Consider the following 60,948-nt stretch of genomic DNA (forward strand, 5'->3'; position numbering starts at 1 on the left):
CTCTAATTAGCATCATAATCCATATTAACAGTAGTGATACAAGTTGACGAGACCTTAATCTAGTAATCAATATTGATGATATCCCACAAAAAAAATTTGGGGTCGAGTCTCGCTAAATGTGAGTTTTTTCTCCCACTCTGTGTGGTTTAATTTAATTTGAGCTGGTCATTTTATTTCAAGTACTCCCACTATTATACGTGGTGATGCATAGATGGTCCGGTCCAAACGTGGAAGTTAATTAAGTCAATATTGCCAATTTTAGTCTATACGTGGAAGTTAATTAAAGTCAATGTTGTCAAATTCGTTTCGTTCTATGGTTTTCTGTCATCGGTCAATTGTCTGTTTACTAATTAATCCATAAACATGGTCGAATCATTTACCACGGAATCAAAGCCAAAAGCTGCGATGCCACGAAACTACTTATTTTATTCCTAAGTTAAAGAAAATTGATGATAAGATCATCAAAAACAGTACATTAAACTATATGAATTTAATTGTAAAATTACCAAATGATAATATACATTTTCTTCGCGGTTAGAGACACGTAGTACTATTAGAGAGTTTTGTCTCGTTTTACCCAAAAAAAAAACAGAGAGAGAGAGAGTTTTGTCTCGTTTTGACTGGTCTATGATATGGAGTCCATGAAATGTTTTGATAAAATGTACGATGGACTGATGGTCACACGTTTTCCGCAGAAGTCGTACAAGGGGCAGAGCGAGGACTCTTGAGAGGGATGGATCGTGCATGATTCATGAGCGCAGCCGGGGCGAAGTTCAATGCATGAGCTTCTGTATCCCTATCAGCACTCTTGGGAAAGGAACAACAACAATAATAATAATGGACGCTCTCGAGACCTTAGCTAAGATAATTTCAATTGGTAATTTTACGATAAAAATATATTTCAAAATTTTAAAAAAATATATTTAAATAAAAGTGTATGTATTCTTCATTTGATAAATTAAATAGGATTGAGATATTTGTACAAATGCCTTGAGGCACTAGGTGTAAAAAAAAAAGTTTTAATAGTAATAACTGGAAAACGAGAAATTCCAAAAATCGTGGGAAACACGAATATGTGTGTTGGATTCCATGTTTGATATCCAGGCTTGTTGCGTGATGGAATTGCATGGGGTCTTGTCTGTGGAGTATGGACCACGCCAATTAGAACATTATTATTTTTGGGAAGAGATGTGGATCATCATCGTCGTCTCCATCTTCTCTTTTTCTGTCCCTTTGTAACATTTTTAAGCAAAAATTACAGAAAATAGAAGTACCTATAATTAATGAACAATTTTGTTCTTGTGCATTCGAGGAAAAGAAGAGAAATTCACTTGATCCGGGGGAGATTCGCACTCCCCTATTAGTCACTTTCTCCTTTCCTCTTCTTATCTCTTTTCTTCTTCTTTTTCTTCTTCTTTTTTATTTTTTGGGATTGTAGACCTCAAAAATCTTCAAAAACGGCTCCAATTTAACCTTTTGCAGGTTGCTGAATCGATGGCTCTAGGTTACTAAATTGAGAAAATTATATGTATATATATATACACACGCGCGTCGAGTCAGAGTTGATTTAGTAGTTAAAATTAAGGTATTATGGATTAGAAATTTTGAATTATTAAATTTCAATCCTCTGTCCTATCAAAAAGAAGGAAAGAAAGAAATGGCATAAACGTACGATGTATCTGTGCTTTCATTGGCCTAACATTTTGTGCTTGGCAGGAGGCGGTTGGATTAGGCCAAGCTTTGCTGGGCCGTTTCCACAAGGACAAACCTTCATTAATGTGTAACGAAAAGGCCAATCCTACACGGACAAGGATGTTTTGCTCAGAGTAAACATGTCTCAACTCTGAATGCTATGCGCCACTTTGGACCGACTATTGTGGAAGCCTAGGTCGGCTGTACACCTCGAACTCAACAGAAACCTGCTGCAGTAAATTTTTTTTTTTTTCATGTTACTTTGGTAATTGAAATATCCCGTGATTCAAGGTTTGTTTGGACTGGGCTTTATTTCCCCAAATTTATTTGCTTACATCATCATTACAATTTCCAATACATCTTTTTACCTTTCCAATTACCTTTTTATCTCACATACATCACATCAAAAAAAGTGTTACAGTAAAAATATCTCTAATAATTTACAATCCAAACAGACTGATTCTGGGACTTGAAGATTTTGAGTTTAAATCTCTTTTCTAGCTTTTCACTTTTTAAATTCTACTATCCTTTTACTAGAAAAAAAAATTCAAAAAGAATGTAAAGAGGCAAAAAGAATGGAAAAAAAAAAAAAAGAGATTATTAGGATTGCACTATGGCCAATGACACGATGGATTTATAGCGGGGTTTTATTTCTCAAACTACTACTGTTTCCTTTTTCATATTTTTCTTTTTACCAAATCTTGCTTACCTTGACGAGTAAGTGATGCACCAAAAATGTTGGAATCCGACTGATTACTTTAATTTTTATCCCGACGTTGCTGATTTTTCTAATTAGTTTTAATACGTCAAAACCAACATGCATGATACTACGTTCACAAAACTTATTTAATATCTTGTTAATCCTTGGGCATCAAAAGCATAATACTAGTTGGTTTGATCATATTTTGAAAATTTTTCTTCTACAATTTGATGCACGACTGATAAACCCCACATGACGAAGAAAACCCTTGTGCTTTGTTAAAAAGAGTACACATTTTCCGCTGTAGATTATATTAGGAGTATATGTACTACCCCACCCAGGTACCATGGGGCATGAATAAATTTTTCTTGCATCAAGAGATAATTTCCTTCTCTTACGTACTGTAATTTCTACAAATGATTACAAGAAGATGACTCCAAGAAAGAACTGAGCTTTCATTTCTATCTGTTTTCCTCTATTAATCCACGTAAACTGTAATACTTACCAATAGCTATATACAGGTAAAATATAATATCTCATTTTGTTTATTACAAAAACTTTTTCAGCAGAAGAAGAGTGGGATTTAAGAAGCAGAGAGAAATTTAAATCTAGACCCTTAAATTAAATCCTGAAGTCTCGACCTAAAACATAAGATCACATATTTGAACCTCATCATCAACAAATTAAAAGGAAAATCCTCATCATTGATCATTCCCTACCTGGAACAGAACTTCTATCGTGTAATATAAAGCCAGATGAGCTGAGGCGGTGGAAATGAATTATCTATGAAAGCAGACGTTTATTGCTTCATTATTCATGCCCACGTCGCTACTTGAATTAACGCTCCTACCTCTCAAAAACGTTTTTTATTTAAATCTTTTACTGTTGATATTTTCTTCTATCCATATCACTATATGCCATGCACAGCTGATCAAAGCTATCGTACAGCGCGAATTGACCGTTGAACCAGTAACCGGATGGAATATTGGAATGGACACCGGTCGAATGAAGCAATCTTATCACCAGCACAGCAGTACTTCTGTCAGCCTCATTTCACGGTCCAGGAGAAAATTTCTAGGGTCATCTTTTCAGGATGGCAAACTAATATCAACCTGTTTAATCATCAGCCTAAAAAATTGTTTAAAATGTTCATAGTCGGTGAAACAGGGCCATATGAACAAGTAATGGTTGGCCATAATAAATCAGATGAACACAAAAGTTTAGACACGTAAACATGGGCTTTAATCTATTAAAACTACAAAAAAATTGACCTATGCATATTTTTCCGTCATATTTAAGGTTATCTTGCCAGGAGCTAGTGGTCATTGGGTCCATGATCGATTGAGTTGCCTGATTTTCTGGTTTTATAAGCAATTATTACGATGGATTGACATATTATCTCCGAACAGGTAAACCACCTTATCGCAATTAAATTTTTTTAAAAAAATTACGTGCATAATAAAAACATATGAAATGTGACACTTGTTGGATGATGCATTGGATTTGATGGTCGACTTCTGACTTTGATGGCCAAGAGGATGGGGGAAAATTCTGGGTTTTGACCATTCATTATATGGAGGAAAAACAAGGGAAAATTCTTCAAGTTTCCAGCCGGGTTCAAACGATTGAATTTCACTTTTTGTTGTTTTAGGTAGCTTAAATTCTACTTCTGTCTTGGGCTTTCCTATATATACTTGGATTTAGTATTGAGAAATCCTTCGATTATATATATATATATATTCACCGTCACCTTAGTAGTGGTTTCTATTCCTTTTTTTTTTTATGTGTTTAACGATGAAAAAACAAAAAGAAGTGTACGTACTGATTCCCAACCTCAAGCACAAGCATATGTGCAACTTTTCTTCAAGACTGTTTCGAATCTCACTAAAACGAGTTTTGACACGATGATAAAGTGGTTGACCATTCCTCATTCGCATACTTGCCTGCCTGTCTCCAAACCCATGGCCGAATAAATCTAAGTCCTTGCTGATGATTTCGGGTATTCCTAAATGGCAAGTCAACTCCTTTGAACAAATCTCATTTCCGCTTGACAATCGACACTTGTGTTCCTCAAATCAGAAAATAGGAAGTTCCATTACCTGATGCCAACCTTTTTATCACTCATCATCTTCTTTTACTTTAGTTTATTTAATATAGCATGATCAGATGGTCTTCTTTTCCAAGTAACCTGATTTTACGTCCAACCTATTACACACGGCCAGAAACCCTAGCTAATTATAACTCTCCTCTCCTCATTCACAATTTATATGCTTCTTTTTTGTTTTTCTTTTTCAGTTTATATTTATCCAGAAGAAGATTGATATCTATGCTCCATTTTTCTGCGCATATATCATAAGCCCTAATATGAAACAAGCAAGCATCCAAATGAGGTTACACAAATCGCGTTTGCTAATTATTTTTGTTAAAGAGTAACGTAAATTTACCGGCAAATTACCAAATGAAAAATATTCAATGCTTCTTGGTTCATTAATTAATTATGTTCCTACAAAGCAAAGTTTTGTATGTCTCTCACCAAAAGCATCTCAGCATCATCATATGAAAATGTATGTCAAACGTTAATGCTATCATGAAGAATGATAAGCCTAGCTAATTAGTATAATGTCAAACTGGGAAAGTTCCTATAACTTGAGAGATATTGCATCACTAGAGATGGAGAGACATGCGGTGCCAAGGATTGGCATGTGGCCTTGCGTAATTAGCTTAACTAAGTTGGTTTCCATTAATTTTCTTGAACAAAGGGCGGGCTAGTGAAGAGGATAACACCAACTCTGGAGGGCGGTAATTAAGTATGAAATAATTCGCAGTCAAGGATATGATTACGACTTTGATTTAAATAGAGCCAACTAAACTAACAGGAATAGCTCAATCAGAAGTAATTAAATAAGTGCTTAATCTATTAAAAAAAAAATTTGCAAGTTTCTTGCTGTACAACAAAGTAAATGTTGGAGTTTGAAAAAGAAGACAAGAATTGCGAGGTTGATTGTCCATTCAAACTGCACATGTTCAATGTATATACATACATCTTGGTCGTGTATGAGAAATTAAAAGAAAAAAAAAAAAAAAAAAAGGGAACGAACCATATCACTTCATTTTATTTTTTTTTTGATGATCATGCATGATGGCATTCGAGTTGTTTTAGGTCTTCACTAATAGGAGGAGTATTTGTTTAATTAAGAGGTGGAGGTGGCGATGAGGAATATTCTGTACGTGATTCTTACCTTCATAGTATTATGCTCTTTACAAGAATATAAGAAAAAGAAAAACTTCAGCAAATTATTTGTGCTGGGCTAGATGAAAAGTTTCACCAGAGATTCTTATTCTTAGGTGATCAGCTTTCTTTTCAATAGTTTAGTGAAAAGTGCTGCAAAATTCCTTAATCCAACAGCGTTGTGGTAGTTTATATAATGCAAATAGCATCGCCGGCCACTTCTTTGTGTTTTCTTCTTTCCTCCATATTTTACACTCTATCACTTTCTAAATTTATTCGTACAATAAATGATTAAATCCCTCATCAGCTTGTCCAAATTTCATCCTAGCAAGATTAATGATACAAAGTCAATTTTGATATGCACGTCCATGTGAAACCAAAAAATTTTTTTTTTTAAAAAAAGTGTACATTTGCACAACTTGTTTTCCAAAATTTTCAATGCAATGAATCAAGCCATTTGAGAGCAATATTTCGTCATGGGATATGCTTTGGTGTTCGACCTTATTCATCCATCTTTGACCCAAAAAAAAGTATGTATGGAGGAAAAATCAATAGAAGAGAAGGGAAGAATTTAACTCAAGTTATCTCGGTTTATTTAATTAATTAGTGGATCTCATTATAGTTTCTAATCAAACAGTCATCCTCCAATGACATGCAATGTATTGAGTGGTCAAAATGTTCTTTCTAAAAGAATGCAGATGATCAAAGCCGACCTTTCCCAGATCACGACTTTAATTGTTGGAGAAACAAAGAGTCAACAATCTGGACATGACCATGTAAACATTCGAGTTAAGAAGTCGATATTAGCAAGACAAGTTATAGTATCGCACGAGTATCACGCCTTATCATTCAGATTAGCCCCTAAAACACGGGAACTTAGTAGCGGCTGCTCACAAACATCATAATATCAACCAAGTCAGACAGCCACCTGCTTCCACATGGCTGCTGGAACCCTTATTTTCATTGGTTCTTGTCTGTCAATCCGATTGGGAACAGCAGTCTTTCCTCACAGTAGAAGCAATCTGAAGTTTCCAAATTAATATATTTTTTTCCCGTAAACATAAGCCCCACAATCTTGGGCTAAACTTTTATACCACCGGTACAAGTTTGTTCGATTCATAAGAACGGATCATTTTTTTTCACAAAAGATTATTGTATGTTTAAATCTTGCTGTCGATGTGAATATTATTGTATTGATGAAGGATCTATAAGAATTCATGTAAATGATTTATGATCTTGAAGACATGCTCTAATTCATGATGGTGAACGAAACTGAACCCATCTAAATTTTTTATTTAAAAGAAAAAAGAGACAGCTCTAATTTAATAGGAATTTTCTAGTGGAGCTCTCTCTTCAGCACAGGTAAATTATGTCTCGCTGATTGTGTAAATGTACATAATGACTTTATTGGCACTCTCTTCATTAAATACTTTTCTAAATTGACTTCACTTTTTATAAAATTTAACGCTCTTAATGAGCGTCGTTAGCCAAACCTCTTGAATAATAGTTACCTCCTTAGCAACCTAGTTGCGTGACCATTCGCCATCAACTTGAGGGTACGACTGGGCTCTCCCCGTGTAATCACTAATTAGTCGTGCGCTTCATTCTCTCCTCTATTGGAATATTAATCTTAATTTTTGAAAAGCTTAAAGAAAAATAGATGGACAACCCACGAAAAAAAAATCTTGGCACCAATTATTTGTTCGTTTGCCTCTAGGCTGCAAAGGGAATACGAATACGAAATAAACTATCTAAAAAACCACAAAGTAGAAAATGTTAAGTTAGCAAAACAATTGGTCCTTGTTTGGATCGCAATTTTTTCAAATTTTTTTTTTATATATTTTTTATGAATATACTTTTAAATTATCTTTTATTTTACATATATCAAATCGTTGTTATAGCATGTTTTTTATAAAAATTTCAAAAAAATAGCAATTCAAATTAAGATTGCATACGAGTCGAGTTGATCGTGAGCAGTGAGCAATTCGAATCAAAACTCAATGAACTTAAACTTAAGTTCGAGTTTAATAAAATTAGGTCAATTTTCAGCTCGATTAGATAAAAAATCGATTTGATTCGACTCGTTTGCTTGAGCTCATAAAGATTGAACTCAAGTTTAAATTTGATAAAATTAAATAGAGCCTCGATTTAATTAGATAAAATGTCCACTCGATTCAACCACGTTTACAACCTAATTCAAACCTTATCTTTTGTATTTGCTCACTTTTAGTGGGACTTCTCTAATTATGATCCTAGTATGCTTTTATCACCAAACGTGTGAGCCTTGTCCAGAAATCATGAGTTTATCCTCATCCTGAGCTGATAAAAAAGACTATATGTTATGATTAATTATGATACTAATGTAGACAGGAGATGGCATAGGGGGCACTGCACACCCGCTTGTCCTTTGTCCTCTTTACGACAACCCAAAAAAATTCAATATAAAAAGATGTTGAAACTAAAATTTAAACAATTAGTAATATTATCCGCCATCATTCTCTGTGCGCCCCAGTCCCCATCACGCCCAACACCCCCTAGAACCCAACCAATTATTCTGCCCACTTTACCTTAAAAACAAGCTGTCACCACCTTAATTATCATTCATTAGTCATTAATTAATTTAAAAACTTTTATCATTAATCACCATTAATTAACCCCTACCAGCGTTAAATTTTCTTGCAACAAGTAAATAACGCTAACAAGAATGCGTCATCACCGCCGTGCCTGACGTCACCCGACCTCCCACCTAATCGTGGTCACGCAGGCCCGGGACGAGACGTAATCTAATCAGAAAATGTTACAAGCCGTACGCTAATGTCTCATCGCCATCTCATTTTTCCACGTGTCAGCAAAGTAGGGCTGGACACGTGGCAAGTATCGATTGCCGGCTGTAAAGGGATTTCATTACCCGTGTTTTCTTTTTTCTTTTTTTTTTTGGGGTTTAACATTTTATATATTTTTTTGGTTTCCTGAATAAAATGAAATGAAATTGAGTGGTTGAGTGGAGTCCGGATTATGCCGGAATGAAACCCCGTTTCAAGTCCGTAACTGTTGGTCCACAGGGCCATGGAACAGTGACGACAAGATTGGAGGTGGTTAGCTCTTATTGGATATCGTGCGAATAGTTAAAACAGTGAATGGAAAAGTTAAGGCTGTGGGCTCCGGTGAAGGTGACGGAACTAAACAGGATGATGACGTCATAGCCATGGTAAAAGCTTAAGGGGATGTCCGAATAGGGATAAACGGCATCCTAATTTAAATATTGTGTTTAAACTTGATTTATTTATTTACTAAGCGAGTTTATTGAATTCGAATAATTTAATTTTTTTTTGCATGTAAATCTTACTTTTATACTAATTCAGATAAGCTCGAATCAATTTACAAGTTTATAAAATTAACTTAAAAGTATGCTGTGCAAATCTGAACTCGATTCAAGCTGATCATCATAGGATTTGAGGTTGCAAAATGTCCATCAAAATCACAATTATCCATTTCTATTTCCTATTCTTTTTAACTTCTCAAGTGTTTGTTTTATTTTCCTAGCTTCGAACGAATATTCGGCATCTTGCCCGCCGGAAAGGCTACATCTAGTACCGGGCCGATGATTTGGACAATACGTCCCATGTTTTTTTTTTAAAGTGTGGAAACCCCAGAAACAGAAGTAGTAGGATTTATTTTCATAATAATTAATAAAGAAAATATGTCAAATTTTTTGCGAAAATAAATTATCGAATTCAAAACAAATATCCAATAGCGCGTCGATCAGTTAATTCAATTTATTCAATAAGAATTGGGAATAAGCTCTCCATTTGGTGACGCTCATGCCTAATGTCATTTTATTCGTGTTTTAATATCAGTGGGCAACATTTTGGTGACACTCATGCCTAATGTCATTTTATTCGTGTTTTAATATCAGTGGGCAACATTTTTGACTTTTTTTGTTTCCGGTAACTAAATATCTTCATTCTCAAGCTAAACAATTTTTACCAATACATCAAAAGGAAATTGGAAACAAGCGGATAAGAAATTATTTGAAAAAATATAATAATATTTTTTTTATATGTAACACAAAAAAAGTAAGGTGTAAATAATGTGCAAGTAAGTCGGTATGTATAAAGTAAAGTGTAAATAATGTGCAATCTAAACAAACAAACAAAAAAAAAGATGGTTGGATAACATATAAAGTTAAAACAGTTACTTATTCTCTAAACAAGAACTAAGGTAAAAAGAATCAGTTACTTTCTTCACCAGAAACATGACAAGGCAAGTGACGGAAAGCTTGAGTAACAGCGAAGCAATATATGAGCAATGGGTCATTTTCCTGTATAAAAGTGATCAAAGGTGAGTATTAGAGCTTCAGTAATTAGTTTCGAAAGAACTAAGGCCATGGCTCATAAGGTGTCCTTCTTTAATTTTACAGAAGATTTGAATTAATTGCTGGTGTTAAAATAATCATTTTCCCCTTGTTTTTCTTTTCATCTTCTTCTCACTAATAATTACTACCATAAACATTTCACGCATCAATATAATGGAACAGCCTTGTTTGGATTGTAACTTTTCTCCAAAAAAAAAATTACACGTTTTGTAAATATATTTTTTCAATAACTTTTTTATAACACGCTTTATACATCAAATTATTATAATATATATTTTTATAAAAAATAGCAATTCAAACGGTTTTAATTCCATGGTAGAATCTATAGTTCACAGGGTAAAAAGATAGAGTTGGTATTAGAAAAGCTATGTTCCGGGGAGGGGGGGGGGATTAAGAAATAAATGTAAGAAGATGGTGGGATTAATTAGAGGCAGATAGAGAGAGAGAGAGAGAGAGAAACATGCTTTTGGTCTGTAGGTTAGGGGTCAAGGAAAGATATTAAGAGATTGTCGAATTTGCTTAGGGCAGAGGGGGCAGAGGAAGCGTGACCCCACAACCTTCGTCTCTTGTCCGCTCTAATGCAGACATTTTGTGGGGTCCATACCCCTCCTGTAGGCTGTAGAAAAAAAATAGCGTTTACGGGTATTTTCGCGGTCAAACTCAACCCAACCAATTCCTTCTCCTTTCTCCTTTTTCTTCATTTTCTTTTTTCCACTGCAACACCTCAACCACCCACCGACGTTGATGCCGAATCGCTCATTGGCCGCTGCCCAGCCGCCACTGCACCATTTATTTAAGTATTTGGGTTCTTTTTCTTTTTCTTTTTTTTTAAACAAAATTTTAAACCAAGAATTTACATATTTGACGTTTCATCATGTGTGTCAATTTCGTCTTTGGAATAATTTTGGATAGTGTATTATTTAAAATATTATTTGGAATAATTATTGTAGCACTTTTTATGATGTGATGTATGTGAGATAAAAAGGTGATTGAAAATATAAAAAGGTAGGTTAGAAAATGTGTTTGTGATGCAAGCGAAATATTATTTGGAATAATTTTGGTATCCAAACACTCCCATAGTAATAATTAATAAAGTTTTAGCTTTTTATTCATTTCAACTTCTGTCAATTTTGGTTCCAAATATTCTTGTAGAAAACGTGTATCGAGTTGACACATGTGAATAAATTGACACGATGATGAGAGAACATAATATGGATTTTAGAAAATTCTGAAATAATTGACCAGAAAGAAGCTTCTATTAAAATGTTCAAGTATAAGGACTGTAAGATGACACTACTCAGTATTGGTAATAGCCAATCTCTATCCTCAAAAGTGTTGACACCTTCAACTGAGTGATACTTGGACTTGAATAAGATATTTGTAGTTATTTAGCCTTGATTGAAAAGCAAATTTTTTTTTTATTTTTTTTTACCATTTTATTTTACACACGTCAAATCGTTTCAATACATTTTTCTACAAAAACTTAGTTCAAATTCAAATGCTGCATTCAGTTTTAGTCAAACTTTCTGCAAATTTATTGTCTCACACAACAAAATAAGCAATCCACACCGTCTAAATTGATTCCTCTCTCTACTTGAGATATCTTAGATTAATTTTGGTATCTATGCGTTTTCCTCACATATTTAACTTTTTGATCTTTCATCATTAGTGTTTTTTTTTTCTGGAGTTGTCTTTTCATGTCTTCTTGTTTCTCTCTTTCTCCTTCGCACCAATTTGCTTGGCTCCCTTGTTTTTATGACGAACATTTTACAATGCTATCTAATTTGATCTCAAAGAAGACTTTGTGTATCAATCCAAAAAAAAAATCAATCAAAGATGAATAAAGACAAAGAACGGGGCTCAGCTACTGGAAGATAAGGGGGTTGGTTAGGATGCATGCAGTTTTACTAATTTTAGAGAACCATGAATATTGCGTGCATGGCCATTACCATTCACATGGAAACCAACACCATGGGAGCATGAGCTAACCAACTTTTTTAAATTTATCAAAACAGAAATGAACTAACCACCTTTACCACCTCAGCAGCCCACCATTCTATCTGGTCTCCACTCACTCTCCAAAGTTTCCTTCAAGATTCTCATGCCCTTTAATTTGTGCTTCAAATAATTTATTAAATTATTAAGGCTAGTTTAATTTGCAGAGTTTTTTAGTAGATCTATCCAGTTCTTGAAACTCAATCAACATTCGTATTGTTGTTGACGAATGAGAAACAGTAATATAATAAAAAAATAATATAAAAAATGGTACAGGACAGAAGATCCTTTGCACATTTAGACCCTCATCCTATAATGCATGATACAATTCCATCCAATCCAGCACTTAATTCCTGCTTAGCAACTTTTTCTTGTTACACAATAAGCATGAAACTTTAATAGATTTTCCACCGGCCAATGTCGTTGAATCAATTCTTTGGAATTATTTGCAGAGCGAGGGAGGGAGGGATGGATTGGGTGGTGGTGAGTAGGATTCAAGATCTCAAACATTACGGTCCTGGTTTAGTGGGGCACATCAATGACCAAATTTGTGCACTCTAAACTTTAACATCTTCGTCCTACGCTGGGGCAGATTACCTCTCTTATGCAGTACTATCATGGGTAACATGGGATTTGATCAGTGACAGCTGAATAACGCACGTTTTACTTCACTTTTTTTGCAGAATGTTTTTAGCATTCTGGATCATTCTCCCCACCAAGCAATTTGATGATGGTTGGCAGTTTACACAAACCCTTGCAAGTTTTCTCTCGCCATGATGTAGGTTCATCACATGTTGTGTACCAACATTTTCGTTTTAGGTGGGCATAACTTGACCATCCATAGGCAGGTCTACTTGATCTTTACGTGAAATTCCCAGCGCCCTTAGCTCTCTCTTTGATTGATTGAAGTTAGTTAATCTTACTTGATTTTCAAGATTGAAAATTTTGTCCTTCCATGGCTTCCTCCTTTTTATCGTCATATGCTCACAAGCATTGACACCACTAGCTAGTTTATCCCAAGTCCGTATATGGTTTTGGTTTTTTTTTTTTTTTGCGCTTTTCTCTTTTCTTGGTAATTCACTTGCAAATAATGAAATAATGTCCATTGTGGTGAAGGAGTTGTAGTATTATTGTACGTAGGCCATTGTCACGATTCCTTTCCTTATGAGGGCACATGCCCTTCTGCCAGACTCCCGAGCCATTGACGAATTGATTGTGAAGAATTCGGGTTGGAACAAACTTTGCCTGGCTGTTGAACAGGTCATATACGTGTCCTTTGGTTCTGGAAAATGAGAAAGTGACAGTAGTATTTATGTACCTTGGTGTAGGGCCTTTTTGCTTTTTCCATAGCAAAAAAGTTGAGAGAATATAAAAGCAAATGAAAAAAAAAAAAAAAAACGAGTGAAACAAAAATCCCATTTCCCATTTTTTTTCCTATTTTTTATTTTTCTTTCCAAATGAGAAGACTGCTAGCCTATCTTCCAAATGCAAAATCCCACGTAGGGGTCTCTTTCTGATTCTTTAATATTTAGTTTATTTATTTTTTTTCCTTTATCTAAAAGTTGCTTATATGAACTCCTGTTAATGTTTAATAGGTCGCTTTGTAATTATAAGATTATTATTGGAAAGAGAAAGTCCCGGATTTTCAAGTTAGAGTCCGGAAATCATCATGTTTGCCAAAAACTTCTGGACTATTTGCGCAAAAGAAGTGCTAAAAATTCACTACTTTTTTTTTTTATCAAAAATTAAATAGTCCTTGTCCAATTTAGCAATGCAATGCAGAAAATTCATCACCATTTGTCACGCAAATACTCAAATACAACTAAAACTACCACCATTTTCGAGTACCAACTTCACACCTCTGGATATTGAAAAATTTTTACATTTTCTGTGAATATATTTTTTAATCACTTTTTTGTTTCACATACACCAAATCGATACAATATTTTTTATTTTAAAAATAAAAAATTTCTAAAAATAGCAATTCAAACGGGGCCTTATACATCAAAGGTGGAGTGTGAATTAATATATAAGAGGGCTGTGAATTTAGTGCCTCTTTACCTTTTTAACCTTGGAGAGAAACTGAATGTGTGGCACCAAAAGAGTCCGTTGCCTTTTTCAGTCCCTAAATTTTTTGTAGCACCAAAAAGAGTCCATTGGCTTTTTCAATTGATTTGGTGCTTTGCTTGTGTTCGGACCGAAACTACAGTTTTGCACTAAAGACGATGGAGGGATAGAGACGCAAATCGCCCCTTCGATTAAAGCTTTTTTCCGCACAAAGATTCCTCACATTTCCTGCTTTTACACCACACACAACTCAGTTGGGTCCCTTGGAAGACGATGGACCTTATCTCCGTCTCTACACTCTCCTACACCCCATCCCTTCCCAATTTCCACCACGTGATTGCCAATTCAAATTATCTCGTGATATTTACCGCTCATTCTTTTACAGTTTTACAAATTACAACACCCCCCTCTCCTTCTTCTTCTTCTTTTTTTTTTTTTGGGGTCAGACTAGGGCTGCAAACGAGCCGAGCCGAGTCGAGCTTTGAGCTAATCGAGCCGAGCCTCGACTAAATTTTACCAAGCTCGAGCTCGAGCTCGAGCTCGACGAGCCGGCAAATTTCGAGCTCGAGCTCGACTCGAATCAAGTCGAGCCGAGCTCGAGCTTGAAAAAAAATAAAAAATAAATATTTTATTTAAAAAATAAATAAATAAAATAATATTTTTTTCTTAATAAATAATAAAATTTTAAGGACATATACGTAATTTTACTATGAAAATAAAAAATAAAAAATATATATATAATATACGTAATTTTATTATTAAATAAAAATAAAAATAAAAATAAAAATATATATACCCAAGCTCGCGAGCCGGCTCGCGAGCTAACGAGCTTAATATTCTGAGCTCGAGCTCGAGATCGAGTTTGACTCGAGCCGGCTCGAGCTCGACTCGAGTTCGATTAACATCGAGCTCGACTCGAGCTTGACTCGAGCCGCTCGCGAGCGGCTCGATTCGTTTGCAGCCCTAGGTCAGACTACAGTTTTACTTAACCAACACCTTTCTTTCTCAATTTGCAAAACCTTAAATGGAAATGACAAATCAAATGAATGTACTTTGCAAGCAAATCAAATTATTTGGAAATTTTTTTGAAATAAACTACAATAGTTTCGAAAATGCGACGTATGTAAAATTTTAAAAAATATAATTTAAATGATAAAAATTAATTAAAAAATATATTTATAATATAATTAAAATTATGGAAAAACCCTGCCCTTTTATTTTTGAGGGTCTAAATGTGCTTCAAGGCCGATGGCATATATGACATGTAAAGTGGTTAAGGGGAGTCAGCTCCCTCCGTATCATAACGATTTGGTACATGCAAAATAAAAGGATAATTAAAAATGATGTTCACAAAAAATACAAAAAGTTTAGAAGATAAAAATAGCAATACAAACAAGATCACAGTGGAAAGAAAAGCAGAGCCTAAAATGGACAAGCATACATGGAGGAAAATTTTAACATCTTGGTGAAAAAAACAGAAAGTGGATGAGACGTCACTTCTTGTTTTGATCCTCTCGCGAGTACATGAAAACTGATCCATCCGAAGAGCCGGTCACCTGTTTATGCAGATTTATGATAACTGATGATAAGATCTGTTACACAATAGGCACGTACTGTGAAAAAAGATTAGCTTGAGGTATCAAATATCAGTAAACCGCACAAGGAATGGAATGACAGATTCGCCCTTTTTATTTTTTGTTGTTCTTATTTTCTTCTTGGGAGGTATAGACTTATATAGCATAGGCGGCTGTATCTTGTGGCTCATAATAGTAGGACTGCTAGTATTTAATCGTATTTATAACTGTCATAAATAAAAAGGTAACTTTATTTTGGTCCAATGTCTTCTTAACATATTTTGAAAGTATAAAATAGTTTTAACCACAAGTTTATTGCAAAAAAAAAGAAGAAAGAAAGTACTTACTACTACTCTATTTTTTTTTTTCAACTCACATGAACACTTGCTTCTGAAAGATTTTAGGTTTGCAAGCATCTGGGCAGTGTGAAATGGATCAATATTTCCATCATTAAAGTTGGTTATATGTTAGCTCGTAGGTAGTTTAACTGGTCAGTAATCTGGTCTTTACTAGCAGATTGCCTGATCGATTTTCATGTACTGTCTCGTTATATATTCTTCGATAAGACTCTACACAATTTTAAGAGATTAGTCTGATCGAAAAATTGAGATACGCCTAAACAAAAAAAAAAAAAAAAAAAAAGTCGGTACCTTGGTTGGTTAGAATTTGTCGAAGCACGCGTTTAAGTAGGTAATTTATATGCCGATTCATACTACAAATTAAGCGTATGCCCTCTTTCCATTGCCTCAATTTTGTCACGTGCGCCACATTGTGTACCCTAGGTCAATGATGGTATATTCTTTTAGAAATTGCATTAGATTCCTAATTCTGTTGCTTTTGTTTTTCAGAGGACGGAGTCAGCGGCGGAGCCAAATGAAGATGAGCGTGGGCAATTGACCCCCAACTTCGATAAAATTTTATTTTGGGCATAGAATTTTTGAACATCTTCAAGCTACTCTTTTATCTCTGAAATATTTAAAATTCTCATTCTCGTCGACTTCATCCACCGATATTTTTGAAATTTCCTTTCTTATCTATATTGGTCCCTCTAAACTCTTTTAATGTCTCTTTCTTATTTGCATTTGCCTCCCTTAATAAATTAAAAAAAAAAAAACTCTTTTGATGTTTCTGAACTACCACTACATTATCATATAACTTAGATGTCAAAATATAATGGACATAACAGAAAAAGTATATTTAACGTGTAAGTGACTTTTAATTGTAAATTACTATGATCACAATTGATGCAGTGTCGAAAATTAAACCCCCCAACTCTCGAGCCTTGGCTCCATAGAGTGATATTGAACTCATAAAGATATGATGAGTCACAATTGTTTTCTCGAGCATCGTTTTCTTGTATTCTTGTTTCTAGCTGACACGTTTGTTGGTGCTTCATTCTCATCTAAACAAGATCGCATTTTCTTTGATTTTATAGGAAATTATGCACGGAAGTGATGACCATTTCTTTGTTACGTTTCATAAGGTCGTTTTTTGGAGTGTTTCCGTCTCAATATGCGTTTATATAAATATGGTCGAAATTCGAGTGACATGTCACAGATTTGATAAGTTGGACCATTTATTAAAACTACGCGTTGAGCCACAAATCTTTCCTGATTTCACCGGTTATTGATTTCCTTGAAAAGCTTGACTTGCTGTTTTTGAAGCATTTGTTCATATTTATGCTTTGTATCATGGTAAGGTGACAAATTACTTTCAGTCACTTAAATTTGTCTACAGGAAATTTATCTTTCTCAGCTTGCCATAAAAAATAACCAATACATGCCACACGCTATATTCTGTACGCCTAATTCTGGTAAAAAAATCAATCCGTTTGCTTTTCTTTTCAAGAAAATTACACTACTTCATCCTTTAAAGTTACACGCGTTCTATAATTCCTTTTCCCCCGAAACTCAGTCCAACAAAAATGTGTTCTCAAGATTTATTTCCAACCATAACTCAGACAAATAAAAAAATTTTGGGACATGGAAAAGAATTTGCATCGAATAAATGTTTCTGAGTTTACCACAAGAACAGAACATTTGTCTGGTAAGCTCTTACATTCTTTAGCAGAAAATCAAATTATACGGTGGCAGTATAACTTTTTTTTTTTTTTTTTTTTGCCTAATCAATAATCAATGCTAGTGGTGAGGGCACACCTGATGTGTGTGTAATTGAGGAACATTCTTTTATATGGAAGAATTTAGTGTAAAATTTTCGTATCTGAAAAAAGTAAACTTTGATCTTGTAATAGTTTTTTGGAATAGAATTGTAATTAACGTGGTGGTTTACAATAATAATATTTGTCGGTAATTAAGCAGATAGTATGCGTTTAGATATTTGGGGTGAAAGTTAATTATGGTTATGTTGGTTGGCAATGTGGAGGTATAATTAAGTGATTGTGAGGATAAAGCTGGACAACTAAAGATGACGAAAAAAAACCTTGAAAAAAAACATGTACAATGAAAGTTTTCAAAAATTACTTGAGCATAATACACAGACATGGTGAAAGTATAATATTTATTGGAGAAAATTTTTAAAATATAATACAACACATTTTGTAACGTGATATGTATAGTATTTAAAACGTATTTATAATGTAAAAAAAAGTAAAAAAGTCATCAGAATAATTACTTATTCAAACATATAAATGTATTTGGATAGTAGATTATTTGGAATAATTTTTGAAAAAAAATATCGTAATATTTTATTTGATACGAGATATGTGAGATAAAAAATAATTAAAAAATATGTTAATAATACAAGTAAATGAATTTTGAGAAATAACTCTATCATCCAATCAAAAAGGAATTTCTTGTGGCCCAGTAAAAGGACTAATTACTGTGGCCCGCTGTATTATCCCTGGGTCCTATTCAAATCTGCAATCACACAAATTACCTACTACCAGTACCAGCCCATCCGGGCGAGATGAATCTCAAGTGAAACGAGAAAATGGAAAACGAGACGACGAAATCGGGCGAGATGAATCCTTGCTAGCTAGAATTCTGGTGGTGGTAAATTAATGAGGCAGTGGCACGGACCGTATGGTGTCACGCCATCCGGGCGCACGAAAGCAAAAGGATTCAAAGGACCTCCAAAAATCAAACAAATTAAAAACTACAAAAGTAACCATGGTTAACATGGGGGCGCCTAACTTAACCTTCACACCCCCATTATACCCTGCCCGTTACTACCACGACAACCCCACTTCCCCCATAAAAACCGAACAACTTTCCACTAACGTCAAAGACAAATGCCGTCACTTGCCAACCCAATCCCCTCTCGCCACACTCTCACTCCGTCAGTTTTGCGCCGTTAAGCTTCCTTTATTAATTGTCCCCTTCAGACAGTGTCTCACCAACCGGCTACACCCAGTCAAAAAGCCCTGCCCGACCGGCTATTCCCGGTTCCAACCACGGGTTACAATTTGACCGCGGTTGAAATAATTGCTCTACCCATATTTTTGACTCCACTGCTTATCCAAAGGTCCCCCATCACCATACCTCTCCTCTTCTCTGTCCTTCTCTCTCACATCACTTACATGAAACTTTGCTCTATCATTTCTATCCTCCTCTCTCTCCTCATTTTTTTCTCTCTATTATTTAGCTAAATTTCTCATAATTTTCACGGGTCTCTCACTACTGTGAAGTTCTGAGATTCTTGGAGCTGCTTCTGAGGTGAATTCTTTGGAACTCTTGGTAGCTGGTGAATTAAGGGAGAAAAACTTAAAAAGAACTTTGTGGGCTCTTGGAGAATTTTCGTGAGTTTGTTGACGAATTTTTGTGGGTTTATGAGTTTGAGTTGAGTGACAGCGTTTTGGTGGCTTTGAGTGGATATTTTTTTGTTGGCTTTTGCAGTTTTTGCTCGTGTTTTGAGTGCTTTCTTGGTGGGGGGTTTTGGGATGAGAGATCTATGTTAACGAGTAGGGTGTAGAAATGGCTGCTTCAGAGGTGTCGATCAAGGGATATACTGAGCCAAGTGATGGCCCAAGAGGGCTACCGGAAGTGGCTAAAAGTGTTTCCGGTGCCGGAAAAGGTATTTTATGAAGTTTTGCTCTCATTTCTGGCGTTCTAAGTCATTTTCGTGTCTGATTCTTGTGGATTCTGATTTTGGGCTGCTTTACTATGTCAGTTGATGCTGAGACGGCTCTGTATACGGAGCTTTGGCGGGCATGTGCTGGGCCGTTGGTGACAGTGCCTCGTGAGAAAGAGCTTGTGTATTATTTTCCTCAAGGCCACATAGAACAGGTTTTTTTAATTACTTTTTTTTATTCAAATGCTTTATCGTTAATGTTCATTTGCAGATTCATGCAATTTTCTCATGGGTTTCTTCATTTTTTTTTGTCTTCGTGCATTTACATTTATCTGTCTAAATGCTTTATCAGCAATTTTTGTTTTCAGATTCATGCAAGTTTATCCTGGGTTTCTTCATTTTTGTGTCCTATCTTCCTTCATTTACAAGCCTTACCATGCTTCACTGATTTGTAACATAGAAATTCTGTGTTAATTTTTTGGTCTCTTTTTACGTATCATACTTGGTGTCCCCTCAAAGGGGGGAATATTTCGGTAACTTTATTGTCCTTTTTGTTTTGTTTTTTTTTTATTGGGTGAATGTACTGCTGTATATGGAGGCTGACTTGTCAAGGGTTTTGTTCCTCTCTTTAGGTTGAAGCGTCAACTAATCAGGTTGCAGACCAGGCGATGCCTGTTTATAATCTGCCTTGGAAGATCCTTTGTCGTGTGATTAATGTTCAATTAAAGGTATTTCAAGTTCGACCATCAGGTCATCAGCGGTTAAATTTGGGTTCTACTTTTCACTTTGTGTGCTTTATGACTGGATGTAAAATGTATGGACATATGCAGGCTGAACCTGACACCGATGAGGTGTTTGCGCAAGTTACTTTGATGCCTGAGCCAGATGTGAGTCTCCATATGGAACTATGGTCATTGCGTGTTTATCTTGTCTTGGAATTGGTTATTTGCTTGGAATTTCAATTTTTTGATATGGTCAATGGCAGCAAGATGAGAATGCTGTGAAGAAAGAGCCAGTGCCACCCCCTCCACCGAGGTTCCATGTGCATTCTTTTTGTAAGACTCTTACTGCATCTGATACAAGCACTCATGGTGGATTTTCAGTGCTGAGACGACATGCTGATGAATGTCTTCCACAACTGGTGAGTGTTTTTACAAGGCTTGAAGTTTTTTTTATTGTTTTTTAGTACTTTTCTGGGAATGGGGGGTTGAAATGTTCATATCTATTTGGTTGTCTATGACAGGACATGTCTCGACAGCCTCCAACGCAAGAACTGGTAGCCAAAGATTTGCATGGAAATGAGTGGCGGTTTAGACATATCTTTCGTGGTATAATTCAGAAACTTGGCACATTTTGGACTGTAAACCATTTTACCGTGTTGTATTACATCGGATTAGAAAAGCATTTTTTTGTTAATCTCCAGGTCAACCACGGAGACACCTCCTTCAGAGTGGTTGGAGCGTTTTTGTTAGTTCAAAAAGGCTTGTTGCAGGGGATGCCTTCATATTTCTCAGGTTTGGTACCATCCCAAAAGTCTTATTGTCCTCTGCACTGGAATTTTTTTTTCAAATTGTTTAATATTGCATATTTAGAGGTGAAAATGGGGAGCTTCGTGTTGGGGTGAGACGAGCCATGAGACAGCAAGGAAATGCTCCATCATCAGTCATATCCAGTCACAGCATGCATCTTGGCGTGCTTGCAACAGCTTGGCATGCCATTCAAACCAATACATTTTTCACAGTTTATTATAAACCTAGGTATGTTACTTTTATCACTCTGTTGCAAGTTGTCTGCTTAAAAAGCCAAAGATTAGACACAATGTGCAACTTTATATGTTAAGCAACATGATTGATGAATGGTTTTGGATGCTAGTGGAATTGGATTTGCTCGAGAATCTGACTGGTTTTCCTTCTCTATTTGTCGTCTACAGGACAAGCCCCTCTGAGTTTATTGTTCCTTTTGACCAGTATATGGAGTCTGTGAAAAACAGCTACTCCATTGGAATGAGGTTTAAAATGCGATTTGAAGGTGAAGAGGCTCCAGAGCAGAGATTTACTGGAACTATCGTTGGTACTGAAGAAGCTGATCCAAAAAGGTGGCCAGAATCAAAGTGGAGGTGCCTGAAGGTAGTATCTTTGAACTTCATTTTGTCTTCTTTTGCATTTTGTGATGGATCTGAAAAGGTAACCTTTTCTTTAAGGTGAGATGGGATGAAACTTCAACTATTCCTAGGCCTGATAGGGTTTCACCCTGGAAAATTGAACCTGCGCTTACTCCTCCTGCACTTAATCCTCTTCCGGTGCCTAGGCCAAAAAGGCCTCGGCCAAACATTTTGCCATCATCTCCTGATTCTTCTGTGCTTACCAGGGAAGGTAGGTTTTCGCTTTTATTTTATTATTTCTTTCCTGATTATGATTTTGGGTTCTAGTTTGATGTAGCCAAATTATTTTGTTGATTCTCGCATTTGTGCTGCCATGCAGGTTCGTCTAAGATAACCATAGACCCTTCACCAGCTAGTGGGTTGTCGAGGGTCTTGCAAGGTCAAGAACCATCGACCCTGCGAGGCACTCTTGGAGAAAGTAACGAGTCAGATTCTCTAGAGAAGCCTGTCATATGGCCACCGTCTCTGGATGATGACAAGTTAGATGTTTGTGCTTCTTCACGCAGATATGCTTCAGACAAGTGGTTGCCTTTCGGGAGGCCTGAATCATCATTTACAGATCTCTTAGCAGGTTTTGGGAGTCAAATTAATTCCCCAAATGAGTTCTCCACAACTTCTGCTGATCAAACTGTTGTTTCTGCTAACTCAAAGAAACGGCAATTGCAAGAACATGAAGGAAAATTGAATTACCTTGGAAGCCCATGGTCGTTAATGTCCTCTGGTCTGTCACTTAATTTGATGGAGCCTAGTGTAAAAACTCGTGGGCAAGGCACTGACATTTCATATCAGACTCGAGGGGATGCCAGATATGGTAGTTTTAACGAGTATCCCCTGCTTCCCAGTAATAGACTTGACAATCAACAAGCTAATTGGTTAATGCCTCCGCCAATGACCTCTTATATTCAGATGCCTCCCAACTCCAGGGAGATGGTTCATAAACCTATGTTGGTACCGCCGCATGAGGTCGTCAAACCTAAAGAGGGGAACTGTAAGCTTTTTGGTATCCCCCTTATAAGCAACCCTATGCCATTAGAGCCAGCATCATCTCACAAAAATAGAACAATCGAGTCAGTAGGCCAACTACTTCCAGGAATGCATACTCATCGGTCCTCTGTGTCTGAATCTGATCAGAGGTCTGAACAACCAAAGGGCGGAAAGGTGGCTGATAATGTGGTTGCTAGTAATGAGCAGGATAAGCAATGCCAAACATTTAATCAAGTTACAAGAGATAGGGAAGGAAAAGTCTCTGGAGGTTCAACAAGGAGCTGCACTAAGGTTCTGCATATGTTTTTATTGATGTTTTCTTTGCAGTAACATTTGATTTGTCAACATTAGCTCGTGTGAATAGGATGCTCTCATTTCAGGTCCATAAACAGGGGATTGCCCTCGGTAGGTCTGTGGATCTAACAAAGTTTAACAACTATGATGAATTGATCGCTGAACTGGATCGGTTGTTTGAATTCAACGGTGAATTGAAGTATCGGACTAAGCATTGGTTGGTTGTATATACTGATGATGAGGGTGACATGATGCTCGTTGGAGATGATCCATGGCAGTAAGTCTTCAATTCTTTGACCTCACAATGTAAACGTCAAAACATGTATTGATCTATAGTGTTTGATGATTTGTGCCACTTGATAGATTGTGAACGCGTCATTGTTGTGATTTCTGGTTAATAATTTTCATTAATTGGTTGTTTTTATCAGAGAATTCTGTGGCATGGTTCGTAAGATCTTTATTTATACTAGAGAAGAGGTGCAACGGATGAATCCAGGGACACTCAATTCCAGAGGCGAGGAGCAATCATCAGTTGCACAAGGCTTGGATGCCAAAGAAGTGAAGAATCTGCTACAGCCTTCAGCATCAAGCCCTGATGACTGCTAGAATTTGATCCTTTCATTTAGGTATTCACTTTTGTTGCTCTGGTAGAGATGTCTGTCAAAGAAAACGTATCTTGTTTTCTGTATGCCTTGTGCATTTCCTATCATGGTTTTGCTTATCTGGAAAAAGATGAAATGACGAGTGTTATGAAAACTGAAAAGATAATTAATTCCTACTCTTGCATGCCCTTAAAGGGGAAATAACTGTGGAAAGAGGGTTTTGTATTGCATTTTTGTTTGGAGAAGTGTTTTTTCAGGGTCCAATGGTATTTTGTGGCAATGATAATTTGCTAACCTTTTGGTTCTGTGTAGGATTTTGTGCAGAAGAGTGGCAGTAGACTGTTTGCCTCAACCCTGTTGAGTTTTGGACATTCAGGCGTAGTGATGCATATATATAGCCTTTTACTACCTGATGGCAGGGTCTCTATATGTAGCTGAAGCATTTCCTATTGGCAATTTTGCACCCTTCTTTGGAGCTTATATATGGCTTCCTACTTTATACGTACTATACATACCCCATATTATCTTTTTATCAGCAAGGCATGGGTACCTTGCTTCAAGGCATCCCCCCTTTGTACATAGCCAACTCACGATTTAACAGCTTTGGATAGTATATGTCTATACATTGTCAAATCTACTAGCCTTGGGCGCATGTTTCTGTAGTATTGACCTCTAAAATGTGTAATGATCAAATGTTTTATATTCACCCAAATTGTAGTTGCAATCACTTAAATGTGAGTTTCTTGGGTTTTGATTGGATGTATTCATAATGTTGGTGTAGCTCGGTAATGCAAATAAAGATTGCCATGCCTAGGTGTCGGGCCACTGACATGTTGCTTCCTTTCGGGAGAGCTATACTCAGAATGACTTCAGGGGTAGATGTCATGTCAGCTGCCAAACTTGCTGATTTTGTACATCTTTATACCCGAGCCCCTGTTAAAGTCGTGCTTGTGGAATAACTAGTCTCTTTAATCTGGATGGGAAGAAACTGGGAAGCTTTCAGCTTTGGAGGAACGGCACGATTAACCAGGTATGGTGCTTGATATTGCATCGACCTAGAAGGCAAGAAAGCGTCAAAAGTCTATTACGTTCTGAAGCTTGCATCCCCAGTTGGGCACGACTCTTATGAAGGAACTTACAGAAACGCAAACGACTCTTAGCATGGGTGTTTTGAGCTGGCATACCTGTCTAAGCAGCAGTAGCTTTGTCATTTTCAGGCAGGAGAAAGTAAGTGTTACGGGGAAAGGTAATAGGGCCTGTTAGCCAGCAGTTAGTTCCGTTTAAGGATTTCTAACTTCTCCCACCAAAAAATGGTTTCCCATATAAGCATTTCATGTTTAGTTTGTCAAGAACATACAACAGTTTCTTCTCCTGCACCAATGTCCGGCAAGCTACCAACAGTGGGAAAAAGCTATCATTCGATCCTTTTGTTTTTCCCGTCACAAAACTTGATTACTCGTATAGTGGTACATGGGAAAAAGCTATCAGGTGCAACAATGTACAACCCTGATAATCTTCACGTCATGGCCAAAGTTCGCGAAGAAGACGGATGAGTTTTTGACAAATGAACCCATGTTTAAGCATGGGCTCTTTTGTTTTCTTTCATTGTTACTGGCCTGTTGGACTGGTTGAGTCGTCGTCTGGCTTTCCAGTCCAAACAACCCCCAAACCCCAATAGGGTTAAAAAATCGATCATTTTGAGTAAAATCGCAGAAATCGTCCGGTTTAACCGTTTGACACGTTGAATTGAAACGGTTTTGAGAGACCAACCGATTCAGTGCCTTCCTTTAATTAAATCAAAAAATTGTGAAGTTGGTCATTTAATGTCATTAATTAACATTCTAAATTCAAACCTTACCAATTACGGATGCGTAATTATCTTCAATTAATTAGACATGTAAGGGAATTTGATCCCTTGACCTACACCTAGATAGAGTTTTAAAGCTCTCTTGGTAGTTAACTATTCTAGGAGTAGTTGATTTTGTGGGACGCTTTTCAGATAAGGGAAATGTCCTGTTCTCATTGAACTATGAATTTCCTAATGCCATGCCGCTTGTCATTGAGCTGGATACCGAAAACAGTCTCCAACGTAAAAAGTTAAAGAGGGATAGAGTCAACTACCAACAACCAAAGACGGATGAGTTTTTGACAAATGAATCCATGTTTATAGCTTGGGCTCTTTGTTTTCTTTCATTGTTTTACAACCCAGTCTGGACTGGCCAGTTGGACTGGTTGAGTCGTCGTCTGCTTTCCAGTCCAAACAACCCCCAAAACCCAATTGTGTTAAAAAATCAGTCATTTTGAGTGAAATCGCAGAAATCATCCGGTTTAACCGTTTAACACACTGACACGTTGAATTTAAACAGTTTTGAGAGACCAACGGATTCAATGCCTTCCTTTAATTAAATCCAAAAATTTTGAAGTTGGTCAATTAATGTCATTAATTAATAGTCTAAGTTCAAACCTTACCAATTACAGATGCATAATTATCTTCAATTAATCAGACATGCACGGGAATTGGATCCCTTGACGTACACCCATGGTTCAAAGTTGCGGTCGCGGCTCGAACCGTTTCACATCGGTCTCGGCATATTGGTCGCGGTATCGATGAGACGCGAATTTTTGAAATATTTAATATTCTAAAAATTGTAAAAAATATGATAAACAAAAATAATTAAAAAATTAGTAAAAATAATAAAAATTCGAGTTGATTTGGGATGACTCGGAGTGATTCGGTGTGACTCGACCGTTTCAACCCTTCATGATGACGTTTCAGCGAGTCAAGCATCTCGGAATCGTATCGTTCCGGTATCGTATCGGGAGGACCCGCGACGGTGACAATTCGGCCGAGTCTTTGAACCATGTGTACACCTAAATAGAATTTTAAAGCTTTCTTAGTAGCTAACTCCTCTAGGAGTAGTTGGTTATTTGGGACACTTTTCAGATAAGGGAAACGTCCTGTTCTAATTGAACCATGAATTTCCTAATGCCATGCTGCTTTCTGTTGAGTCGGCTTTCTGTTGAGCTGGATACAGGAAACAGTCTCCAACGTAAAAAAGTTAAAAGGGGGATGGAGTCAACTACCAACAACCAAAGAAACGCTAATTTGTTGTTGAGATAGTTCCTTTAGTAAGGAATACGCTCACAACTTGCAAGACCGAGTTGTCCTGCTGCAACAACTAGACATTCATCAATGGCTTGGCTACTATAATTCAAAAAACTAATTTGATTTAAGTAAATTAAATTGCTACAAGAAGAAAGCTACTTCAACAAAAGACAATCTTGACATCGAAATACAGACAACAAATGTTTAATGCTTTAAAGCATACAAGTTTTTTGCAAAATAAGGAACTGTAGAGCGGCTTAAATGTAAATGCGATCTAAAACAAAGAAAGTCTGTTGAATAGACAGACGAATTAGCCATTGGATGACTGATCTGCAAAAGGGAAACAGCGTTCACAATCTTGAGCAGTAGAAAATTAGACAATCCCCTGGAAGCCAGCTGAATCCAAGAGAACTGCTTTGATGTGTTCTGGAGGGATTTCTTGGCCTTCATTGCATTGCTGTAATTGGCATAACAACGTTTGAAACAGCCATAAGTTTTCAAGCCGCAGCTTTCATATATTTTTACAAATAAAACGAGGTTCATAATCAAAAGCACTTGGGCTCCTCCAAATAACCATGAGTTTGTGAGTCTAACATGCCCATCATGTTCTAGAGAGATTAAGTTTTGAGCTTGTGATCTGTTGTTTCTTTCAGAATTAATTTCTCATGGGAGGATAGGAGGAGTGTTCTAAGTTAACTTCTATATTTTTGGAACTTTATCAAAACCAACAATGCTTTTTAGGTTCTGATTAAAAAAAATTAGATAAAGAACCCTGCTGCAACGTCATATATGAGTGAAAGTTAATTACCTCAGCTCTGAAGATATCCAAGGCAAATCCATTGAAGCAGCTAATCACAGCCTGTTGGATGTCTAGTCCAAGGCTGTCCAAAGCCCTCATGGTTGAGAGCAAGAGTCCAGGTCTGCGACCGCAGAACATGTGGATATTTACAGCTCTTCCTTCTCTTAACCTTACTTCAATCTACAAAAATAAACACGCAGAGGATCATCTTTAGGACGGTTTTCACATTAGTTCAAAATCATCAGAAACAAGTAGATATTGGTATTCACGAAATGCTTGCGATTAAAAGAAAGACAAACCCTTGCAGGTTGTCCAGTTGGGCTTGACAATGGACTTGCAAAGGCACTTGGACAGAGTTCTTCCTTGATACGGCAGGGCAGGGCGGAGGCAGTAGGAGTCAAAGGATAGAAGGGTGTGGTGGGAGTTAATGCGGAGGCAGCAGGGGTCGACTCCAATTCATTTTGTAGATCGTTGATCTTCTGCAACAGTTCCTTCAAGTACTCAATTGCATCGCCTAAAATTGAGGCCCTGTCCATCTACCAGCATAAAAAACAGTCATCTGTACTGTATCATCACAAAAACCCCAGCAAAGTTCTTGCACCATAAAACCATCTCTTAACCTCTACAGTGATCTAGCAACATAGCCAGCCCACTTCAATAATCTTGTCATGATGCAATTGGGGAGACAAAATTAGAAACACAACCAAAATTGGAAATATTTTTTCGAAAGTCATCTTAAATTTATGTTCAAGTCATAAGCATTGTAGTCTTAAGTCTCTATAACCCTCTCCTCCCTGCACAGCTGCGCTGCGCGTTTCTTATTACAAGTCCTAAGCTGCAAAAAGATGTTTTATGTAATCATATTTCAACAAATGTGTAGATTGAGAGGTGAGCATTGCAAAAGCTGGAATGAGAAGCAATTAATACTCATTGGACCACCAAACTAAACTGATTAAAATTTAAATATGAAGTGAAGAAGTGGGACTTAGAGATTGTGAAGGTAAATCAGCAACCAGGAGAACCAAGAAGATTAGGAGATAAACGTATTTATTGCCAAGATATTAAGTTTAAAAATGAGTCTCTTAAAGTGAGCGTGCAAGTGAGCAAGACAACTCTCAGAAGGGTTCACTGTCAAACTAGTATATATCAAATAATGGTGGGATTCCATGTTTCCGCCAGTGGTCCTGGCTCTCAAGGTGTCTTTCACTCGAAATCAATTCATGGAGTCCATGTGAATGAATTAAATGCTGCCCCATTTGCTTTAACTTCCAGCCTTTTGAACAATAATACAAAGACAAAATCCTATGCATTCATCAAACGCAACCCAATTCAAGTTTTCAGTTCAATTAAAACCAAAAAAAAAAAAAACGATAAGAAAGGAACACTAATGGAAAAAGGAAAAGAAAGAAGACATTATTGCCTAAGACATTATTGCCTAAAACATGTTGAAAATCAAATAACAAATTCACGAGAATTTGCTGTATAGAATTTCTTACCTTGCTAATTTTTGGCACAACGGACCTCAGCATGTAAAGCCTATCATTGAGCTTCTTCCGACGACGGCGTTCGGCCATCAAATTCTTTGCTGGAAGTCCCTTTTTCTTCCCTTTCTGATCCTCACCACCGGTGACAGTGCTATTAGCATTCGAGCTATTTCCGCCATTCTTAACTCCCTCTCCCACCACCTTACTGTGATTCTCCAACAAATCATCAGAATCATAATTCAGGTTGGACCCATCAATGCTAACATCCTCAAGATCATCGAAATCGCTACCCTTCCTTTTTAGTCCACTGGCTTCACCAACTTCTTTCTTCTTATCATAGCTTTCACTGTTACCAGAACTCTGCCCAATTTCACCCCCCAAAACTCCCAAATCACTACTACTACATGCCAGATTCTTCCTCAAAGCAGCCCTTTTTTGAAATAAAGTGGGCTGTGCCCCGGTTGAAGTAAAATTATCAAGTGGCTGAAGTAACTTAGACCTATTAAGAAACAAAGAGTTCACATTCCCTGAACATTCTCCAAACCCCAGTGGACCAAAACCACCATTATTTTGGGGCATTTGAAGCAAATTGGCAGTTGAAAATTGACTCCCTGAGTTCAAATTAGGACTTCCCAACTGGGTTTGAGAACTCAAATCATTAAATCCAACACCCAAAACCCCAACTCCACCTCTAGTGCTAAAACCACCCAAACCTTGATGACTTTCAAGAAAGCCACTTTCGCAGCCCAAGTCAAAGCTACCATTGTCTAACTGGGTAGTGGACAACGTATTAAGGCCAGAAAGAAGATTGCTTCTTGGTGGGGGCTGCAAAAAGTAATGGTGTACCTGAGAAGGGTCGAGATTGTTGAAAACTGAGGCAGGTGATGGTGAACATGAAGCAGAGGAGTCCACAGCTTGCAAGATTAGATTTTGATGATCAGCCTCAGCGAAGTTAGCTGAGAAAGTTATGTCCCTCATGTCAAGATGGCTGCTTTGCATGGTGCCAGCATTGTTGTTGTTAGGATTGTTGGTCTCAGCATGATTAGTAGTGGTCAAGTACCAGTCTTCATCTTCAACGCCAAGCATGGATTTGAATGTTGGAATTGAGCCCATTTCCATATCTTCTCTGTTCTCCAGAACCCCATTTTGCTCATTGTTACTGTTGTTGTTCATGGTTGATGGATGATGATCCCACGAAGCCGTTTCTTGATCCTTATCATCCATCCAAACCATGCTATTAACTCTTGACAACATATTTCTTTCCAATTCTTTTTTTTTTCCTTGGCAGATGAAACTAAAGAAAGAAAGAGAATAAATGGTTTTGGTATTGAATAGAAGAGGACAAAAAAGAGACAGAAAGATGGCGGTGTATGGTGGGGGTTAAAGGGCGGAGGAAGGGAAATGAGGAAGGAGATGTGCAACTGAGAAAAAAGGGAAATGGCTTTTTCCAGAGGGAGACGTCTTTTATTTGGAGAAGACTGACACTTGTAGCTTGGGACGTTACATTCATACAGCTGAATTGCTGATCCATCATTTACTACGACCATTACTTATAGATTTGGCATCTACACTCTACTAAATCTCAAACAACGGAAAATTCTAGTACAATTACTGTACTATTTTACTGTGGCTTGGAAACAAATTACACCCGTCTTTGCATGGCCTATATCGCCTCTATTATGTGCTTCGCTTAAAGCTTTCATTTCAAGTGAGCTCTTTGAATTTAATCTCTTTCGATGGATGACTTGGTTGTGAGGGTTTTAGGGAGAAAGAAGCCAAATGTCACCCTTCTAATTTGTGTAGATATCGAAATATTTGTACCCGGGATACCTTTAAACGTCATAACTGGAATTGTTTCTAGCATCGAAATTATCGCAATTGTATGATGTGAAATGCCAAATTAGAGAAAAACAACTTGAAAGACTCGATTAACGCTTTTGCATATAAAAAAAGGGCTTAGTCATTTGTATTGCAAGTCTCAAATTTGGTATGGAAAATATTCATAAAGATTGCCTTGGCTGTATCCCCAGTAGTAGTGTGATTTTCATAGCTGTTTTCCTATTCCCCCTGGAAGCAGTAGTATGTAGATGATTTTCATAGCTGTTTTCCTATTTCCAAAGGGTGACAGCACCAGCATGAACGTATGAAACTTTGTGCAGTAGATTCTGGCTTTATATGGAAAGCCAATCTATCATAAACAAAGCACACACTTATTCCGAGCTTCTCTTTTGTTGTCATCTGAGGTGAGCAGGAAAACTCATCATTAGCAAAAAGTTAAAGAGCAGAAGCAAAGCCAAGGAAAAGATGACGAAATTTCGCAAATCTTTAGCTGAGGCTCCAGAGTTGTTAAAAAGGGGACCTCAATTTACGACTAAAGGAATAACTAAATTTAGGATGATGCGGTCTTAGCAGCTTTGGAAATGTTCCTTCCTTTTTTATTTTTTAAGAATGTTTGCTTGTACTTGGATTTAAAATGATGGGCTGCATCCAATTCCAAATATGTTCTATGTAACGTTTTCGTTTTGTTTCATAGTAGGAACTAGGCATTCTTTTTCCCCTAGTGTTGGTGGGGTTTTCTTGTTTCAAAGATTGGAATGTAAACTCAATGATTTAGGAAATTTTGATAAAGCAAAAAATTCTCCCAAAGGTACTAAGTTGGTCATTTATCATGTTACTAGGCTCGTGTTTGGTGCCCGTGATTAAAGAGAATTTTTTATTGAATAAATAATAGTAGATTTTGAAAAACAAAGTTATCGGATATGATAAAACTAATAATAATATGTTCTAATTGTAGAATACACTTGTACACTTTGTTTTATCAATACTTTTACAATTTTACCATTCTCAAAAGATCTCTACAGATGCCAGTTGAAAATCGACCAAGAGTAGACATAAGTTGTTTCAGATAAAGGAATATCCTGTAATGGTTAGTTATAACAACATGCTAATATGTCGTTGTGTTAATTGCACAACAAAAGCCACATTTCAATTAAATGTGTCTATAACATCATTTCAGTAATTACATCAACACATAAACTTATATGAGTTGTACTCGATGCAAAAATGGCTACAAAATAATTTCATATTTCAGAAATACCCAAATGTCTCCATAAATCAAGAGATAATTTCAGAAACCTCTCTCAAGGTTTCAGAAATACCCAAATGTCTCCATTTGGACAGGAGATTATTTGCCAAAATTTATTTGCTTACATCATCATTACAATTTTCAATACACCTTTTTATCTTCCCAATTATCTTTTTATCTCACATACATCACATCACAAAAAGTGCTACAGTAAAAATATCTCAAATAACTTACAATCCAAACACACTAATATCACTCATCTCCCCTGAAATTTTTAAAATCTCACTTACCATTGTTGAATTGACATTTCTTGTAATATTTGAATCCCTTTAAAGGAAATAAAAGAAAGAAATTTTTTTTGTTCCAATACTACCCTTATATTATCTTACTTATGAAATTTATAACAACAATAAAAAATAAAATAAAGTTAAATTATTATAAGGTGTAAATTTCTTGATGTAAATTATTTATTTTAATTGTATTGGAACAAAAACAAAATTTAAACCTTGAAAAATTCACACATATGAAGAGATTATTTTAATTTTCAATACGACTTAAATAACATCATGAATTAAAACAGATTTCTCCAAAAAAATATTTGACTTCCTTAATTGTAATTGTGCACGAAATTTTTTAATGTGTTAATTACTCTCTAAAATCCTCCTAAATGGTTGATCTTGATTAGATTTAATTTATTCATATCTTTTGCTATTCCACCATGACTTCAATTTAAAGAAATATTGACCGTTATTAGCTAGCAATTTATTTTTTAATTTACATTTGTTGCTTTTAAAATTTTAGTTTGTTTTGATTTTTTTGGTTAAATGGTTATTAAAAGCAATGGTAATGTTGTTAATTTGTGGCCTTTAATAGAAATATTTAATCTTGTCAAGTTGACAAGGGAGGTAAGTGAGATTTTAAAAACTTAATGGGAGTTGAGTGATATTATAATAAATCTCATGGGAGGTTTCTGAAATTATTCCATAAATCAAAGTTTTAAACATATCAAAATGAGGATATTTCAGTAACTATATTTAAACACATATTGCCCTCAGTTGTACCAAAAGTTTTATAAAAACTACACAATATTCCATATTTCCAAAAAATCCCTATCTACGCGATGGAAATTCAAACCCCTTTGATCACAACTCATTCTTATATAATATAAGGATGAGACTACAATTATAAGCATAAATTGATACCTAATGTTCTTTTTATTACGCATTAGATACTCCAATCGTTTGTTGTTGGCAAGCATTGGAGGGTGTCGCGAAACTACATCTTATATTTTGTTTGATGATGAACTCATCTAAATCGAGTTAATTATTCTTTTTGTTAATTGCATTACATATTTTGATCTCAATGTCCGATAAAATTGCAAAATTAAAGATGAAAGTCCTTAGCACTTACGCTCTAAACTAATTCAAAAAAAAAAAAAAGGCAAAACTCGAAAATTTGAATTAATGTAGAGGATAATTCTCAAATTTCTATCAGCTCCATCATCCTTCGGGAACCCTCTAGCTAGGGTAGGATTTGGAGCCTGGAGTTGGTTTTGTTTGATTTGAACAGGATAACCTGGCCAAGAGGAAATTTCATTTTTGCAGTCTTTGACTTTTCAATTGTCTGTCGCCACATTGGAAGATGGCGAGACGGGATTCTCGTGAGGGGTTCTCCATACACCGCAACTTCATATCCAATCAGAAACCTTAATTCTCTGGGCCCACCCACCCCAGCAGCCCCTAGATTTGCTTGCTACAACCGCTACTACTCTCGCTATTCTTTTATCTTTCCGCTACGAATCAATCAAATTGAATTCAATCGATTTGATGATAAAAGTTCGGTTTGCCAGTCAGTTAAATCAAAGTTAAAACTAGTCTAAACTCAAATTGACAAATAATTGAATAAAATTTTAAATTCATTAAAATAATCAAACAAATTTGAACACTTGAAGATTCGATTTCATAGCCTGCTACCACCCCAAGTCCAAAGGGATTAGGATAAATAGAGGACCTCTATTAAATAGTACTCAATAACAACTTGTTTTTAAACTAATCTTAATAATTATGATACTTAATAATCTACTTGTATTTGAATGATCAGAATTAGTAAAGCTTTTATGTGAAAAATCGAATTAAGAGAATGTCATTCCCTGCTTGATTAGCCACAATTTACAACTATTATCAATCACACTGGCTGACCACATGTTTCATATATGTATGTATTATCCCTTTTCCTCTCCTTTTCAAATTGGCTCCATATGTTGATATTTTTTTTTTTTGCTCCTTCAAGTTGGCATATAGCAGGACAGGCATCAATCAATATCTGAGGAGTTCACGAGGTAGGAAGGACTTACAATTAAAGGTTGCCCCCGGCACAGATTTACGGCAGAAGAAGCGTATCTGAGCCTGATTGGATCTTGAATAGTTACTTTCTTTTCCTCTTCCAATTGTTTATTGATGTAGAATTTATTCCTCATAGGAAATGAATGTGTTCCGAAATTTTTAAATTTGAATTGTGCCCGGCTACACAACAATTTCAGCTACTACAACTATAATATAATTGGTCCAGAAGCAATACATACATACATATATTTTTTTGGGGAATCAAGATAGTTAATAATAAGGGTTAGTAGGTTTACCTGGGATTAAGGGTTAGTAATTTAATTCTGATTTCTTCTGTTGAAAGAAAAAAAAAAGTATGGAGAGGTTTCTGAGTGTCATGGGAGTTAGTACACCTTTAGTAACACTGGCCTTTCCAAAAATCCCACATTGATCATTGGGGGGGGGGGTTTGGGGTTAGATTATTAGTTCTCTGGTGGCCTCAAGTGTTGCCGGCTTTTGAGGTTTATCTGGGATTAAGGGTTAGTGATTTAATCTTCTGTTGAAAGGTAGTTAATAATAATAAGGGCATTATTAGCTAGGTGACTTTCAAAAAGGTGGAACTTTGCATTTGATTTGAGTAACCTGTTGGCAAAATCTGATAGCTGAGTGAAACTAATAATGGGCTGCCTATTTGTCTCGTTTTGCTCTCTCATGGGCTTCTTCATTTACTATTACATGCCCATCCCACCCCATAGGAAGCTGTTCAGCTACAAGTAAATTCCCATCCCACCTGACATTGAGTCAATGCTCAAAGATTAAACTTAGTGGGCTGTCTACAAGGAAAAGCCCCTGCAGATTCTGAGTGGGCCAAGAGTTAACTATGGTCCTAAACTTCCTAGTCAAAGTGGACATAATAATGATATTGGACCACACATGTTGTCCACTGCTTTTAGCTTGGTGGAATCTCTAATCCGAGGCTTGAATTCGTTGTCATCTCGGTAGAAAAGGGCTCTTCTTAATCCTTGATGAAACTTTTAATGCAGAAAAATGATTATCTTTTTTTTTTTCTTGATAAGTAGGAGGTCTATATCTCTTATTTACAATCTCTCTCATCTCACCATCCAACCCAACTCTCTCCCAAAAAATAATTATCTTGTTATCTGCAAAACAGAAAAGAAAAATATATATATCTCTAAAGTCGGTGAGTAATAGCAATAGAGAGATTCTCAATTTATGAAATAACATTTCCATTTTGTGAATCGACAAAATTTACACAAACAAGAAAAAACAAAAGTAAATAGTGTCTAGCTTATATATATATATATATATTGAAATCGTTTGTAAAAAATAATCCAACTTTAGGAATTCCCACAAAAGAATTTGTCCTTCTATTTCTAGTGGTGTGCATTGAATTCAAAATCGATAATTTGGAAGTCTGAATTCAAAAAAATCGTTAAATTGAACCTGATAAATTTTGACATATTTCATTTTCGAATTCAAAAGTTTTGAATTCAATTTAGATTTAGGTATTCTATCGAATTCATATTAAAAAAAATGGTTTGGAATTTATTGAAAAAAATAACCTATATTAGATGGTTAGAGGTATTATACTATTATTATAATATAATATAATGCCTTACATAAATTATATATTATTATATATACGAAATTGAAATAGAATTAGATAGCTGAATTTTGATTTCAATTTGTGAATTTGAAATCGGAATTTTCACTTTTAAGAAGAATGGCCCCTTTTGAACAAATTTTGCCACTTTCGAACATGAAAACTCCAAATTTCTTTCCATTATCTGAATTTTTTATTTCAAATTTCTGAATTCAAATCGAATTCAGTCATTTAATTGGAATTTTTTGGATTTCCACACCCCTGTCTACTTCGGCTGTATGCTTTCTTGTCCTCCGGATTGTCTCAGTCCTCGCAAATCGCTACATTTCACAAGAGAGTAAAAGCCAGAGTTGGTCTTGGGCGGGCAGAACAAAGCATACATCTAGGGAGAGTCCATTAAATACAAATGATTTTGGCCCGGCTTTTGTTCTTATTTAGTGTTTTTACCCAACTTTTCTTTGTTATACCCAAATGTGAGGCCCAACCTACTTCCTCCAAGTTTCCTTTTTACCCAAAAGAAGAATAAATAAAATAAAAATCTCCACTAAATACCTTGACAAAAAAAAAAAAAAAAAAAAAAAACTCAAAGATTGTCTCGTGTACGACAACGGTCTACAACTTCTAGTAGAAATCAGCCAATCAGAAAATATCTGACAAGGGCACAATTGGCAGATAAAGATCATCCACGAAACCCATCACCAGCCGCCACAGCAGCCTGTGGGGCCTGAATACTTTAATGGATCAATTAGATCGGACGGTCGTAAAACGTCTGTGACTCACATAATGCTATTAAGCCGGTGTTAATAGCAGAAATTGTGAGATTTTTTCGGGTGTATGTGACGGTGCATTGTGGTCAATGGAGTGGCAATATTGAAACACCACATAGTATATGATCTAGTGAAAGAGAACGGCCATTATCATTTTTATCCTTCTCCCTTTCCCACGCCTACCCCATTCTCTATCTCTCTCTGAAGTTCTTTTAGGAGGACTAGGATAGTAAGTTAATAAGGTAAAAATCTTTGATTGCCTCAATTTTGTTGTTGCGTATTTCGGGAAATTGAATTAGGGTTTTTGTTTAGATGAGCTTACTTGATTGTCTGACTGCTTGAACTTTTGTTTTTGTCTTGCTGGGTTGCTGAACTTATGGTCGAAAACAGGGCCTCGTTGTGTATGTATATATGGAAGTGTTCGTATTTATGTATGTGTATTTATAATCCTGTATTTATGCGGATATATATATATATATATATATATGTATAGGTACCTTGTTGAGTAATAAAGCTGGAGGATTAAAGATTTACTGGCTTTTAGTCGAATGAGTCGAATAGTTATGGTTTGTGGATAAGATTGTGGTTAATTATACAGTTTTGAAGTTATTTTGCTGTTTGGAAGGATATTCCTTGCTCTTTCTGTTGATTTTAATCGGCTTTAAGTTTGCCAATTGTTGGGTTTATTGTTTTTCTTCATAATTGGATGTGGTTGATTGTTATTTGAGGTTTTTAACTTTTCTATGAATTTGAGTAAGCTTATTGGGGCCTGAGCTGAAGCATTTTAGATACCATTGTCGGCTTGTTTGCTGATGTTTTTGTTGGGATTTGGCTACGATGTTTAAGTTGATTGAGGGCTGGGGCTACGTTGCACTTTTTATCAGAGTTGATTAATCAGAGGGTAGTTTAGCTGGAGATATATGTAGATTTTGTTGACTTAATTTACTTTTTATGTTTCTGATTTCATTTGTTTTTATCTGGGATTCTTACTTTGACCGATGAGCTGTTTGGAAAACACATAAAAATATGAAGAATTAAGAGATTTGTTATCCTGTTCGGGATTTATGGTGTTTATATACTGACTGACATAAAACAGATGTTCTTTGGGTTTATCCAGTGGTGTAATATAGTGATTAACTTTATTTGAGTGACCTTTGGAGTGATATGTTGGTCTTCATTTAGGTAACAGTTTATGTTATGTTTCTGTCATGTTTCATTACTGGCATTTTGCTGAGCAAAAATGGCAACCTTTTCTTTATATATTGTAGAAAACTTTTTAGATTCTCTTGTAATTCAAGAGAGGGGCTTCCATTGATTTCTGTTCCCTATTTTTTAATTGTAATAGTTGGTTGGGATTTTAGAAAATAGAAAAAAGAAAAAAGAATAGAGAATGTTGCTACTCAGGGCTTTATCATTCGGCTACTAATTCTTTTGTACCTGTTTTTTTTAAAACTGTTTCCTAAATTCCAAGTGTCCGAATGTGAACTTACTATTTAATAAAGTCATAGAACCTTCTAATTTAACTTTTAGCTCCTTTTGTCGGCATTATAAATGTTGATTGTTCGTATTCTTTATGGTGCAGACCAAAATATCTTTTCCAGTTATGGCTAGAGCAATAGTGCAGTCTACTAATGTGTCATCTTTGGTTGCTCCTGGAAGATATGGCCAGTTTAAAGGTTCCGGTAAAAACAAAAGAGCAGTTATGATGCTCTGCAGTTTACATGTTGCACCTCTTAGGATGAGGGGTTTCTCAGGATTGCGGACATCCAATGCTTTGGATATGATGGTTAAAACTGGGCAGAGCTTACATTCAAAAGTGGCCATTGCTACGTCTAGTAGGCGAGGAAGGGGTAGCCGGATGGCACCAAGGGCAATGTTTGAGCGGTTCACCGAGAAAGCAATTAAAGTGATAATGCTTGCGCAAGAGGAGGCCAGACGGTTAGGCCATAATTTTGTAGGAACTGAGCAGATTTTATTGGGTCTTATTGGTGAGGGTACGGGCATTGCTGCAAAGGTCCTAAAATCGATGGGCATTAATTTAAAAGATGCACGTGTGGAAGTTGAAAAGATAATTGGAAGGGGTAGTGGATTCGTGGCTGTGGAGATCCCCTTTACTCCGCGTGCAAAGCGAGTGTTGGAGCTCTCACTGGAGGAGGCCCGCCAACTTGGTAAGACCTTGTTCTCTTCCATCTTCTCCGTCTTAGCTGCATATTTCCTGGTTTGACCGTGGGATCTTGTTCAAAAGCCGTCCTGTTTATTAGTTGCTGCTCAAGTGTTGGATACTTGTTTTTATAAATTAATGTCCTTATGATTTATTAAGCAACATTTAATCCTATGTTGATCCATCTTCCCTTGGTTTTAGGCCATAACTATATTGGGTCTGAGCACCTATTGCTGGGTTTGCTGCGTGAGGGTGAAGGTGTAGCAGCACGTGTTCTCGAGAACTTGGGTGCTGACCCAAGTAACATTCGCACACAGGTAAAAGCTAGAATATTTTTCTGATTTATCTGCCAAAAGTTTTATGAATTTTATTGTTGTGATTCTGAGCTGTGATTTTGCTCGCTATTGGGAATTAAGTAGGTCATTAGAATGGTGGGTGAGAGTGCAGAAGCTGTTGCTGCTGGTCTTGGAGGTGGGAGTTCCAGCAACAAAATGCCTACTCTTGAGGAGTATGGGACAAATTTGACAAAGATGGCTGAGGAGGTATTTTTAGTCTCTAGATGTTCTACATGATTAATTGCTTTTATTATATGATATTTAACTGTAGATGTATGTTTTAGGGCAAACTGGATCCTGTTGTTGGAAGGCAGGAGCAAATTGAACGTGTTACTCAAATTTTGGGTCGAAGGACAAAGAATAACCCCTGCCTTATTGGAGAGCCTGGTGTGGGGAAAACTGCTATTGCAGAGGGCCTTGCTCAACGGATTGCAAATGGTGATGTACCTGAGACAATAGAAGGGAAGAAGGTAAATTTTCCACAGAAATCATGTAATTTTGTCTTTGTACTAACAAGAACCATGCTTGTAGCTTTTCATATGATTCTGTAGAGATAGAACTTTCTTAGTATTCCAGCTTTTCTTATTGCCTTGAACTGTTGAGGCCCAATTTTGTTATTTTGAACTTTTGATTGTAGGCTGCCGTTGTTTCTATGTCTGTGGAAATTACATTTATCTGTCCTTTTTTTTAAAATTAAAATGACATAATTCGCAGGTGTTCTCCTGTATGCATTGCGTAATGCACAATTTAACTCACTTTTTGGTATTATTCAGGTTATCACTTTGGACATGGGACTCCTAGTGGCTGGAACAAAATATCGAGGAGAGTTTGAGGAAAGGCTGAAGAAATTGATGGAGGAGATTAAACAAAGTGATGAAATCATACTTTTCATTGATGAAGTGCACACACTCATTGGAGCTGGAGCAGCAGAGGGGGCAATTGATGCTGCAAACATTTTAAAACCTGCTCTAGCTCGTGGTGAACTACAGGTCTGTTTAATGCCTAGTTAAGAGCTGAAAGTTATTGTTTTGGTTATTGCCTGCGAGAGTGAATCTGTATTGTGCATGATATATAGGGGCCATATTGGATGTTTATAATTTATTAAAAGGTCAAGAGTTTACTCCAAGAGAGTGGTTACAAGCATGGTTTTGGAAAGTGCCTCTTCATTTTCCCCCTTTAATGGTTTATGGAAGGGTTGGTTCTTTGCTCAAAGAGGAAATTGAGATCTTAGACCATATGGAAGTTTGAGAGAGTTTTTGTGTTTAAATTGGAAAACTGGATATTGCTTTTTCTTATAGTAATTTTGTATTTTTCATAATCACCCTTTTCTGTTTCTGTTGTTTTACAATGTTCATCATTCTTGGATTTTCGTTGATGAGAGTAACATATAACATGAGCGTTGGTGAATGCAGTGTATTGGAGCTACAACACTTGATGAATACAGAAAGCACATTGAGAAAGATCCTGCATTGGAGAGGCGTTTCCAACCAGTCAAGGTACCTGAACCCACAGTGGATGAAACTATTCAGATTTTGAAGGGGCTTAGGGAGCGATATGAGATCCATCACAAGCTTCGTTACACTGATGAGGCCTTAGTTTCGGCAGCCCAGCTTTCATACCAATATATAAGGTTTGTGTTCTACTTTTTCTTATTTTTCTGGTTTTCTTCAACTCTTCCCCCAAACCCCCTTCCCATTTTTCTTTTCGGGCTTTTTAAAAGAAGGGGGGGGGGGGGTGGTGTTTGCTTATCAGTTGTTATAAAGTAGTAGGTTGGGTGTTGTTTGGAAAATTATGCCCATTTTCTCAGAAAATCTGGTGTTATTTCTACCTTAACACACACAATTAACATCTTTCAAATTTAGGGTCCCAAGTAGTTTTTTGTTTTTTAGGGACCCAAGTTGTTGTTTGTATATATAAATCACTATTCCTTGTTGAACACCCTCGTGTGGGAAAAAAAACCTGCTGGGTTGCTGTTGTAGTATACATAATGGCCAAATATCTTTCTATCCTTCTTTAGAGTTCTAGTTTTTATATTTTAGTAGCTGTGGTATATGGATTTTGCTTCAATGAACTTCAAGATGTACACTTGTATGTCCCTTTTGACATTAAGGTTTGTGTCTGAATAACCCTTTATTATGTGATTTAGTGACCGCTTTTTGCCTGATAAAGCGATTGACTTGGTCGATGAGGCGGGTTCTCGTGTTCGACTTCGTCATGCTCAGGTCTGGACTTCTTACTAGTGGAATTCAGTTTCGTTCAACTTTTTGTTACTATTGAGTTAACACTTTTTTTTTCTTGCAGCTTCCTGAGGAAGCTAGAGAGCTTGAGAAAGAACTTAGACAGATTACGAAGGAGAAGAATGAGGCTGTCCGCGGTCAGGACTTTGAGAAGGTATATATCTATTCTTGAAGAGGTGGCTGTTGTATACTGGCTTGTGCTCTCTAGTTCTAGAAGCGATGCTGTTAAAATTTATCTGTATGTGGAGGTTATCAAGAAAAAATAACAAGTCCTTGAAGCCATGCTGTTAAAATTTATCTGTTCTTGAAGAGTTGATTGTTGTATACTGGGTTGTGCTCTCTAGTTCTTGAAGCCATGCTGTTAATATTTATCTGTCATGTGGAGATTATCAAGAAAAAAATAATGAGTTCAAAATAAGTCTTAAGGAATTGTTTGACAGTTTTTTTTCCTTTAGGGCATCTTTTCAATGTAGCTTAAGCTTATGGTATTTAAATCCTGGTGCAGGCTGGTGAGTTACGTGACAGAGAAATGGATCTTAAGGCTCAGATTTCGGCTCTCGTAGACAAAAGTAAGGAGATGAGCAAGGCAGAGACTGAGGCAGGGGATGGTGGTCCTCTTGTGACAGAAGTGGACATTCAGCACATTGTCTCTTCATGGACTGGAATACCTGTCGAGAAGGTGTCAACTGATGAGTCAGATCGCCTCCTCAAGATGGAAGAGACACTACACACACGGGTCATTGGTCAAGACGAAGCTGTTAAAGCCATTAGCCGTGCCATTCGTCGTGCTCGTGTTGGACTCAAGAATCCCAACCGACCAATTGCTAGTTTCATCTTTTCTGGTCCTACTGGGGTGGGGAAGTCAGAACTAGCAAAAGCCCTGGCTGCTTACTACTTTGGTTCTGAGGACGCTATGATCAGGCTTGATATGAGTGAGTTCATGGAGAGACACACAGTTTCCAAGCTTATTGGTTCACCTCCTGGATATGTTGGTTACACTGAAGGTGGTCAGCTGACTGAGGCTGTGCGGCGTCGCCCATATACTGTTGTGTTGTTTGATGAAATTGAGAAGGCTCATCCTGATGTTTTCAACATGATGCTTCAAATTCTTGAAGATGGAAGGTTGACAGACAGTAAAGGCAGAACTGTTGACTTTAAGAACACCCTTCTGATTATGACATCCAATGTTGGAAGTAGTGTGATTGAGAAGGGTGGCCGACGTATAGGTTTTGATTTAGATTATGATGAGAAAGATAGTAGTTACAACAGAATTAAAAGCTTGGTAACGGAGGAATTAAAACAATATTTCAGGCCAGAATTTCTGAATAGATTGGATGAGATGATAGTTTTCCGGCAGCTTACTAAGCTGGAAGTGAAGGACATAGCCGACATTATGTTAAAGGAGGTCTTTGACAGGTTGAAGAAAAAGGAAATAGAGCTTCAGGTTACAGAGAGGTTTAGAGATAGAGTTGTCGAGGAAGGTTACAACCCAAGCTATGGAGCAAGGCCACTAAGAAGGGCAATCATGAGACTCTTGGAGGATAGCCTAGCTGAGAAGATGCTTGCGCGTGAGATTAAAGAAGGAGATTCAGTTATTGTCGATGTGGATTCAGATGGCAATGTTACCGTTCTCAATGGCACCAGTGGTGCTCCACCAGAGTCATTGCCAGAGCCAATTGCTGTGTAGATGGAAGCTTGCTGGTTGACTTCTATGAATATTGTTGTTTGTACCGCTGCTTTGAAATTGAATTGGGTTCAAATATATCCCGGTTTAGGAAAGTGATTGGCGGTAGTACTCTTGCTGGTTCGTCGACTAATGGTTAAATATCATCTAGGGTTGGGTCACAATGTTGCATTTTCTTGGCCAGCAAAGATTCAAAGAAAATGTGTTCCGACTGTTCCAAGTAATATGAGAAATACAGTGCTAGGGGAGTTGAATCTTCTGATACTAGTAATGAAAGTAAGGTAGATACTCGCCTTTGAATGGCTTTCCTCTTGTTTTTAGGATCTTGAAACGTGTGGATCATACGATATTAGCATTTTCTTGTTTTTGGCCTTGTTTTTATTCTTTTCCGGACTTCTCTTCCTATGATATGCCTACTTTCTGTGCTTTTCGAACTCTGGAGTCCATTCAGGTTGCAGTTTTATAATGTCCGCATGCGTGTCTAATTTATCTTCCAGGTGCAACAGCCGTGTGTGTTATTGAGACAGCAAATGGCAGTAATTGCTGGCAACTGTTTCGAATTTTTTTTCCAAATTAACTCAACAATATGCTGTGTTGCTCTTGTTCTCCTGCCTGGTGCGTCAAGTGGGAACTCATCTAGTAACCCCAAGTGGGAACTCATCTGGTAACCCCAAGTGTTGTAGTTGTAATCTCGGAGGGACCATAAAATTACAGTTCAATTGTTAAGCGGGTAGAGCATGGCTGCTAATAAAAAGCACCGGATTCAAATTTGGAAAAAGGAGTTGCACGTTTCTCATCGCCTTTCTCGAAGCGAAATTACTATTAAACTCGTGTTCTGTAAAAAGGCAAAATGAAGAGTGCTGGAAGAGCACCCTATGGTCTACCAATTACTTAAAAGCTATTCATGCTCTGTTGAAAAAATTTGTTGATCATTTGACCAAGAAACTCAGTAACATAGACGAAGCCTGAGGACTAAGATCACTTCTTACTGAATTTTACAGGGTAACTTCTTCGATTGGAGTACTTCAGAACACCATTACTGGCGATTAGGCAGTTTTGCCCGTGAAACATGCACTAAAAATGATCGACATACAGAAGCATATGTTTCCGTTTCCGTCCACCTAAACCCAAAAAAAAAAGACCTTTCCCTTCCTCCTTTGAAAACGTCATCTAAGCTGATCTAATACTTGCAATCCACCCTACCTCTATAGTCAATAATCCCTCAAGCCCAATCATACAATGTCAGTGCTCCAACTCATCTATCATAGACCGCGATTGCCTTTCTGTGGGGCTGACGCTTCCACCTCGACTAATCTTCAGTGCATCCAGTGCTTTCAGTATTTCCATTGTCATGGCACTGTCTACACTCCCAGATGAAAGTTTCTTGTGTGACTTCTGCAAATGAAGCTTCAGTGAGCTACTGCTCAAGCCAGCGTTCTTGCCGCATATGGGGCAAACCTTCATTGTTGGTTTTCGTTGTTGCCATTCCATTGAAACTTTACCATGCAGTTTCAAATCTAGGTCCAAAAGAACCTTTGCAAATCCATCATTAGGTTGGGCTCGACGGTGCACTCGTTTCAAGGCATTCCAAGCTTCCAGTAAAGTGTAGTTTCTGCAACCAAATGCAAATGAAAATTCCTTTTCAAATCAATACTATTCAACCTCCCAAGTCAAACATTAATTGTAAAATACTGACCAGTAATATTTGCTCAATTGTTTTCAAAGATAGTTACTGCAACCCAGTAATCTGATTGTTCACTTCCTATAAAGCAAGGGAAAGAAACAAAATCTCTTGGTTGCACTAAATAAGAAAAAGGGGTATATTGCTCAGAAATGAGCAGCTTGCTGGTGCATATCTCAGTTTCGACAAGGGCATGCTTACCATTTTACTGAAAAAGACATATAACCACCTTCAAAAGGAGACTAGCTGACATTAGGTTAGATTTAGATTAAGGATTTCATCAAGGTACGTTTTGTCAAAAATTATCTAGTGTACCATTCAGGTGTGACAATTTTTAAATGATCGCCTAAGAACTTACTTCCTGAGCATAAGGTAAGCAAGAACTAGAGTAGCACTCCTGCTTTTGCCTTCAAAGCAATGAACCAAAACCTTTCCACCCGTTTGTTCAACATGATCAATAAAATCATGTGCTTCTTTGAAGATATCACTGATCAGTGTATCTTCATTGTCGCAGACCTGCCAGTGGATAGCCAATCAACATTATGAAGCATTTTGCTCCCTAGCTTCTTCAACAGCTCACAAGTAAAAACAGAAAGGCTTGCTCTAAAAAACCAAAACAAGAACAAAATAACACTTGGAATGTCTAAAAGTATCATTAAGCAAACAGTTTACAAAATATTAATAAATTTATACATAAACAAACAGTTTGAAAAAAATTTCCAGATAGACTAGCAAACATCAATAATTGCACAATCTCACAAATAAACATAAAAGATTGGCAACAGAATAACTTTTAAATAGAAATACAGGAGAAACTATATTTTGTAAACACAATAAGATAATTTCCTATATATATATAATATAATGGCAACCCAAAGAAATTTCTTGTCAACCAAAAGTATTGGACTGTTTTTATATCTAATTCATGGTGGCCAAATGTCTGATATCAGAAACTCAGGACCCAAGAAGTGAGAAAAGATAGGTGTATTAAGCAAATGAAGGTGACTGAATTTAAGCTGCGGGTATCCTTACTACAAGAAGTGAGTGGAAGGCAGAGAATGATGCCATTCATCCTTACAATAAAATAAGATTCAACCACACTTACAGAAAAATTCTTGTACTCAAATAACTCAGGGAACTGAGAATCTGACTGTCCAATTTCATTAGCACACAAGCACAAGATGTGTGTAATTCCTAAATGCTGCAGAGTGTACAACGATCTTGCAGCAAGGGCCCCACCTATGTACAGGCTGCCTGAAATTGGAGATGGTTTTTCTGTGTTTGCAGCATCTGATATCAATGATATCCTCTCAAGAATGTGTTCAAGCCTGACCTGTAATTTTGTAAGAGTATGAAAGTCATATCAACCATTAATGCATAAGGTCCTAATGAGACACATAAGTATCACAGGAAACAAACTAAAGTCTTATGGCTACCATGATAGCAATAAAAATGAGGATCCTAACATAATACAAAATTACCTTCAGCTCATACGCATCAACAACACAGTTAGTATCACTACCCTCAAAGAATCCTGTATTAAAATTGTTCTCCTGGCACAATTTTATGGTGTCATTTCTTAGCATTTCATTCCACTGTTCTAATTCCTTGTTTAATTCCACATCGACCTGAAACAGGAAAAGCAAAGAATCTGTTATGTAAAAATAATAGTGTTCCCAGCCTTAAGGATTTTCTGATTCATACAAAAGCACAAAAATTTATCAGATATCAGGTATCACACCCTAAAATAGAATCCCCACAGGAATATCCACACTTACATTCTCATTTGTTAAAACAATGGATAAGGAGTTCAGATACAACATACTCATTAGGTTCCATCATCAGGTCATGTTCAATCATAGATGAACAGAGGCAAACAAACAATAGTCAATAATAACATGGGCAAGATAGAAGCATATCTGTTGAGCAAAAGTTTAGCAAAAATGAATGACAAAACTGATGCAGCCCTAAAAGAATGAGATTGACTTTAATAAGAAAAAAATAAAAAATTTGTGCCTAGATGTGTAATTAAGTACAAGAACAAGTACCTTAACGAATAAATTTCAGTAACTTAATCCGATATTCCATTGCAATACGAGGATTTTCAAGAATAATCGAAGTGTTTCTGTGAAAAAATATGAACAAGCACAATACTACACTAAGATAATCTGACAAAACATCATGGCACAGCAGAGAAGCACTAAATATGGCCATCTGCACTCACTATGGTAGAATTCATCATGTATTCTGTTAACAAACTGTTAGACTCTTTAATGAAAACTTCAATTTTATTCGGTAGATATCAGACCTTAGCAAATTTGTGAAAGTCACGGAGCTTTGACGTCAAACGCAGGCTGTGTATGGGTTCCCCACCCCCTTTGCTGGACTTTCCATGCCAACCATCACGTGAGTGTGGAGAGGCAGAATCTGGGCTATCTCTACATCCTGAAGATTTAGAAGCTGTGCTGTGTGATTCATACTCATTTAGATCAGAATTGCTCTCACTTACACTTCGTTCCTTGCTTGATGGAGAACGCAAATGAAAGCCAACTCCACCAGCCTGTGATGGTGATTGAGGAACCATAAAATCTTCTTGGTCCAAATCCCCAGAAGCTTTATTTGTGATATTAATGAATGTTCGCAACAGAGTATCTAGTTTTTGGTGAAGGGTGAGTAGGAAAATATGAAATCCTTGCAAGTCTCTCAAAGCTGCACGGAACCCACTCCTGAATGCATGAATAACTGAAGTCGTGTCAGTCAAACTTGAACCAGTCATTGCATCAGAATCTTCCTGCGGACAACCAATCCTCCCAGCACTTAATTCATATAAGAGATTTGAGGCATATTCAGGACTGTTGATGAGGAGCTCAACCAACTTAGGATAATTTTCTTGATCATTTGCACGTTTTCCAGCAGGGGGCCTACGAGGAACCCCAGAGTCTATGGCCACAATATGAAAATGGGGACCAGTTATTTCAGTTGATGTTTGAATTTTGATACTGACATTGCTAGATATTGGAGATTCAGTGATATCAGAAATATCAGAACTCTGCGACACCAGTACTGAACTAGGAGGAGTCAACCTACTATCCACTGAAGTTGCCCTTCTTTCTTTCTGAAGTGCTCGGATGACTTTTGGACGATATCTATTAATTGCAGAATCAAATGCGACCTCCAGCGCATCCATGTTTGCAGTAGCTATTTTATCAGCCAACAATAAGTTTGCAGAATTTCCACGCCACCGAAGACTACGACAAGGAAGTCGGTCTTCATTTCTTATGACAAGGTCCAACATCAAAACCCTGCCAAGGGCTGCTGCTATTTTTTCTGCAGCCTCTCGTGACTCAAAAGCATTAGAGCTTTCTAACAGAGGAGAACCATGTATGTAACTGCAGATATTTAAAACATTAATGAGGGGATAAAAAACAAGTGAATGTGGAAATCAGATTTCATGTTCATGGATTTAAAATGAAAATGATTTACCAAAACTTGTGAATTCTGATATATTTGATCATCATATAGGTTAACTAGGTAGGCAAGCATTTGGCCATTTCATTAACAGATATATACTTCTCTAAATGCTACCTATATGGTCCTCCAACTAAAACATTCTCCAGATCAGGCGCTCACACATGGTAATTCATATATCAAAAAGAAATCCTAATTTCCTATTAAAGTAATAATTAGAGGATACAGATGCACCAGGCAGAGAGAGGATCAAGAATGCATTTCCATCTTTTGACACTGCTATCTATTCTCCATTTTAACCTTTTGTTCTTTTTCCTGTACAAGCTTCACTGTAAAACACTGCAGTATTACTCCTATGCTACACTGAACCTGTAAATTTTTTGATTTTCCATTTACAATTAAAGATTGGATATGTCTCCATGGGAGCCTAAGAGCCAAGTTATCCTTTCCCGTGCAAATCCAACAAATGCGTCAACACTTGGGCTGAAATTGAATACCTCATTTAACTTCAGGGGATGAAATATTTTGATTGAGCAATGTGCCAAAAGATTCATAACTTAGGCTGCAAAAATACAATTACTTTCTTCTATGCCATACTTTCTTGATTTGGTAGCCCATATCTATGAGAACACTACTTACACATATCTACAATCCAAAGAAAGCATGAACTCTCCTTGACTCCACTTTCACTTTCCCTATTAAGTGGTCCACAATAGCAGTATTCTGAAACTAAATCTTTCATGTCCATCTTAGCAAGCACAGACAGGCCACTAAGACTATAATAAAAAAGAAATGATTGTGCAACTATCAGACATGAAAGGATGAAAATCTTCCAAGTTAGCAATTTCAATGTGTAGAAATGGGTTATAATTTATGAAACAAAATGTTGTCATTTTGTGAGTATTAATGTAATATAACAAGTCAGGTCCTTCTACATACTTCATTAGCAAAAGGCATCGACTGAGTTCAAGAGCTTCTAGTAGCTCTGAACACATAATTTCACCAGCTTCATCTCCTTCGGAAATTGCAGCATCTTTTGCTTTTTCTGCAGCTTCCTTGATCTGTAGCCACTCAGAACTACAATGGTGAATAACTCTGGCCTGCGATTTTTAATTTTGCAAAAACATCAAACTTCTGACAAAGAAACTAGTTACAAAATAATTACTCTAGTAAGAAGGTACAACTTGTGGAATTCGAACACCTAGCCACTTTGCAAATTCATAGCCAAGGCGTTCCGATTGAGTGGCCATCCTAGAAGATGCTATCTTTATAACAGCTGCAGCCTCTTTGAAAGAAGATTCATCATTTTCAGGTTGGTTGAACAGTGCAAAAAAGACTACTCCCCCAGAATTTACAGTGACCTACAACATGAAAACCGATGAGACAAAAATATGAAAAAGGTAATAGCATAGACTTCCATTTGCCACACTGAAGTAGAGCAGGAGGAGAGAAGATTTAGAAAAGAAACAAACAACACAAGAAAGAAAGGATTATCAAGAACACCTATGTTTTCATGAATGCATGTCTAAATAGTTTGGTGAAAGTCTAAAATTTACATATCATCACTAGAAACACCTCTAAGATAGAAGAATATAGATGAAAGGAAAATGGTAAAGAGGCACTGCCAGGAATGCACCAGGTACATGTCCAGTGCCCTCTACACATTACCAACGTTTAGTTAGCATTAAGTAAGAGAACCAAAATTTTGCAGAAGGTTTTCCAGCACAATTTTCTTGTGCAGATGTAGTTTTCAGTAAGAGAAAAGAAAGGGAAATTTGACCAACTACTGGGAAATTAGAAGCGTAATTGAGGAGAGAGACTTGGGCAGAGAAAGTACTTGTACAATTCATGACCACTACATACACAATCAGAGACTACAAGAAATTAGAAGGGTGATCATTACATACCTTTGCAGCTTCTTTTTCTTCTACTAGGGAAGTACAATAAACAAACATTGTGCCCTCCAGTCCCCCTTATTCGCCACTAAAAAATATCAACTGCCTTGTGTATGAGCCTATAGTCTGGGGAAGGGAGTGGAGGGTGTGTTCGATTTGGAAGCTTTAGACAAGACATAGGAACATTAAGTCTGAATATCTCCAATCAGTTTGTTTGGATAGTAAACTTATTCCAAATAATATTTTGCTTGCATCATAAACACATTTTCCAACCCACCTTTTTATCTCACATACATCACATTACAAAAAATGTTACAGTAATTATTTCAAATAATATTTCAAATAATACTCTATCCAAACAAACCCTTATCTCAGGCAACTGTTTATGTTACTATTCATACAAGTTCAAGTACTTAGACAACACCACCTCTGTGCATTGCTTCAATGAGAAATAAAAGACGGTAGATGATATTTTGATCCAGAAAAGGAATCACAACCAAAACAATACAACTCCTGATTTGGAAGTTATTCCAACTGGAGTCAAATTCCTGCTAAAACTTTGAAAAAAGAAGTACTGTATTTGAACTAATGCTTAACTTTTGCTCACCTCTACTGCTTTATTCATTTCATCCTCCGATTGTTCAGCAGTACCACTACTATGTTCAGTGTGATGAAGTGAAGAAAGCATGTTCCACGAAAAAGAGCTTGATTCAATATCCAACATGGCAGCCTTGCCAAGTCTTTCCCACAAACTTACTTCGGTAGCTTGCTCAGGAGGAGAACTTCTAACACCAGACTTTGACTCTTCCGAGCTGAATCAAGATTAGATATAACATATAAGACATCGGCTACAAATTTCTAATACCGGACACTCAACATTAAACACATTAAAAGCAGAATACAGGAGAAACTGGCGCACTGATGCATTCTAGAACAAATTCAGTAATCATCACTCGTACATATTAGCACCAACTTGTTGCATAAGGCCAAACAATACAATCTAAGAAATCAAGACAGGATTCCAAAGTTCATTGAAGAGCAGTGGATATCAAATATCAACCTCAAGGGCATAATAGCTGCTCTGTGCTGTCTGTGTGGGAACCCTGAGGACCGGTACTTCCCGCTCCGCTTGCGAACAAGCTCAAGCCATTGCGCAAACCGGTATGCTGGCCCCGCTGTGATGTCCCCCAGCATATACAAGACCTGCAAATCTAGCACCAGCCTCACTAGAAACTCACCAAACAACTCGAATTTCTCGCAATAATCAATAAATATTAGCGAAAATAATTCAACAACTGACCCGAGAAGTGACAGTGAGGGGCAAAGGGGCCTCGGGCTCCTCAGATTCCAGATCAAGTTGCTTATCTTCTTCTTGCTTCTGCATATATCCTTGTATATACGAATGTGAGTAGTGGGTTTTATAACTCTATATCTATAAGATACAAGCAAAACCCAGATCTAATTCATCCTACCATAAAATTTTGACCAGCACATACTACTACTAAATTCCACAATGTAATGATACAATCACTTTCTGTGCACGTTACTACTCATATTTATATCCATTCTAATGAAAGAGAAAGAAAGCGGGGGGTAATGATTTAAAACTACTAAAAAGGTTTCTACTTTTTCTGTCGTAGGGGAGAGAGCGGAACACTTTACCTGAAAATGGTGAAGGTTTTCTATCTTCTCGCTGTCCATTTCTTTTTCTTGGACAATGATAAGTCTTGCTGGCCCTTTTTTCCCTTTGGTGGGGGACTTTTGGAAACGACCAGATCTCGTCTCCCTTTGTTGCCACTTTTCCCGCTTTTTTCTGGGGCTGGTTGACACTGAAGCATTTTTATAGCGAGAAAATGAAGAGCAGAAAAGGCAGGGGTAGCGGTTTCTTGGGAGTCGAAGATTGAATCATTGAAGTGAAAAAAGTGGAACCGCGGAAGTGAGAAATGGAAAGGCTCGCTAGGAGCAGGTGAGGAGTGAGGACGCGACCCCTCTCCGCTACAGTGAGTTGGTTTGGATGCTCTTAAAAGCGTGAGAAATGAAAAGAAAGCAAAGAAAATGGCAGGATTCTATCTCTCCCTCTCTCTCTAATACTAGCTTAGCTAGTTTGGGAGTTTAGGTTAAAAAAGAAAAGGAGAAAACCTACGAAAGAAAAGTAAAGAAGAGAAAAGAAAAAGAAGATAGGAGAAAGGACGAGGTTTGATTTTAATATTATTTGAAAGTTTAGGAAAAAAATAAAATAAGATCGGATATATGTATGTCAATGAAATTTTATGTTTAATAGGCATTTATTGATAGAAATGACATTTTAAAAAAAGTCGTAAAGTGTCTCTTAACTTTCCATCCCTCTCCACTCATATTTGGGCAGGAAAAAATTTTTAAATGTAGCTGCTAATTTGATCCATCTAATTTCTTTTCATTTCTTAGCTTCTCTGTCGCTCCAAAACTCACAAACATCAGAAAATAGCTACTTTCCCTCACCTTCGCTTCTTTTCCTGTCAAATCTAGGCCAAACCAAGTATAAAAGCTAAGGTGGGATGAAAAGGAGAAGGAAGGAAAAGTCAAAAACTCATACTGTAACCAATTATCATACTACCGGGTATGTCCTTCAAACAAAATTCAAAAAGATAAAATGAATGAGCACTATAATAAAAGATTGAATCATTGAACTGGAAAAAAAAAAATGGCACTATGGATTGAGGAAAGGGAAACCACATAAACAATCCCTCACATATTATATGTATTTATCTCTTGTTAATTTCTCATTTTAAAAATGAAGAAAATTTGTCTCTCACATGTGCAAAATATCTTTGTACATCCTGACGGTAGTGGCCAACTACTCTAGAAGTAGTTGATTAGGGTAGTTATTAGTTGTGAGAAGGTATCCACCCTTTTTTAAGTCATATTGGAGAAAGCCCATTCAGTTGGACGAAATACATTTTACTTCTAATGAACTTTCAATTGTATGATTTACATTATCTAAAAAATACATGTTTCCACTGTTTTAAATTTAAGTCTTGTACCTTAAGAGGGGGTTTCTGATAGGTCTAAGATGTGCACTATAGTGGCAGAAAAGAGATTTTTAATGACTCTTTATGTTCTATAAAGATAGTAGTGCTTAGTTGAGAGGCCATGTCATAATTTTTGAATTGCATTAAGGCAAAGTATAACGAAAATCTTGGTCTGTTCTGAAGGACTGAAAATAATACTTCTGTCATTGCTATTTTATGTTATGAAGATTGGAATGCTTTAGATAGTTTATGGAACTGATGCTGATCACATCATTCTAATCTGATACAATTTCTGTAAAAGCAAATTAACAATGGTGCACAGTTGCTTTTCTTATGACTAGTGAAGGATTTATTTGCATATAACGCACGCAACACTAGCAGGTTAATATGCTTTAATCTTAGGTTACGAAAAACCTTTCCTTTGTTCTTGTATTGAGTTTTCTAGGCCCCCATCTCTCTGTGTTTGGAGTGTAAACTAGTTGTTCTTCAAATTTCTGGTTGTCCATTATCGGCCAGCTTCACTTGGAATTTGGCTGCTGTCCGGTTGACGGTTGATCTTCTCTAAATACTACTACTTCTCTCTGCAGTGTAGACTCAGAGGATGAAATATCTTGGACGCCATGGCAGCAGGTTGTTTACATTTCTCCAGGCCAATTGCTTTAGCCATTACGAGCTAGATGCTATTTATGCATCATGTTGGATGATTTATTTAAGATCGGGGTTGCAGTTAGTCAAGTCTGTTTCCACGATTTACTGCATTTGTGCATAACGCTTGCATCCTGGTTCATATTATTGTAATAGCCACCATAGTTTTTACGTGGGGCTTTTCATCTGATCATGACTCTGCAGTGTTCCAGTCATGGACAATTCTCCATTTTCTCTTCTTTATTCTAAGTTTAGCAGTCCAAATGGCATGTGAAAGGATTATATATATGCAATGACTAATATCTCTATTATATACTGCCATTATGTACAATCTATTGGCATTTTGTTTCAAACTTATTTATGCCAGTCAAAAGAAATTTTGCATGACATTGTTGTCTTAACTTGAGTTGTGCTGCTTTATCCGCTTTGAAAGTATTCTACTGAAAGAACTTAGATATATTTTTCCACCGTGCAAGCACGGTGCTGTTCCACTATCTAAAAAAAATGTGTTTTGATGGATGAGGAGGTCATTTACATTGTGCACCTGTTCGCAGGTTATCATTTGATAACATATCTACCTGATGCAAATATTGATCTGACAGTGCCCCACTTCCCTTCTCAAACAGATGCGGAATATTTGGCTAGCTCTCTGTTTGCAGTGTCCTTGAAGAGCAGATCTGTGATGGGTCTCAAACAATGGACCTTCAATTGGTTAAAGCATAGTAATGTTTCACTTGTTTCAGCTGTTGCTCAGATTCCTGTACGTGCAACATACACAAGCACACCTATTTCGTCATTTGCACACCTTTTAGAAGCTTCAAGGGTTTGCTTTAGCTCACAGTTCCATATTCAAGAAGAAGAAGAAGGAAAAAAATATTCATGCTGCTATGTGCACTGTGTATTGAACAGGCCGGCCTCTAACTTTCTGGGGCCTTTGCGCAGAGTTTGCACTTTATTTAGCTTTGATGAAGTTTGGGGTAAGCATGAGCAGGGGCCTCACCTTTTTGTGTCATATGGTAATTCATTTCCATTTCAGATTTGAGTTTCCTTGGGTTCAATCAAATCCACCATGGTCAGATTTTCTGTCAATTGTTCTTTTGATTGCTTACCTATTGTGTTTGTTGATTGGTGTTATCTGTTTTGTTTTGCGTTATTTAGTAATTGACATCAGGACTGCAGAAAAAATTTTGTTAACTAAAGCTGTTACAAGAGGTAAGCTGTCACGATTGGAAGACAATTGAGAGGATTTTTCTGAAGCCTTGTAGGTCAATGTGGTTGGTGACTCTGAGCTTGAAATAGTTGCTATTGCTTCCGAGAAGGAGCTTATGGGTGCAAAATGCTCGTATACATCACATCACAAAAAGCGTTTCAGTCATTATTTCAAATAATTCTCTATCTAAACAAAATTTTCATCTAGATAATAGCAGCATTAACATATAGTTAATTGTTATGATACTAGGAAAGTCCACGTGCAACGCACGTGTAATCTTGAAAAAAAAAAACTTCTCTTTTTAATTATGTACCACTTATTTGGTTATTTTACCTTGCAAATTTATATGTTAAGAATTGTTACATAAAAAAGTTCGTCAATGCATAGAATTATTATTCAAATACAACCTTAAATGTGACAGAGATAAATAAAAATATATTTTATTTAAACAGATACGACACTTATAAAGACGAAATTCAATGGTTCTTCAAATATGAACTATCATCTTAATTATAACCTTACAAAACTAAATAGTTCATCCTTACTATCTAATTCTTTTGCTGCATTCAGCTTCACATTGATATATAATCCCTTTGCCTTTTGACTAAAAACTTATTTTGCCACATTCCCAAGCATTACGATGTAACCTCAAAAACTGATTTAGTTGTTCTTTGTGTAAAACCTTAAAAGTTTTAACTAATGAGTTGAGACTTAGCAAATAAAAAGAACTTCTCAGTTGAGACTTAGAAATTTTGAAAGGTATTAAAGCATATAATTTTTTTTTTTAAAATAAAGCATATGATGTTTATTTCTTCAATGCTATAAAAGAGACATGAAAATATCAGGAGAAAAATGATCATTTAGTGGAAAGAGTATTATTTCAAAGTAATGGATTTAAATATGTTAACTATCCAATGTCATGAAATCATTTATTTTTCCCCCTGCCATAATTGAGTGGTTAATCATACTTAATTATTACCATAAAAAACTAATAAAAATGATCCATGGATTAAAATTTTTGTTGAAAGGATTTTCACATATACATTTGAATTAGTGAGTTTCATACACAAGTGGTGCTACTTTATACAACTGTGTGATACTATGACATCAACGAAGAAACTCCTAATATTTTATGTTCTGCTAAATTCTACTTTTACGCTCAGGTCAGGAGACAAATTAATAGGTTTGCTTGGATAGTGTATTATTTGAAATATTATTTGGAATAATTACTGTAGCATTTTTTGTGATGTGATGTATGTGAGATAAAAAGTAGTTGGGAATATAAAAAGGTAGGTTGGGAAATGTGTATGTGATGCAAGCGAAATATTATTTGAGATAATTTTGATATCCAAACACTCCTATTATTATTAACAATACATTAAGTTCAAAATAGTACATCCACCGCCAAGTGTCTGTCCCTGTCCCCCCTATACTTCATTTATAGGGCTTCAGGGTTTGGGCCTTTTGTTTTTACCTTGTACCGAGGTTTGAGTCGGTTTTTCGTGAAGATTTCCACGCCACGCTCCCAAGGAAGGAATCCGAATCAGAGTATTTTTGGTGTTAATAGGAAAATTCATTACTACTTCTTATACACTTGAAAAAATCTCGTTTACTCTTTTTTCATAGACCTAACTAGATCAAAGAGATGTTTTGACACCATTCTTGATTTTTTTTTTGTTACAGGTGAGATTTGAACCCCTACCTACAGCCTAAATTGGTGGCCACTGTGCCAAGTTCAGTAGTTCAAAAAAAATCATTTACTCGTTTGGTTAAAATTCATCGATCACTATTATTATTATCCCTATCATTGACTAGTTAATAGTTATAATTTGTTTGTTAAAACTCATAGGCACCTCATTTAAAATGGTTAACCAAAGTTGTTAGTAATAATTCACCAAATCCATTAGGCTCATACACCAAATCCATTTCCTTTCCAAATTTTGCATATGGAGAGACAGGCAGTGGAGAGGCAGAATTGCCTGCAGAAGAACCACAACCAAAACGGTGATGAAGTAAATAATTCCGCCTTTGGAAGGAGGGAGTTGTAAGCCCGAAATTCCTTCCACCGCAACCAACTGCTATATTTCACCTTTCTCTGGTTTCAAACCCACAAACAAAATTTCCTTTTCCTTTTCCTTTTACTGTTGAAGCACACAAAACATTATTAATTACAATCCTTTCCACCCTATTTACTTACTAGTGACAAATGCAGCAGCTCTTTAGAACACTTCTGGTAGAGGCCTGCCTTCCAGGAATGACTTGAATAGCACGAGCGATCTCTCTGGCTGTGAGAATGGAGCTTCATGAGAAGCACCTCTAATTGTTGCAAATGAGAGCAAATTTCCATAAACTTGAGTCCATCCACCAACCTGCGCGCGGTAGGAGAAGGCCATGGAACCAAATGTCGATTAGGAATTTGCATGCAGAAACGGTCTGCAATGACCATGATAAAGTTTGTGTTATTCACTTATACCTGCTGCCCTGCAAACCAAACTCGATAAGGTGTGGTTGCATTCAGTCTTAACTGTTTTGCCAATCCATGGACTAGGCTGCGGCTTCCAGTTAGTGGGATTACAGAATCCTGATCGCCACTGTTTGCAAAATTTCGTTTGAGAATGCTATTATAGGACATTCTGTTCTTAACCAACAGATGACAGAAAGTAAAACCATGAAACTTTATGCAAAACGTTTTTGAGATCATACGAATAAAGAAGCGTTGAATTTACCTGTACACCAGTACTGTAATTCCTTCCTTGATAAGTGATCCTACAATTGAGATTGTAGGTATCTCTATGTCAAGCAGCTGATAATCCAGAATGCTGTGGCAGAAAGAGAAATTTCAATTTGTAGTAAAGGTAAGAATGAGAATCACTATGTTGGTAGGCTGATTTCTTGTTACGATGGTTGCAAGTTGAGAGCAATTCTGCGTCTATCATTTTATTATTATTTTTTTGTTTCTATGGCAACTACTAAAATCTCTTCCCGTGGTATTGGTACATAATCTTTGAAATGCTATTAAGAAGTGAAGGAATTACTCGCTGCAAACAAGCCATCTCCGCACTCCTACAAGCCTGGCATGAAGCGCCTTCTGCACATCTTGGCGGTTCAAGTAATTGACAGTTTCATCTTCTATACAAACATCTATCCTCTCTGCGTTTTGCTGGTCAATAGTACAAAACCATTGTTAAGACCCGGGAGACATATCTGAGAATCTTAACAATCTGGATAACAGAATAAAGCTGAGATAATAACATCTGATCTGAAGGGCAACAACAAAAACGTACTTGTGGACTAATGATCCTGGACTGGGAGAGCACTGAAGAAATACAGACATCAAGTGTAACATCATATTTGTCCACAAACCTACTGGTTTCTCTACTAACTTGGCTCATGACCTTCGAGCAAATAGGAGAAACAGCATCTCTGTAGTATTCACTCACATATCGAGAATAGTTACAGAAGGAAGTGAATAATTTGTAAGTTGAATCTGATATCAGTCCATGTGACCAGAAGTACTCAGCTCTTGAGTTCAAGTCTGTGGCATATTCAAGAACTGGATTACCTAGCTGCAACAAAAATAAAGAAGAAAAGAAAGAGAATTATCAGTCTTCAGCAAAAGCAGCAAGAGAAAAGGGAATTCTCTTTTGATGTTTACTTCGCTCTCTCACTTTTCAACTTTATGGCTCCTTAACCTGTTAGAAAAAGTGGAATTCTGTTTCTTCTTGGGACCGTGGAAGAAAGATCATGAGTTTCTTCTTGTTATTTTGGCTGATCAATCATTCTGTTATCAATCCAGCATAATTCAGGAGACTTCTATAACTTTTATTTGGCATTACTATATTAATTAACTCTTACAGCAATTCCTTTCAAGTTGAACAGCTTTTCCTTTTTGTTGAATTGAATCATGAGCTCCGCAAGTTGAGGTACATAGTGACCTGGTGGCATCACCCCAAAAAGTTTCAAAAATAAAAGAAATAACCACCTTTAGGCATTCTAAGAAAAAAAGAACATGGCAACTTTAGGAAGATACCTGCATGACTTTCTCCAGTTATAAACAAATTTCTGTCCCTATACTGTGGGAATTGGAGGAACCAACGCTGCAAGAACACAAGATTGTCCCTAGCTGAAGAAAATCATGATAAATCCAACTTTAGAAGTAAGACAAGTATCCAATTTAGCTTCAGAAAGACCGATTTTACAAACGATTGTCTGGACTGCTAATATAATAGCATCGGATGACAAATATTTATAAACTAAAAAGCAAGTCTTTTTCGTAAAAGTTCACAATCTTTCTTAAAAAGAATATTCTATAGCCCCAGAACTTATGTTTCCTGAATCACACGTCCAGTCCAATTTTAGATGATTGATAGATTTATAAGCAGAAAATCATGATTGCTGAAGAGAAGAGACGTACCTGTTATAGCATCACTCACAGCATCGTAAGAGGAGGAATCATCCGCAAAAGAGAACCCCACCCCAACTGGTGTCTCCAAATATAGCACATTTGCCTCTGCAATATCATATCCAACCAATTATCATTTCTTTGCTTTTTTTTTTCAATTGAATTACTTGCAAAATTCGAACTTTATCAAAAAAATAAGATGTTTATGATGCTTTTCATGGTTGTAATTCTCACCTCTATTCCAGCTATGCTCATTCCTTACCAGACCCTGTCCATTGGGTCTAAAAGGTCCATTTTCAGAAAATGCACCGACGCCAAGAGAAGAGCAACCAGGTCCTACAAGAAAGCAAGCACAATTAAGCAAAATCTGGCCAAGTAATCTTGAGGGCAGTTGAATATGGAGGAAGAAGAACTGTTGCAGACCTCCATTCAACCACAGGACCAGAGGTTTTGAAGCACAATCTATTTCCGCCTCGACAAAGTAGTAAAAGAGAGCTTTTCCTTTCTTGTCATCAACAGTAACATAACCAGAGAACTGTTGGAATCCCACTTGTGGTTGTCCAGGTAGCTGAGTAATCATGTCAGGATGAGGCATTGGAGAAGATTTAACCGCTAGAAAACAACATAGAAGAAGCAACAAGATGGCCATTTCCTCGACTGTTGAAGCTTCTGATTTCATGATCTCAAGAATGTAACGATCAACCACACTCTAGTCAGCACTTATAGACCCAGTGAAATAGCGGAATGAGTGATAAATAGTAGTATTGCAAGCTAGTGGAGAGCATGGAGTCATGGCCTGCTCACGAGGCAGACTAAACAAATAGCATGCCTTTCTCAAAAAAAAAGAAAAGAAAAGAAAAGAAAATAGCGTGCCTTGGTGATTTCTAGTTCTTTATCACCATAATCTTTGTTTATGAGCAGGCCTGAACTAACACACTAATGATCAGAAAGTGGTACTAAAAAGAAAGGCACTAAAATGAGTAGACGAGAAGTTATTCCATTCAAGTCTCAAGAGTCCGGGCTTGACTTGCTTACATGGGCTCATTCGTCGGCAAAAAGGACTGGGTGTTTTCAAAAGTGAAAAATGAAAAGTATCCTCAGGTGCTTTCAAAATTCAAAATTATTTATTTTCTCACAAACAGCAGATTTATTGCTTTAATTTGTTTGTTTATTTTAGTTTTGCCTTCCCAAAAATGATGAATGCAAAGTGAAAAATAGTTTTTTTACCGTGTCATGCTTTTAAGCTCAAGCCTTGACAAGGTAAGGGATGTTCCACAGAAAGTGGCTTTACAGTAGTACTGCTTTCACTACTGTGTCTCAGAAAATGTGGGACA

General features: G+C 36.7%; 5 protein-coding genes across 6 annotated transcripts; 2 read left to right on the forward strand and 3 right to left on the reverse strand.

Annotated features, from left to right (window-relative positions):
- Positions 1 to 19,131: 19,131 nt before the first annotated feature.
- LOC113767804 (auxin response factor 2A) lies at positions 19,132 to 24,463 on the forward strand. Of its 2 annotated transcripts, XM_027312005.1 has the most exons (15): positions 19,132 to 19,389; positions 19,487 to 19,664; positions 19,761 to 19,876; positions 20,294 to 20,389; positions 20,492 to 20,548; positions 20,647 to 20,802; positions 20,905 to 20,989; positions 21,085 to 21,175; positions 21,254 to 21,418; positions 21,592 to 21,787; positions 21,862 to 22,033; positions 22,142 to 23,097; positions 23,187 to 23,377; positions 23,529 to 23,726; positions 24,015 to 24,463. In XM_027312005.1, the coding sequence occupies exons 2-14, from the start codon at positions 19,565 to 19,567 to the stop codon at positions 23,704 to 23,706; spliced, it is 2,559 nt and encodes an 852-aa protein (XP_027167806.1). In that variant the 5' UTR covers positions 19,132 to 19,389; positions 19,487 to 19,564; the 3' UTR covers positions 23,707 to 23,726; positions 24,015 to 24,463. The 2 variants fall into 2 exon arrangements, with proteins under 2 accessions (XP_027167806.1, XP_027167805.1); XM_027312004.1 differs by having other exon boundaries at positions 19,132 to 19,664.
- A 2,501-nt stretch (positions 24,464 to 26,964) lies between these two features.
- LOC113767805 (transcription factor ICE1-like) lies at positions 26,965 to 30,617 on the reverse strand. The gene is made up of 4 exons (XM_027312006.1): positions 29,104 to 30,617; positions 27,907 to 28,143; positions 27,617 to 27,787; positions 26,965 to 27,265 (listed from the first exon to the last, which is right to left on the reverse strand). The coding sequence occupies exons 1-4, from the start codon at positions 30,343 to 30,345 to the stop codon at positions 27,182 to 27,184; spliced, it is 1,734 nt and encodes a 577-aa protein (XP_027167807.1). The 5' UTR covers positions 30,346 to 30,617; the 3' UTR covers positions 26,965 to 27,181.
- Positions 30,618 to 37,029: 6,412 nt separating this feature from the next.
- On the forward strand, positions 37,030 to 43,739 carry LOC113767658 (ATP-dependent Clp protease ATP-binding subunit ClpA homolog CD4B, chloroplastic). The gene is made up of 10 exons (XM_027311824.1): positions 37,030 to 37,130; positions 38,471 to 39,056; positions 39,251 to 39,366; positions 39,469 to 39,591; positions 39,669 to 39,854; positions 40,158 to 40,373; positions 40,797 to 41,014; positions 41,531 to 41,606; positions 41,686 to 41,775; positions 42,127 to 43,739. Exons 2-10 carry the CDS (start codon positions 38,492 to 38,494, stop codon positions 43,306 to 43,308), a joined length of 2,772 nt encoding a protein of 923 aa, XP_027167625.1. The 5' UTR covers positions 37,030 to 37,130; positions 38,471 to 38,491; the 3' UTR covers positions 43,309 to 43,739.
- A 422-nt stretch (positions 43,740 to 44,161) lies between these two features.
- On the reverse strand, positions 44,162 to 52,327 carry LOC113768680 (dual specificity protein phosphatase PHS1). Its single transcript, XM_027313133.1, has 11 exons — positions 52,012 to 52,327; positions 51,650 to 51,727; positions 51,410 to 51,552; positions 50,957 to 51,161; positions 49,639 to 49,815; positions 49,394 to 49,554; positions 47,295 to 48,375; positions 46,468 to 46,614; positions 46,092 to 46,319; positions 45,345 to 45,502; positions 44,162 to 44,917 (listed from the first exon to the last, which is right to left on the reverse strand). Exons 1-11 carry the CDS (start codon positions 52,048 to 52,050, stop codon positions 44,548 to 44,550), a joined length of 2,787 nt encoding a protein of 928 aa, XP_027168934.1. The 5' UTR covers positions 52,051 to 52,327; the 3' UTR covers positions 44,162 to 44,547.
- A 4,797-nt stretch (positions 52,328 to 57,124) lies between these two features.
- LOC113767734 (serine carboxypeptidase-like 45) lies at positions 57,125 to 60,564 on the reverse strand. Its single transcript, XM_027311915.1, has 10 exons — positions 60,038 to 60,564; positions 59,849 to 59,950; positions 59,627 to 59,722; positions 59,243 to 59,335; positions 59,068 to 59,147; positions 58,497 to 58,778; positions 58,248 to 58,372; positions 57,939 to 58,031; positions 57,686 to 57,803; positions 57,125 to 57,581 (listed from the first exon to the last, which is right to left on the reverse strand). Exons 1-10 carry the CDS (start codon positions 60,291 to 60,293, stop codon positions 57,432 to 57,434), a joined length of 1,395 nt encoding a protein of 464 aa, XP_027167716.1. The 5' UTR covers positions 60,294 to 60,564; the 3' UTR covers positions 57,125 to 57,431.
- Positions 60,565 to 60,948: the final 384 nt, after the last annotated feature.

Source organism: Coffea eugenioides, chromosome 4 (genome assembly GCF_003713205.1).
Source record: "Coffea eugenioides isolate CCC68of chromosome 4, Ceug_1.0, whole genome shotgun sequence".
NCBI classification, from domain to species: domain Eukaryota; kingdom Viridiplantae; phylum Streptophyta; class Magnoliopsida; order Gentianales; family Rubiaceae; genus Coffea; species Coffea eugenioides.

Coding starts and splice junctions, on each gene's coding strand:
- LOC113768680 (XM_027313133.1), bottom strand. CDS start 52,050: ATGGACAGCGAGAAGATAGAAAACCTTCACCATTTTCAG. Junction 48,376..49,393: donor CGATGCCTTTTGCTAATGAA/GTATGTAGAAGG, acceptor AAATATCTGCAG/TTACATACATGGTTCTCCTC. Junction 46,615..47,294: donor ACTTTCACAAATTTGCTAAG/GTCTGATATCTA, acceptor TTCCTGTTTCAG/GTCGATGTGGAATTAAACAA.
- LOC113767658 (XM_027311824.1), top strand. CDS start 38,492: ATGGCTAGAGCAATAGTGCAGTCTACTAATGTGTCATCTTTGGTTGCT. Junction 40,374..40,796: donor TAGCTCGTGGTGAACTACAG/GTCTGTTTAATG, acceptor TGGTGAATGCAG/TGTATTGGAGCTACAACACT. Junction 41,776..42,126: donor GCGGTCAGGACTTTGAGAAG/GTATATATCTAT, acceptor ATCCTGGTGCAG/GCTGGTGAGTTACGTGACAG.
- LOC113767804 (XM_027312004.1), top strand. CDS start 19,565: ATGGCTGCTTCAGAGGTGTCGATCAAGGGATATACTGAGCCAAGTGAT. Junction 20,803..20,904: donor ATGAATGTCTTCCACAACTG/GTGAGTGTTTTT, acceptor TGTCTATGACAG/GACATGTCTCGACAGCCTCC. Junction 21,419..21,591: donor ACAGTTTATTATAAACCTAG/GTATGTTACTTT, acceptor TGTCGTCTACAG/GACAAGCCCCTCTGAGTTTA.
- LOC113767805 (XM_027312006.1), bottom strand. CDS start 30,345: ATGTTGTCAAGAGTTAATAGCATGGTTTGGATGGATGATAAGGATCAA. Junction 27,788..27,906: donor CAACTGGACAACCTGCAAGG/GTTTGTCTTTCT, acceptor TTATTTTTGTAG/ATTGAAGTAAGGTTAAGAGA. Junction 27,266..27,616: donor TGGATATCTTCAGAGCTGAG/GTAATTAACTTT, acceptor TGCCAATTACAG/CAATGCAATGAAGGCCAAGA.
- LOC113767734 (XM_027311915.1), bottom strand. CDS start 60,293: ATGAAATCAGAAGCTTCAACAGTCGAGGAAATGGCCATCTTGTTGCTT. Junction 59,723..59,848: donor TGAGCATAGCTGGAATAGAG/GTGAGAATTACA, acceptor ATGATATTGCAG/AGGCAAATGTGCTATATTTG. Junction 58,032..58,247: donor AGATGGCTTGTTTGCAGCGA/GTAATTCCTTCA, acceptor TTTCTGCCACAG/CATTCTGGATTATCAGCTGC.